Source organism: Bos indicus x Bos taurus, chromosome 25, assembly GCF_003369695.1.
Source record: "Bos indicus x Bos taurus breed Angus x Brahman F1 hybrid chromosome 25, Bos_hybrid_MaternalHap_v2.0, whole genome shotgun sequence".
Lineage (NCBI taxonomy): Eukaryota > Metazoa > Chordata > Mammalia > Artiodactyla > Bovidae > Bos > Bos indicus x Bos taurus.
The window spans coordinates 20,276,357-20,348,445 of record NC_040100.1 but is presented as its reverse complement, the minus strand read 5'-3'; the positions used below and the strand labels follow the sequence as shown (position 1 = coordinate 20,348,445).

General features: G+C 40.6%; 1 protein-coding gene across 2 annotated transcripts; it reads left to right on the top strand.

Annotated features, from left to right (window-relative positions):
- The first annotated feature begins 29,856 nt into the window (after nt 1–29,856).
- On the top strand, nt 29,857–65,427 carry RBBP6 (RB binding protein 6, ubiquitin ligase). Of its 2 annotated transcripts, XM_027527668.1 has the most exons (18): nt 29,857–31,140; nt 35,944–36,043; nt 38,362–38,398; nt 42,815–42,859; nt 44,890–44,978; nt 45,106–45,202; nt 45,560–45,699; nt 48,560–48,732; nt 50,265–50,368; nt 50,480–50,817; nt 56,317–56,413; nt 56,508–56,586; nt 56,692–56,746; nt 58,368–58,436; nt 59,694–60,053; nt 60,342–60,443; nt 61,299–63,056; nt 63,423–65,427. In XM_027527668.1, exons 1-18 carry the CDS (start codon nt 30,975–30,977, stop codon nt 65,005–65,007), a joined length of 5,394 nt encoding a protein of 1,797 aa, XP_027383469.1. In that variant the 5' UTR covers nt 29,857–30,974; the 3' UTR covers nt 65,008–65,427. The 2 variants fall into 2 exon arrangements, with proteins under 2 accessions (XP_027383469.1, XP_027383470.1); XM_027527669.1 differs by lacking the exon at nt 60,342–60,443 and having other exon boundaries at nt 30,975–31,140; nt 63,423–65,007.
- The last annotated feature ends 6,662 nt before the right edge of the window (nt 65,428–72,089 follow it).

Sequence of the window (72,089 nt, the reverse complement as noted above, 5' to 3'; positions counted from 1 at the left end):
TGCCACTTCAAGGGACATCCAGTGGAGAGTCAGACACCCATCAAATATTTCTTGAGCACCTACTAGGTGGCAGGCATTGCTCCAAGCATTAGAAAGGATATACGGAGCAATGGAGTCTTCCCTCCAGGAGCTCACATGCCAGTGAACACAGAAGAGCAGTCAGAGAGGCTGGAGGATGACCTGTGGGAGGAAAGCTGGACCACTTGACAGAGGAGGAAACTGAGGCCCAGTGAGGTTCTATTTGCCCAGGCCACAGAGCTGGCAACTGACAGGACAGGATTTGAACCTATGTCTGTGTGATCTCAGAAAAGCCACAGTGAAAAAGGTGCGAGCAATCAAGGGCCCCATCTAGTTCAACACGCCCGAAAGATTTGGCCCAAAGATGGAAAGGATCCATGCCTGGGAAGTGCTCAGAGCCTTTAGTGGTTCTTAGTTCCAGGCCTGAAATAAATTAACTGGCTCCTCATGGCATTCAGGGGCTTCCCAGGACACTAGTGATAAAGAACCCGCTTGCCAGTGCAGGTAGACATAAGAGACGGCAGGTTCCATCCCTAGGGTGGGAAGATCCCCTGGAGGAGGAAATGACAACCCACTCCAGTATTCATGCCTGGAGAATCCCATAGACAGAGGAGCCTGGCGGGCTACAGTCCATAGGGTTGGACCCGACTGAAGCGACTTAGCACGCATACATAGTTGACTCAGAATTTTTTTTTCTTTTGGCTGTACATTGCGGCCTGTGGGATCTTATGAAAAGTTCCCCCAGCAGGGATGGAACCCGCACCCCATGCAGTGGAAGCGTAGAGTCTTAACCACTTCATCACCAGGGAAGTCTTTTTTTTTTAAGACTCAAGAAATTATTATGATTTCCGGCTTTCTCCCTCTTTTGCCTCCTTTTGACGCTGATGATTTCTCGAAAGTCACTCCACATATTTGCCCTGTTTGGGTGTCTCCATGCTCTTAGCCTGGACCTGAGCGCTGTTTGGGAAGGACAGAGGCACAGTTGGGAAGTGCAAATACACGCTACACGGGCTAAGTCCGCGTTTGCCTCTGCACACGGTTAAGGTGCTTTGAACTTTAGGGTTAGCCTGACCTCTAGTGGTCAGACAGAGAACTAAGCCGAAAGCTCCTACTGCTGCTGCTACTGCTAAGTCGCTTCAGTCGTGTCCAACTCTGAGCGACCCCATAGACGGCAGCCCCTCAGGCTCCCCCGTCCCTGGGATTCTCCAGGCAAGAACACTGGAGTGGGTTGCCATTTCCTTCCCCAAGGCATGGAAGTGAAAAGTGAAAGTGAACTCGCTCAGTCGTGGAGAGGAGTTTAACCGAATCCCATCTGACTTGAGAACCCTCTTGTTTATCAAGGAGGCACAGCACCTGACTGGAGAGGGCCATCATCTTGTATTCAGAGAGATAGTCCTGCTTGTAAAGCCCTTCCAGAACAGCACGGAACAGCACGAACATCCTGTGAGAGAAGCTGCAGTTCTACAGGGCCTGCCCTAGAGTTATGTGCATAGCTGTCCACCCATATGGGGCGTTATGCAAGACCTTTGCGATAAACCAAAGCAAAAGACACAGGATGCCTGCTTTCTGAACGTAAAGGCCACCATGTAGGTACCAGAACGGAGGTCCCCCGCTTACCAGCTGAATGTTCTTTTCTCGGGGACATAGACAGTGTCGTGAAAAGCCATCTCGTTTCAGGGCACCCAGACTAGAAACTCAGCAGAGCCAGGGATGCCTCCATTTTATTTCCTTTTTCTCCATCCGTGAAGCTCCGGTGGGACCTGGCCTGCAGTCGGCCAGAGCTCAGGCTGCCCTCCAGGATTGGGGGGACTCGGGTGTCATGAACGCCATCACCACTAGGATCAGCTGCTGCTGGTTAAGTGTAGACCCTCGTGGCAGGCGCTAAGCAAGCGTGACTTGCCTCCTCTCAGTTCATTCTCCCAGCATCCCAGTGAGGCAGGTACTACGGTATCATCATTTTACCGAAGAGGAAACTGAGGCTTAGAGAGGCTAAAACAGTGGTCCAAGAGACGGTAGAGCCAGGATCAGAGCTCAGTTCTGATCCCAAATCCCACACTTTGGGGAGGAGGGGGAGTAGGGGGAGAAGGAGCTGGAGGAGAAATGGACTGGGAGCTCTGTATAGCATGCAGGATCTTATTTCCCCCGACCAGGAGTTGAAGCTATGACCCCTACAATGCAAGACCAGGGTCTGAATCACTGGACTGTCAGGGAAGTCCTAAGAAGTTATTCCCATTTTTTAATTGAAGTATAGTCGATTTACAATATTATAAATATTGTAAATATCAATTTACAACATCTTTTTATTTAATATTCTTTTCCATTACGGGTTATCACAGGATATTGAATATAGTCTCCGATATATATATAGGGAATATAGAATATAGTATTCTATAGTTAAGACCTTTCTGTCTATCCATTCTAAATGTAATCGTTTGCATCTACCAACCCCAAACTCTCAGTCCATCCCTCTCCCTCTGCCCTTCCCCTTTGACAACCTCCAGTCTGCTTTCTATGTCTCTGAGTCTGTGTCTGTTTTGTAGACAGGTTCACTTACGGATATTTTAGATTCCATGTCCCTTTCTTTAGGAAAAAAAAGCCAAAAATTATTTTAGCCGAACCAAGTGGCATGCAGGATCTTAGTTCCTGGACCAGGGGTGGAACCCACACCTCCTGCCGTGAAAGGGCAGAGTCCTAACCATTGGACCACCAAGGAATTCCCCCCCAAATCTTTTTTAAGCCCTGAACTCTGTTGCTGCATCCCTGACTTCTGAGCATTACAGATTGATCTATAAAGCTCTGTGCATCCCAAGACCTTCTCATCACTGGTCTGAGGGTTGGGTTCCTGGGACAAGGATTTGAGTGCCAATTGTTTGTTTGGGAAGTGGTCCCAGGAGGCACCGGGAGAGGATTGGGGAAGCATCTGCTAGGGCTGGCATCGCCACATTCCACACACTGGGGGACTTAAACAACAGAGGAGGTTCTGGAGGCTGGAAGTCCAAGATCCAGGCACCAGCAGTAGGACTTCCCTGGTGGTCCAGTGGCTAAAACTCTCCACTCCCAACGCAGGGAGCCTGGGTTCAATCCCTGGTCAGGGAACTAGATCCCACATGCTGCAACTAAGACCCGGGGCAGTCAAATCAAATAAAATAAATAAATAATAAAGATAAAATTACTTTTTTAAAAAGGTGCCAGCAGGCTTGGACTCCTCTGAGGGCTTCCCCCCTGGCTTGCAGATGGCCACTTTCTTGTTTCATCTCCACATGTTGTCCCCCTGTGTGCTCCCCTCAAGTCTCTCTGTGGCCTAAAGCCAGTCAGGTTGCGTTAGGGCCCACCCTAATGGCCTCATTTTTTTTTTTTTTTTTTTTTGGCTGCGTTTGCTGCTCTGGGTCTTCGCTGTGGTGCATGGGCCTCTCTAGTGGGGGTGCATGTGGACTCCGGAGCACATGGACTCCATAGTTGCAGCACAGGGGGCTTAGTTGCCCCAAGGCAGGTGGGATTTTAGTTTGCCAACCAGGGATCAGACCCACATCTCCTGCAAGGTGGATTCTTAATCATTGGGCCACCAGAGAAGTCCCGTTCTCATTTTGTTTTATTGACAAATAGTTGTTTACCATGTTCTTTCAGTTTCAGGTGGACAGCAAAGAGGTTCAGTTTTATGTATATCTTCTTGGAAAAACCATAGCCTTGACTAGACGGACCTTTGTTGGCAAAGTAATGTCTCTGCTGTTCAATATGCTATCTAGGTTGGTCATAACTTTCCTTCCAAGGAGTAAGCGTCTTTTAATTTCATGGCTGCAATTGCCATCTGAAGTGATTTTGGAGCCCAAAAAAATAAAGTCTGCCACTGTTTCCACTGTTTCCCCATCTATTTCCCATGAAGTGGTGGGACCAGATGCCATGATCTTCGTTTTCTGAATGTTGAGCTTTAAGCCAACTTTTTCACTCTCCTCTTTCACCTTCATCAAGAGGCTTTTTAGTTCCTCTTCACTTTCTGCCATAAGGGTGGTGTCATCTGCATATCTAAGGTTATTGATATTTCTCCCAGCAATCTTGATTCCCGCTTGTGCTTCTTCCAGCCCAGCGTTTCTTGGTCATATATGGATGTAAGAGTTGGACTGTGAAGAAAGCTGAGCACCAAAGAATTGATGCTTTTGAACTGTGGTGTTGGAGAAGACTCTTGAGAGCCCCTTGGACTGCAAGGAGATCCAACAAGTCCATTCTAAAGGAGATCAGTCCTGGGTGTTCTTTGGAAGGACTGAGGCTAAAGCTGAAACTCCAATACTTTGGCCACCTCATTCGAAGGGTTGACTCATTGGAAAAGACTCTGATGCTGGGAGGGATTGGGGGCAGGAGGAAAAGGGGATAACAGAGAATGAGATGGCTGGATGGCATCACCGACTCGATGGACATGAGTTTGGGTGAACTCCGGGAGTTGGTGATGGACAGGGAGGCCTGGCGTGCTGCAATTCATGGGGTCGCAAAGAGTCGGACATGACTGAGTGACTGAACTGAACTGAACTGATGTATTTTTTTTTCTGATTTTTTTCATTTTAGGTTATTATAAGGTATTGAAGGTATATAGTCCTATGTGCTATACAGTAGGTTATTGTTGTTTATCTATTTTATGTATAGTGGTGTGTATCTGTTAATCCCAAATCCCTGATTTATCCCTCCTCCCATTCCCTGCTTTGGTAACCGTAAGTTTGTCTTCGATGTCTATGAGTCTATTTGCTTTGTAAATAAATTCACTTGTATCATTTTTTTAGATTCCACATATAAGAGATATCATGATATATGTCTTGGTCTGACTTGCTTCACTTAATATGATAATGTCTAGGTCCATCTGTGCATGTGTGCTAAGTCACTTTAGTTGTGTCTGACTCTATGCAACTCTATGGACTAGAGCCCACTGGGCTCCTCTGTCCATGGGATTCTCTGGGAAAGAACACTGGGGTTGGTTGCCATGCCCTCCTCCAGGGGCTCTTCCTGACCCAGGGGTCAAACCTGCGTCTCTTATGTCTCCTGCATTGGCAGGTAGGTTCTTCACCACTAGGCCACCTGGGAAACCCCAGGTCCTTCCATGTTACTGAAAATGGCCTAATTTCATTCTTTTTGTGGCTGAGTAATATTCCTTTATAAATGTATACCATATCTTCTTCATTCATCTGTCAATGAATATCTAGGTGGCTTCCATGTCTCATGTAACTGAACATGCCAGCACTGCTGAATCTGGTGTTCAAAAAATAGAATTGGGAACTTATCTTTCTGAAATCTTGACTCCATTTTCTGTGCTGGTTTCATTTGAAGGAAGGTTCTCTCTATGTCGCAAGCAGCTCCAGAGCTACATTCTACCAGCCCTTTATCTGTTAGGATGCTTTTGGTTACTAGTAACAGAAAAGCTGGCTTGACAATAAAGATAGTACCCAGGGTCCAGAGAGGGCTGGTCATTCACTGTCTCACATTTTGTTTTTAAGTTACTCAGTCATGTCCAATGCTTTGCGACCCCATGGACTGCAGCATGACAGGCTTCCCTGTCCTTCACCATCTCCTGGAGCTTGCTCAAACTCCTGTCCATTGAGTCAGGGAAGCCATCCAACCATCTTGTCCTCTGTTTTCCCCTTCTCTTCCTGCCTTCAATCTTTCCCAGCATCAGGGTCTTTTCTAATGAATTGGCCTCTGTATCAGGTGGCCAAAGTATTGGAGCTTTAGCTTCAGCATCAGTCCTTCTAAAGAAATTCAAGGTTGATTTCCTTTAGGATTGACTTGCTTGATCTCCTTGCAGTCCAAGGGACACTCAATAGTCTTCTCCAACACCGCAGTTCAAAAGCATCAATTCTTCGGTGCTCAGCCTTCTTTATGGTCCACCTCTCACATCCATACATGACTACTGGAAAAACCATAGCTTTGACCCTACAAACCTTGGTCAAAGTAATGTCTCTGCTTTTTAATACATAGTTATTCAGAAAATACCACCAAACACGCCGACGATGACTCCAAATATGCAAAAAGCACAAAATATGAGCTTGGACTGGATCTATTCCCACCCTCTCCTCCAATCTATTCCCTACATAGAATCTCAAGTGACCCTTTACAGTGCAAATATAGCTATATGACTCCCCCAGTCAACACCCTTCAGTGGCTGCCTCTTGCTCTTTGGAAATCTTCGCTGCAAAGATGAACACAGCCTCTGCACTGGGTATATCTGTTGACCTGGCAGGTGAGTTCTTTTCAACCCCCATCAGAAAGGAGGACCTTGGGGCTTCTCTGGTGGAAGAGTGGATAAGAGTCCACCTACCAATGCAGGGGACACAGGTTCGATCCCTGGGTCGGGAAGACTCCATATGCCATGGGGCAATTAAGCCTGTGCACCGCAACAACTGAAGCCCAAGTGCCTAGAGCCAGTACTCCACAAGAGAAGGCACCACAATGAAAAGCCAGAGCAAGAGTAGCCCCCACTTGCTGCAACTAGAAAAAAAACGCCCATGCACAGCAATGAAGACCCAGTGCAGCCAAAAATAAATAAATAATAAAAAAAAGAAAGAAGGATCGAGAGGCGTTCCACTTATTTGTTCACATTTGTGGTCTTGTCCAGAGTGACACCAACTCCCCTGCTCTTTGTTATAATGTCGTCCCAAGGGATCTCGATCTTCTGGATAGCCACTGGTCCACCACACATATCTCTCCGGTGCACTATACTGATGACACCGTGCCCATCAGAGCTGATGAACAGGAAGTGGAAGATGTCTGGACATTCTGGTGTACCACAGAGAGGAGACAAACTCAACAGAGACTCTGGAGTCTGCCACACTGGTGATGTTTTCCTTCCAGCCTGGTGGTCTAGGGCATAGCAAGTCATCCCCTCTGAGACAAAGGGAAGGATACTGCACCTCTCATTTCATATTACCAAGAAGATACAGCAGAAGATGTGCGCTCAGGGTTTTAGAGACAAATTATAGGTACTTGGGAATGATGCTTCTTACTACCTCAGGGAGCTACTGGTTTTGAATTAGACCCAGAACAAAACAGGGCTGTGTAGTAGGGTTTGCACCTTACAGAGGGTCCTGAAACTGGAGCTGTATAGATTCCATGGCAGAGAGGTATCCATGGTGGAAAATGATACTGGGTAAAATCTCTGCAAGCCCCGATAGGAGAACTGCAACACAGACTCCTTGAGTTCTGGACAAAGGCCATGCCATCTGCTTCAGGGAACTCCTGAGAGTTTGAAAAACCAGCCCCTGGCATGCTACTGGGCTTTAGTAGAGACTGACTACCTAACCATGGGATAACCATCATGAGCTGACTATTGTTAGACCCACGAAATTATAAGATTGAGCGAGTGCCTTAGAAACACATAGTACAGTAGAAAGGGCACATTTGGGACCAGTCCAGAGCAGGTCCAGAGGTCTTGATTAAATAATACAAACATGTGACCCAGATCTCCCTGTTACCTACCTCTATTGCTCTGACCTTCATCCTTGGCTCATAAGAGTTTCCTATAGGCCTGCTGAAGGAGAAAATACAAGCCAAAATCCTAGATGGGTTGGCTCAATATATTAAAATACTTAATATACTTAAATAAATAAATAATATTTATTTCATCAGTATACTTAAAATATACACTGCTCCTGGCTTCACTGGTGGCTCAGCCGTAAAGAATCCACCTGCCAATGCAGAAGACATGGTTCGATCCCCAATCCAGAAAAATTCCACTAGCCCATGCAGCACAACTGTTGAACCTGTGCTCTAGAGTCTGGGAACCACAGCTACGGAAGCCCATGCACCCTAGAGCCTGTGCTCCACAAGAGAAGCCACCACAATGAGCAGCCCGTGCATGGCAACTGCAGAGCAGCCCCCACTTGCCTCAGCAAGAGAAAAGCCCACACAGCAATGAAGATTCAGCACAAGTGAAAATAAATACATAAGTAAATAAAAGAAAATGCAGTGCTCCTACATGACTTCTCCACTCAGGGGCAGCTTTGGAAAACTGGACAGAGCTTTGAGCAGTATATCAGGTCATCAATTTTGTGAGAAGAGAGAAGTGGCCTGAGTTAAGGATATATGCTAGCTTCTCGGCAGTGGCGAGTGGCTTCAGTGATTGGTCGGGAGCCTTGAAGAAGCAAGATTAGAGGATCAGAGATCTTAGAGCAGAAGTATGTGGGTGGATCTGATCTGTGGGAAAAGCACAAGTATGTGGATCCTCATGCCTTTTCTTAATAACCATTAGAGGGCAAAAGAGAGCAGCTAAAAGCTGAGTGCACAGGGTGACTTGTCCAGTGGAGGTTGGCCAGCCTCTTCAATCAGCTGTAACCGTGCCATAGCTGTGAGCCCTTAAATGGAATAACCACCTGGCAGAGTTGGAGACTCAGCAAGGACCCAACAATGTGGACTCCCTCCCACCAAGGCTGGTCCAGCCACTGCTGCTGCTGGACACTTAGCCTGTCAGCATCATCCGTCGACACTGAATCCTATCTATGATGGCATCCCTGGAAGAACCCAACCAGCCCACGGGTGGCAAGGAGATTGCATTGGACCATTTCTCCCCTGGATGAGGCAGTGGTTTGTCCCTATTGGGATTCATCTGGATTTCAAGTATGGGTTTGTTTACCTTTCCCGTCCACAGTACTTTGGCCAGCACCACTATTTCAAGATTCACAAAGTGTCTGGTTTTCCATCATGGGAGCCTGGGTGACAAAGTCTTAGACCACGGGATTCCTTTTATGGTGAAGGACTTGGGCATAATATGCCACATCACTCAGAAGCTGCCTGTCTGATAGAACGCTCCAATGGCCTCTTAAAAGCACGGCTAAGACACCAGCTCAAGGATGACACCTTGGAGGGTTAGGATGCTGTCTCTCAAGATACAATATATACTTTGAACCAGTGGCCATTATATGATGGTGTGTCCCTAAAAGTGGTAATGCATGCATATGAGAATCATATTCCTCTCCACCATCACTCCCAGCAATGCACTTAGGGAGTCTATACTGCCTCTCCCTGCAACCTGAAGCTCTGCTGAACTGAAGTCTCTGTTCCTAAGGGAAGGTTTAGGGATCATTCCACTAACCTAAGGCTAATTTGCTACCTGGTCACTTTAAACTCCTTATGCAAGCCAAAAAAAAAAAAAGCAATTACTATATTGTGTTGTGTGTTCAGCCTCTCAGTTGTGTCCAATGCTTTGCATGTCAGATGATATAGACCCCATGGCCTGTAGCCCACCAGGCTCCTCTGTCCATGGAATTTTCCAGGCAAGAATACTATAGTGGGTTGCCATTTGCTATTCCAGGGGATCTTCCCAACCCAGGGATCAAACCCCAGTCACCTGCATCTCCTGCATTGATAGGTAGATTTTTTACCACTGCGCTACCTGGGAAGCCCAGTTACTATATTAGCAGGGCTAATTGACTCATTATTACAAGGACATAGGATTGCTGCTATCATATATAATGACCAATATATAATGCTGCTATCATATATCATATATATCAGAGAAGAGGATTCTTAAACTCAGAGGATTTCTTGGGGTGCCCCCTGGGTGCTCCCATGGCCTATTTTAACTGTGAAGAAGCAATTAGAGCAACCCCAGCCTCCTTCCAGCATGGAAACCTAGGACCCAGAGCCTTCAGGGATGAAGATCTAGGCTAAACCACCACACAAGCAAAATTGGTGGCCAAAATAAGCCCAGGAAAAGATGTTCAGCATTATCAGTCATTAGGGAAATGCAAATACAAACCACAGTGAAATATCACTTCCCACCCACTGGGATGTCCACACTCAAAAAGAAGAACAAGCGAGGATGTGAAAAAATTGGGGATGTAAAATAGTACAGTTGCTTTGGAAACAGTGTGGTGATTTCTCAAAATGTTAAGCTTTGAGTTACCATATGACCAAGTAATTCCATGCCGAGGTATCTACCCAAGAGAAATAAAAACATATGTCCACACAAATACTTGTACACAGATGTTCATAGCAGCACTGTCCATCACAGTCAATAAGCAGAAGCAGCCCAAATGTCCACTGAATGGATAAACAAAACATCATATTCATACAGTAGAATATTATTCAGTCATAGGAGTGAAGTACTGATACATAATACAGCGTGGACAAACGTTGAAAATACTGTGCTCTGTGGAGGCCAGCATAGAGGTTCCTTAAAAAATTAAAAATAGAGTAGTATGGAAACATACATTACCATATATGAGAAAGATAGCCAATGAAGATTTGCCGTATGAATCAGGGAACTCAAACTGGGGCTCTGTAGCAACTTAGGAGAGTGGAATGGGGAGGAACGTGGGAGGGAGGTTCAAAAGGGAGAGGATATATGTATACCTACAGTTTATTTATGCTGATGCATGGCAGAAACCAACACAATATTGTAAGACAATTATCCTTCAGTTAAACATAAATTTAAGTGTTAAAAAACATTGAGAAAAAACTAAAAATAGGGTTATAATCCAGCAATCTGACTCCTGGACATATATCCAGAAAAGATGAAAATTCTAATTTGGAAAGATACACGTACCCCAATGTTCATAGCAGCACTATGTACAATATCCAAGACACAGAAGAAACCTACATGTCCATCAATAGATGAATGAATAAAGAAGATATGATTATATATATATGGTATATGGGTATACACACATACATATCATATACAAAATGATTTCATTTTGTATATGAGACATAAAAAAAGAATGAAATAATGCCATTTGCAGCAACATGAATGGACCCAGAGATTATCATAGGAAGTGAAGTAAGTCAAATATGTTATCACTTATATGTGTAATCACTTATTTACAAAGCAGAGATAGGCTCACAGACATAGAAAACAAACTTAGGAGGAATTCCTTGGCGATCTTGTACTTGGGACCCCCCACACACACCCTTTCACAGCCAAGGGCGTGGGTTCAATCCATGGTTAGGGAACTATGATCCCAAAAACTGTGCAGTGCAGTCGAATTTAAAAAAAGTTCCCCAGTGCGGTTTGTGCCCCAGTTACCCACAGCAGTAACCTGTTCCATGAAACACTTTTAACTGGCTTCCTTCCTTTCCCTGTCTCATGACCCTAATTCCCTACTGAGGCTTCTTGGGATCAACTGCCAAATAAACTATGTGCATTTACATCCTTGTCTCAGGATCTGCTTCTAGAGGAACTCAATTCCAGGCAGGGTTTCCCCAGTGGCCATCAGTACATGCAAATTCAAATTTACATTTTATCCTTTCAGCAAACTAAACTGATGCAGAGGTGGGGGGCAGGGCGATAGATTGTTTCTCCTGAATTACTTTTTGGCCCTGGGAGGAGGCAAGTGAAAATCTCTGAGGACACTAGGCATTTTCAAGTAAGAGGAACAACTCTTTGAGATTCTCAGAATTCCATTGGTCCCAGCACATTTCCAACAGTTGCCAATGTTCCCTAGACTATTTCGTCATATAAGAAGCTATCGTTGTGGGGCTTCCCGGGTGGCTCAGTGGTAAAGAATCAGCCTGCCAATGCAGGAGACATGGGTTTGATCCCTGATCTGGGAAGATCCCGCATGCCACGGAGCAATTAAGCCTATGCCCCACAACTACTGAGCCTGTGCTCTAGAGCCCGGGAGCCAAAACTACTGAGCCCATGTTCTCAACTACTGAAGCCTGCACACCCAGAGCCTGTGCTCTGCAACAAGAGAAGCCACCACAATGAGAAGCCCAGGGCACTGCCCTAGAGAGTAGACCCCTCTCGCCACAACTAGGGAAAAGCCTGTGCAGCAACAAAAACCCAGCACAACCAAAAAATTAATCAACGTTTTCAAAAAGAAGCTACCATTATGCATCAGCTGTACTTCAATTTAAAAAATAATTAACTTTTTAAAAAGGAAGCTACCCCTGTCTTGAAAGAATCTTGTCCCATAGGAGTGGACTCATGCCCTGTGAAATTTCCCCACGCTTTTCTTTTAGGAGAACCTTTTAAGATGTCTCTGGCGGGCTGACAAGTGTTTCTAGATGTATGCTGTGTACCTTCACTAGGACAATATACATGATCTGAAGCGGGTATTTTGGGACTTTCCTGAGGCCCAGTGGTTAGGACTCCATGCTTCCACTGCCAGGGGACCAGGTGTGATCCCTGGTGGGAGAAATAAGGTCCCTGCAAGTGCTGGGGCCAAAAAGGGGATTATTTTAAGTAAAGGAGCAAGTAAGCCTTTATATGTCACCCCAGAAGCTTAGATTGTTTTTGTGTGGTTCCATGAAGTTCATCTGAATGTGACTCTCAAGGGACCTGAAAACAGACTTAGACAGACGCTGCTTTGAGGCCATAAGTGGCTCAGTGGTAAAGAATCTGCCTGCCAATGCAAGAAATGCAGGTTTGATGCCTGGGTGAGGAAGATTCCCTGGAGGAGGAAATAGCAATCCACTCCAGTACTCTTGCCTGGGAAATCCTGCAGACAGAGAAGACTGGTGGGCTATAGTCCATGAGGTTGCAAAAGAGTCAGACACAACTTTGCGACTAAACAAATGGGGTCCTGGCAGACAGAGATGCCTGATAGTTTTCTTTCTTTTTTTCCTTTTTTAAGTGGATGGGTAGAAGGGAGGTGCATGAACAGTGTCTCTGGAGGGAGAGGAGGCACTTAATAAACCAACTCTAATTTACTGGGTAGGGTTTGGGGCAGTGTGACTAAGGGGTTAATTAGCTTCAGGTCTGGGCCGGGGCAGGCCTACCTGGGAATGACCTGAGATCTCTGAGTTCACACAGCAAAATAGAATACCTGCTATAGAAAATAGTTTGCTGGTTCCCCATGAAAGTTAAACATAGGGGCTTCCCTGGTGGCTCAGTGGTAAAGAATCTGCCTGCCAATGCAGGAGACATGGGTTCCATCCTTGACCCAGGAAGATCCCGAGTGTGGTGGAGCAACTAAGCCCATACACCACAACTACTGAGTCTGTGCTCCAGAGCACAGAAGGCACAGTTACTGAAGCCCGGGCACCCCGGAGCCAGTGCTCCAGACGAGAGAAGCCACCGCAATGAGAAGCCTGCACACCGCAACTTGAGGCTAGCCCCAGTTCACCAGAGCTAGAGAAAACCGTACGTTCACCAGTAAAGGAACGGATAAACGAAACTATACAACAGTATATCTTTCAGCCATATAAAAGGTGGACAATTAGTCAGCAAAAAGTACCAATACATGCTGCTGCTGCTGCTGCTAAGTCGCTTCAGTCATGTCCGACTCTGTGCGACCCCATAGACGGCAGCCCACCAGGCTCCCCTGTCCCTGGGATTCTCCAGGCAAGAACACTGGAGTGGGTTGCCATTTCCTTCTCCAATGCATGAAAGTGAAAAAATAAAGTGAAGTTGCTCAGTTGTGTCCGACTCCTAGTGACCCCATGGACTGCAGCTCACCAGGCCCCTCCGTCCATGGGATTTTCCAGGCAAGAGTACTGGAGTGGGTTGCCATTGCCTTCTCCCCAACACATGCTACAACATGATAAACCTTGAAAATATGGATGAATCTTCAAAACGTGATGCTAGGTGAAAGATACCAGACAGCAAAGACTACATAGAGCATCATTTCATCTATATGAAATGTCCAAATTAAACAAATCCATGAAGACAAATTATGGTTCAGGACAGGACTGAAGGAGGTGAGTTGGTGTTAGCAGGCATGAGTGGGGAATGACTGCTAATGGGTACCAGGTTTCTTGTGGGGTAATTAAAATGTTCTAAAATTAGTGATGATGGCTGCATGACTCTCTGAATATACCTAAAGCCACTGAACTGTATATGTTTAAAAGGTAAATCTTATGGTATGTGAATTATATCTCAAGAATTCTGGTTTTTTTTTATTCAATTTTAATTTAAAAAAAATTATACATGTGTTCCCCATCCTGAACACTCCTCCCTCCTCCCTCCCCATACCATCCCTCTGGGTCGTCCCAGTGCACCAGCCCCAAGCATCCAGCATCGTGCATTGAACCTGGACTGGCATCTCGTTTCATACATGACATTTCACATGTTTCAATGCCATTCTCCCAAATCTTCCCACCCTCTCCCTCTCCCACAGAGTCCATAAGCCTGTTCTATACATCAGTGTCTCTTTTGCTGTCTCGTATAAAGATTGTTGTTGCTCAGTAGCTAAGTCATGCCCAACATTTTGCGACTCCATATGGTGACAGATAAGCACTTGAAAAGATGCTTCTCATTATTAACTATTGGGACATATACATGAGATACTCCCACATATCTGTTAGAAAGACTTTAAAAAAAAAAAAAAAAGGAAAAAGACTGAAAATATCAAGAACTGACAAGGTCGTGGACCCGTGGGGAGTCTCATACATTGCTGGTGGGAATGCAAGATGGAGCAACTTTGGAAAACAGTTTGGCAGGGTTTTTTTGTAAAGTTACATGTATGATGGCTCAATAACTTATTCTTAGGTATTTACCAAAGATAGATGAACACATGTTCATACAGAAACCTAAACCTGAATTTTATAGCACTGTCATGCATAATCGCCCAAACAAGAAACAACTTAAGGACTTCTCTGCAGTCCAGCAGGTAAGACTCCGAGATTCCATTGCAGAGAGCATGGATTCAATCCCTGGTAAGAGAATTAATATCCCATAAGCCGATCCCTGGGTCAGGAAGATCTCCTGGAGGAGGAAATGGCAACCCACTCCAGTATTCTTGCAAGCACAATCCCACGAACTGTGGGCAGGTACAGTCCATGGGGCTGCACAGTCTGATGCAGCTAAACATGCTCACATGTTCACTAGTAAATAATAAGCTGCATACAGCCAAAATAAAAAGCAACCCAAATATTTCAGCTGATGAGTAACCAACCACGATGTACCCATACAATGCAAGATGAGTCAGTGACAGAAAGGAATGAACCATGGCTTCAACAACATGGATGAATGTCAAATTAAATAGGTTAAGTGAAAAAAGACAGCCTCAAAAGGCAACATATATATGGTATGGGGACTTCCCCTGGCAGTCCAGTGGATAGGACTCTGTGCCTCCAAAGCAGGAGGCATGAGTTCCATCCCTGATCAGGGAACTAAGATCTCACATGCTGGTATAGGGGAGCCAAAAAAAAAGGCAAAATACAGTATGAAGCCATTTATAGGATGAATGGTAAAATAGCAGGAAGAGAAGACAGGTCAATGGTTGTCTGGGACTGGCAGTAGAGCGAGGGGCTGACTACACAGAGGAACCCATGGGAATTTTGGAGGCGATGGTGCTTGGTGATGTGACTGTATTCTGCCAAAAATCAGAAACCTGTAAGCTAAGATGAATGAATTGTTCTGTGTGAAAATTATACCTCAATGAATCTGACTTCAAAAGAAAAAATATGAAAGCAAAGCGGGAAATTACTCTTTCTGCTCATATGGCTGGACCAACCATCTAACTCCATCTTTCCTTCCCAGAAAGCAATCACTGTTATCAGCCTGTGTATCCTTTCAGCTTCTCAGAAATATTCTAGATATATACAAGTGCATATGTACATATGCATGTATGCACACACAATATGAAGTGAAGTGAAGTGAAGCCGCTCAGTTGTGTCCAACTCTTTGCGACCTCATGGACTGTAGCCTACCAGGCTCTTCCGTCCATGGGATTTTTCCAGGCAAGAATACTGGAGTGGGTTGCTATTTCCTTCTCCAGGAGATCTTCCCGACCCAGGGATTGAACCCGGGTCTCCCGCATTGTAGGCAGGTGCTTTACCATCTGAGCCACCAGGGAAGTCCCATACACAATATGCATACATATAATTTTAGAAGTCTTTTATACACTGGGTTTTACTGTGCTTTGCACTTTAAAAATCTTGAACATCCTCCCATATCAATTCATAGCAGGTTGTCGCATTCCTTTTTTCTTTTTTTGAAGCAGGCAGACACCGTGGCTGAACTTAAGCTGCAGACCACCTCCCCTGGAAGGTAAGCAGCTGCTGAAGTGTAGCAATTCACTTTGTTTAACCACCACAGCTGGAGTTGACCTGTTTACAAGTGATCTGCTAGAGATTTCAGCAGGGGTCATGTATAGAATGTGAGGTTCCTCTTCTCTGGATCTCCCTTTCCAGGATTTCCCCCTCAATTTCCAGAGGCAGTGTTCATGAAAGGGAAGCCCATGGCTCAATCGGGAAAGAATCTGCTGGCAATGAAGGAGACCCAAGTTTGATCCTGGGCCCCGAATATCCCCTGGAGGAGGAAACAGCAACATACTCCAGTATTCTTACCTGGAAAATCTCATTGACAGAGGAGCCTGGTGGGCTACCATCCATAGGGTTGCAAAGAGCCAGACATGAATGAAACGACTTAGCACGTGTTCATGAACACTCAGCCCTCTGACTCTTCAGGTCAGTAAACCCAGGAATTCTGGCAGAATTGTAGCCACCCCACCTCCAGCGCCTCCACTTAGCAAAGATTTGCGCTGCCTTTGAAAACAGGACATTCACCCGGTCCTGTCCTTTTCTTCTACGTAATAGCCACCACTAGAACCCGCTTGTCTTTAAACATTCCGAAGTGCCCTCATGCATGCTAAGTCCCTTCAGTTATGTCCAGCTCTTTTCGACTCTCTGGACTGTAGCCCACCAGGCTCCTCTGTCCATGGGAATCTCCAGGCAAGAATACTGAAGTGGGTTGCCATGCCCTCCTCCAGGGGATCTTGCCAACCCAGGGATTGAACCTTCGTCTCTTAAGTTTCCTGCATTGCCAGGTGGGTTCTTTACCACTAGTGCCACCTGGGAAGCCCTCGGGTCATTAATTAATTCATTTGTTTTTAATATTTTGTCCAGCATTTTATCACTGTTAACTGCATGTGACTGATCTGGGGGGGGTATAAGTCCTTGACTGGAAGAGGGACTTTGCCTCACTCTTTTTAACTGCCACATTTCACCTTCAGGACCACTCTGCAAGAAGGGTAATGTTCTTGCCTCCTGTCTGCAGAGCAAAGTGTCCTATGGGCCCATTGGACCCCAGAGCATTGGAGCATTTTGAGATTGAGTGTGATTTTTTCCCCAAAAAGATTTTATTTTATTTTTTAGCCATTTAAAAAAATTGAAGTGTAGTTAATTTACAATATGTTAGTTTGGCGTGTACAGCAAAGTGATTCAGTCATATATATATATAATTATGTATGTACATACATACATATTATTTCCTTTTCCAGATTCTTTTCCATCATATGTCATAGCAAGATATTGAATGTAGTTCCCTGTGCTATAGGTCCTTATTGTTTATCTAAGGGGATCTTCCTCCTTCCTGATCCAGGGATCTAACCCACGTGTCTTACGTCTCCTGAGTTGGCAGGTAGGTTCTGTACCACTAGCACCACCTGGGAAGCCCATAGGTAGTAGTGTGTGTCTGTTAACACCAAGTTCCAATTCATCACTTTTCCTGTTTCCATAGATCGTTTTCTATGTCTGTGTGTTTATTTCTGTTTGTACATAAGTTCATTTATATCATATTTTAGATCCACATATAAGTGATATCATATGATATCTGTCTTTCTCTGTCTGACTTACTTCACTCAGTATGTTAATCTCTAGGTTCATTCATGTGCTGGAAGTGGCATTATTTCATTCTTTTATGACTAACATTCCATTGTCTATAGATTATACATCTTCTTTATTCATTTATCTGTTGATGGACACTTAGGTTGTTTCTTGGCTATTGTAAATAGTGCTGCTATGAACACCAGGACACATGTATCCTTTCAAATTAGAGGTGTTTTTGTGTATGTGAGTCTCTTCTGCATATATGCCCAGGAGTCGGATTGCTGGATCATATGGTAATTCTGAATTTTTCAAGGAAACTCTGTGCAGTTCTCTACCGTGATTGCACCAATTTACATTCTCACCAACAGTACGGGAGGGTTCCTGTTTCCCCACACCTTCTCCAGCATTTGTTACTTGTAGACTTTCCTGTATGATTTTATTTGTTTGTTTCTGGCCGTACTGGGTCTTTGTTGCTGCGAGGGCTTTTATCTCTAGTTGCAATTAGTGGGGGCTATGCTCTAGTTTCAGTGTGCAGGCTTCTCATTGCAGTGGCCTCTCTTGTTGCAGATCCCAGGCTCTAGGGCACACGGTCTTCAATAGTTGCGCACATGGGCTCGGCAGTTGTGACTCCCAGGGTCTAGAGTTCAGGCTCAATTGTTGTGGCTTAGTTGCTCCAAGGCATGTGGGATCTTCCCAGACCAGGGATCGAATCTGTGTCTCCTGCATTGGCAGGCAGATTCTTTAAAACCGAGCCACTAGGGAAGCCTGAGTTTATAGACTTCTTGATGATGACCATTCTGACTGTTGTAAGGTAATATCTCATTGTAGTTTTGATTTGCATTTCTCTAATAATTAGCGACGTTGAGCATTTTTCATGTGCCTATTGGCCATCTGTATGTCTTCTTTGGAGAAATGTCTATTTAGACCTTCTGACCATTTTTTTCCTGCCATTTAAAAAAATTATTGGCATATAATTGCTTTACAATGTTGGATTAGTTTCCGCTCTACAATGAAGTGAGTCAGCCATATGTAAACATATATTCCCTCCCTCCTGGACCTCTTTCCCACCCCACCCCCCATTTTTTGATTGGGTTGTTGGGGGTTTTTTTGTTGTTGATGTTATTAAGCTGTATGAGATGTTTGTATAATTTAGAAATTAATCCCTTTGTATGAGCATCATTTGCAAATATTTTCTCCCAGTTGTAGTTTCTCTTTTCATTTTCCTTGTGGTTTCCTTTGCTGCACGAAAGCTTTTAAGTTTAATTAGGTCCCATTTATGTACTTCTGTTTTTATTTCTATTACTCTAAAACATGGCTTAAAAAGGATATTGCTGCTATTTATGTCAAACAGTGTTCTGCCTATGTTTTCCTCTAGAAGTTTTATTGTATCTGGTATAACATTTAGGTCTTCAACCCATTTTGAGTTGATTTTTGTATATGGTGTTAGAGAATGTTCTAAACTGTTTCTTTTACATGCAGCTGTCCAGTTTTCCAAGCACCATTTATTGAAGAGACTGTCTTTTCTCCATTGTATTGTGTTGACTCCTTTATCATAGATTAATTGGTCATAAGTGCATGGGTTTATTCCTGAGCTTTCTGTTCTGTTCCATTGATCTATGTGTCTGATTTTGTGCCCATAACATACTGTTTTGAATACTATAGCTTTGTAGTATAGTCTGAAGTCAAGGAGTCAGCAGAGGAGTCTGAAGTCAATTCCTCCCACTCCATTCTCCTTTCTCAAGACTGCTTTGGCTATTGCTTTGGGCTCTTTTGTGTTTCTATACAATTTGTAAAATGTGTTGTTTCAGATTATTGAAGAGATATATGCACTGTCATGGCTACTGCAGCATTATCCACAATAGCCAAGATATGGAGACAACCTCAATGTCCATGATTAAAGAAGATGTGGCACACACACACACACACACATACACACACACTAGAATACTATTTATCTAGGAGAATAAAGGAAACCCAGCCACATGTGACAACTTGGATGGACCTTGAGGATATTAAGTGAGATAAGTCAGGCAGAGAAAGACAAACACTGTATAACAAGACACGGATGCAGAGAACAAACAGAGGACACCGAGCGGCAAAGAGAAGCGTGGGGTGAATGGAGAGATCGGGACTGACATGTATACACTATGGGTATGTGTGTGTGCTTGGTCACTCAGTCGGGCTGACTCTTGCAACTCCATGGACTATAGCCCATCAGACTGCTCTGTTCATGGGATTCTACAAACAAGAGTATGGAAGTGGGTTGCCATTTCCTTCTCCAGGACACTATGGATACTATGTGTAAAATAGATAACTGCTGCTGCTGCTGCAAGTCGCTTCAGTCGTGTCCGACTCTGTGCGACCCCAGAGATGGCAGCCCACCAGGCTCCCCCGTCCCTGGGATTCTCCAGGCAAGAACACTGGAGTGGGTTGCCATTTCCTTCTCCAATGCATGAAGGTGAAAAGTGAAAGTGAAGTCGCTCAGTCGTGCCCGACTCCTCCCAGCGACCCCATGGACTGCAGCCCACCAGGCTCCTCCGTCCATGGGATTTTCCAGGCAAGAGTACTGGAGTGGGGTGTCATTGCCTTCTTCAAAAATAGATAACTAGTGAGAATCTACTCTATAGCAGAGGGAACTCTACTCCATGCTCTGTGGTGACTTATATGGGAAGAAAATTTTTAAAAAGAGGGGATATAGTGTATGTAAAGCTAATTCATTTGGCTGTACAATAGAAATTAACACATTGTAAAGCTATTATACTCCAATAAAAATTTTTTTAATAAAAATATTCTAGTTCTGTGAAAGATGTCATAGGTAATTTGATAGTGTTTGTGAGTGTGGGTGTTGTATTTTTGGTTTGGGGGATTTTTTGAGGGGGATCTTTTTATTTTGGCAAATGAAGTACTTTCAGTGTGACCTTGGAAAGGTCACTTAACTTCAGTTCTCATTTATAAATCTGAATAATGATGATGTTTTCCTTACAGGATGAACCTGACGGTCAATGCAATAATGCAATGATGTTTACATGGCACTTAGTCTATGCAGGTATTGCTCTTGGGTGCTTTAGTTTTTCCAGTAACCTGTGAGTGAGGTACTATTATTATCAGCTGCATTGGACAGTGACAAAAACCAGGGCACAGCGAGTTTACCTGGCTTGTCCAGTGCCCCTCACGTAGTACATGGCAGAGCTGGGATTTCCACCAAGACTATGCGCTGCCTGCATCTGTGCACTCAACCACGTGCAACCAGGAATGTGGAGGCTCTTTATCCTAGCTGTTCATCAGAAACACCTACACATCCTGCCAAGTCCTGCTGAATCAGAGCCTTCAGGCTCTGCTTTGGAAGCCAGCTCTGTGCCTAGTCACAGAATCAGGGCTCAAATATGGGCATCCCTTTCTCCTCCCAGTCTCCCTCCGCCAGCCTCACTGGGGAGGATGTCTACCTCTACCAGCCCCTTCCTCTACCAAATCACATACCTAAACGATTAGGGTTACCTTTGACTCATTCCTGCCAGATCTGTGTTACCAGCTTGCACAACAGGTGGAACAGGCTCCAGGAGCTACCGGAAGAAACGGCTCTCCTTTGCATCATCCTTCCCCACCTATCCGCAGTGTAACCCTGGTCGCGTGACCACTGGGAATGATGCTATGAGCCATGGTGTATGTGCCACCCAAACTCTGCCTTTAAACAGCCACACCTGACAGCTCCATGCTATCCCAGGCCCCTTCAAGTTCCTGGAACCTCCCAGATGCTTCTGAGGATAATTATAGTTCAGCTGTGGTATCAGTCATACTCAAATTGCTCTGAATGTTAACACGAGAGGGTCCTGCCTGAGTTCTCATATTTCTCTAGAACGTTCCTCTCTAAATCAAAATTTGTTTAAATGGCTTTTATGGTCCTATGTGATTGGGCCCCTGCATATGCTTGTGGCCTAAGCTCGGACACTCCCCATCATTATCCGTGCCTCAGCCATCCCAGCCTTTTGACTGTCCCTTGATTACACCTTAGGACTCTTGCACAAGGCATTCATCCTGCCGGGAATCTTCTTAGAACCTCACACTCAAATGTCACCTCCTCACAGAGGCCTCTCCTGACCATCCAGTGTTAAGTCACCCTCAGCCACCACTCCCATCACTCTCCATCTCCCTAACCTGCTTTAATTTTCTTCACAGCACTTATCACATTCTACAGTTGTCTTCTCTCTACTTGTCTAGTTGCTTATTGTGATATTCCTCGACTAGAACAGAAACTCTAGGATAGCAAAAGCCTTGCCTGTCATGTTCACAGCCTTATCCCACAGGCCTAGAAAAATGCTAGGGACAAGCTGTCACTCAATAAGCATCCATGAGATGAATGATGCCTTTGTCATCAGCAGCAAATTGAAAGCCGGGTAGACACCAAGACAGGCACAGGGGGTAGACACAGCAAGGAACTCCCAACAGAGAGACTCAGTGCACCCACTGGGTTTAAACCTGGCTCTATCACTCCTAACTGTGACCTGGGCCTCACCTCTGAGGGATGCAACCTTGGGCTTCCTTCTCTGGGCCCTGGTTTTCCTCCTGCATGAAATAGGAAAAAGAATCAGACCTACCAGATCAGCAATCCTGGGTGCAGAGTCTGGGGGACGGGCACACACAAAGCCTGAGAGATGGCCTGTGCACCTAAAGGCACCCCATTTGTACTTCCTTAATGGGTAGATTCAAGGCCACAGCCCTGCTTTAATCTACCAAGCTTGTTACTGCTAGAGAAGCCAGACAGAACCACTTATCAGGGGTCATTTTGTTGTTGTTGTTGAGTTGCTCAGTCATGTCCAACTCTTTGCGACTCTCCATGAACGGCAGCATGCCAGACTTCCCTGTGCTTCACCATCTCCCAAGAGTCATTTTGGGACTCTACAAATAATTATCCAGCACATTCCAGGTGCCTGCCGGGAGACATAGCTGAAGCAGATGCAGTTTGTGCCCTCTGAAAACTTAATCCAGGAGCAGAGATAAGATAAAACAGGGCTGAAGATAACAGAAAAGAAGTGTGAGACGAAAGAAGGTGGGAGACAGTCTGTTGGCCGTGGATCAGCTTTGCTCCTGGTACCCAAAGACGGGGAGCCTCTCCTCGTGGGCCCCTCCGTAGGATACCCCTGCTGTCACATAGAGTCATGGTTAGGAGACCCCCCTGCCCAGCCAGGCACACCCTGTTTTAAATGATGGATCCTATATGACATCAAGCACAGCTTAACCTCTCTGAACCTCATTGCCTCGTTTATAACATGGGGATAATATTAGGATTTATTTGCAGGGTTCTTGGGAAAATTTAAGGAGGGTTGCATTGAAAATACGTGGCACAGGGCATGGTGAATAGGAAATGGGTGGCAAATGCCAACCAGAGCTGTTGTGTTGTTGTTATGTTTACCTGAACTGGAAGCGCTTCAAAGAAATATCTCTAGCATTTGCCACATGTATTTATGTGGTGCTTCTATGCCAAACACTGTCAGGGAATTATATTAACAACCTTATGAGGAAGATACTAGTTTTTGTCTTTTTTTCACACATAACATAAAATGTAAAAATCATTTTTAAATGTACTTAGTAATGTGAAGTGTATTTACTTTGTTGCGCAACAGATCTCTAGAGCTTTTTCGTCTAATGAAACTGAAACTCTTCCCATTTCCCCCTCTGCCAATCCCTACTTTCTGTTTCTGTGTGTTTATAGTCTCTCAGTCGTCTCCAACCCTTTTCGACCCCAGGAACTGTAGCCTGCCAGGCTCCTCTCTCCATGGATTTTCCAGGCAAGAATACTGGAGTAGGTTGCCATTTCTTACTGCAGGGGATCTCCCCGACCCAGGGATCAAGCCCGTGACTCTTGCATTGGCAGGCACTGGCAGGCATCGGCAGGCAGATTATTTTATTGCTGAGCCACCAGGGAAGCCCACTTTCTGTTTCTAGGAAAACACAATTTTAACTCTGTCTTACACAGCAAGAAACTAAGACCGAAGACTTCCTTGATTGTCTGGTGGTTAAGAGTCCCTGCTTCCCGTGCAAGAGGCTCTGGTCTATCTCTGATTGGAGAACTAGGATCCAGCATGCTGCAGGGCACAGCACCCACCCCCACCCCCCAACCCCCAACGTGAAGTCGCTCAGTCGTGTCCGACTCTTTGCGACCCCATGGACTGTAGCCTACCAGGCTCCTCTATCCATGGGATTTTCCAGGCAATAGTACTGGAGTGGATTGCCATTTCCTTCTCCAACCCCCAATCCCCGCCCAAAAAGACAGGAAACCAAGACTGGCTACACACTCTGTGGGACTCAGGGCAAAATGAAAATGAAACTTGTGAGGAATGTCTAGACAGCAACAGCGCAGCATTAAACCAAGCACAGGATCCTTCTGAGTGCAGTCACGTGAGCCCATAAAACATCCCCGGAGGAAACCAAGGGCCAGAGAAGTTAAGGTACTTTCCTAAGGTCACACAGCAAGTTTGGGAGCCTCTAAAACTACACGACTTTCCTTCCTTATTGTAAATTTCCGACAGGCAGGGGCTTTGATAGGTTTACTGCAGATTGCCCAGCAGCCAGCACAGTGCCTGGAACATACTGACGCTCATTACAAACTTCATATCTGAGGGAATGAATGAATAGGTCGGATTCACCCTAGACAGAAGAAGCTTCTCGGAGGTTCTGAGCTTTGCCTAGGCTCTGGCACAATAATATTTCCATTCCTATTTCTCTTCTGTGTTTATCCAGAACCCTTGCATTCCTGGAAGAAGTAAGCGTGGCATGTGTCTGTCTATACATAATATTCCCTGATGGCTTTTATGAGGCCTCACCTCTTCAAAACATTCCTGGTTTTGAGTCCCACTTTTATGGGGTGGAGTGAAGTTAGAAGACACAGGACAGTGTGAGGTCACCGGTGCCATGTTCTAGCTCCAGGTCCCCCAGGTCAACCCGAGTCTGATGGTCAAGTAGACTCTGATCTGAACACAAGAAAACTAGAACCAAAATATACAAGTATAAGCAAAACATGAGGTTTGTTTGCTTGTTTTTACAGTTATGGCTTTAAGTGCTACAAGAGTTTAGGAAGCTAGACTAACTTTGGTTTCTTTGAAAGAGGCTTCATTTTCCTGTCTGTGAGATTCTTTGCCGGCAGCAGGAAGGAGGGAGGGCTGAAACCTCAGGGGCACATCAATGAATTAATCATAACCCTGATCCCCTGACCACTTGTTATCATTGTTCTGTGCATGACTCCCTTTTAGTTTAATTGTTCTTTCTTTTCAGTAAAAGAATGAATACCTGCGAACCTATCAGCTTATCTGGTGGCTCAGATGGCAAAGAATCCTGCAATGTGGGAGACCTAGATTTGATCCCTGGGTTGGGAAGATCCCCTGGAGAAGGGAACGGCAACTCACTCCACTATTCTGGCCTGGAGAATTCCACGGACAGAGGATCCTGGTGGGCTACAGTCCATGTGATCACAAAGAGTGAACCTATCCAAGAACAAGATCATTCCAACAACTCTGAGCTCCTCCTCTGTATTTTATCCTTCCTTCTTAGAGGGAATCACTCTCCAGTTGTCTTGTATAGATGTGTTATATCCAAATGCTTAACTAAATTATACATTGTTTAGTTTTACCTGTTTTTGAAATTCACAGAAAGGGCATTGCATAATATACTATCTTCTGAGACTTGCTTTTTTGATTCAAGAACAGCTAAAAAGATTCCTATCACCATATTATTGCACGTTGCTATATTTTATTTATTTTCACTGCTGTACAACATTCCAGTGTCTGGATAGATTTTAATGTATCTCTTCTCACAGCATGGGCATTTGGGTTGTTTCAGCTTTTTGTTATTAAAAAGAGAGCTTCCATAAAATTCCTGTCCAAATTCATGAGCTAAATTTTGCCTTGTGTTTATAACCAATATAAGAAAGATACTATATATATATTATATATATATAAAGTTACTATGTATATATAGAGAGATATTATATATACTATATACATAAAGATACTACATATATAAAAGTGACATATATATATATCTAACTCTATACTCATTGAACATCTTCTCATTTTTTCTCCTACAATCCCTTACTCTTTCTAGGAAAGTACTATTTTAACTGTTTCACAAATCAAGGAGGGGAATTACTGATTCATGGGGTAAAGGAATGCTCAGTTTTGCAAGAGAATTCCACTTTTTCTCCAAATGACTGTTCCAGCGTATACCCCGCGATGATCACAAGGGATCTTACTCTTCCCTACACATGTCTTCTATGCATGGTATTGTCATATTTTTTTTTCTGTTTTGGATCACACTGCCTGGCTTGTGGGGATCTTAGTTGCCTGACCAGGAATTGAACCTGTAGTGAAAAGTGCTGAGTCCTAACTACTGGACAGCCAGGGAATTCCCAATTGAATGAGTGTTGAGTGAATACATGAATTAATAGTGGGGAGGAAATAGGTTGCTCATATCAGTTTTCAAAAACTCAGTTCATGTGAGGACTTAAATAATCAAAGACCTTTAGCTTACAGCAAATTAAATGTGCCTTAAAATGCTGTTAAGAAGACAAAAGAGAAGGGAGTCAAAACTAATGTAGCAAAAATCTTCTAAAAACTAAAATCATCTATGTATTATAGACATAAGATTTAAAACAACAGTTAAAAAACAAAAGACAGAAAGTCCCTTGCACAGTTTTAAAAGGGATAAAATGATCTTTGCTCTGTGTAGAACCCTTCAAACAGATTACAGAATTTAAACTCAGGAAGTTCATACATAAACTAGAAGGAAACATAGCAAATAAACATCTAAGGTGGGTGCTGAATGGCCAGGAACTGTACAGAAGTAAGGGTAAACACCTTGAAGGAGGGAATTCCCTGGCAGTCCAGGGGTTAGGACTTGACACTTTCATTGGCAAGGGCCCAAGTGTAGTCCCTAGTCCACTGGGGAACTGAGATCCTACCACCTGTGTGATGCAGCCAAAAACAACAACAACGGCAACACACGCACACCACACACAAACACAAAACACACGAAGGGGAGAAGACTGACGCATTTTATAAAAAATGCGAAAACTTTTGTAGCCTTAATGCTAAATAAATAAATACCAAAGTAATATAAGGGCAATCAACCATCTGGGGAAGATATATTGGTAGATTGGTGGTGTGGGGACATACATATCTACCTTTGATGAATTTGGTCTGAGAGCATGCAGACCAGACTAAGAATCTGATGATCTGGGGCATTTGGGAGATTGGATTATAACTGCAAATAAACTGCAGTCTCCATGAGGGCAGTCTTCACCCTAACTTCTGGATCCTGGGTAGTAGTCCATATTCCCTGCAGTGGACAGGCAGAGCTTTGTGGGTCTCCCAATTCACAAATTTTAGCCAAAGGAACTAAGGTAAGGAATCTACTAAATGCACGTGTTTGGTGGAGGGATGAGGTACAGTGGGCTTGAGAAGGACAAAGTTATAAAATCCTAGCTATAAGAGTCCCAAAATTGCTACAGAGGAGACACTTGGAAGGGCTTCCCTGGTGGTTCAGATGGTAAAGAATCTGCCTGCAGTGAAGGAGACCTGGGTTTGATCACGGGGTGGGGAAAAACCCCTGGAGAAGGAAATGGCTACCCACTCCAGTATTCTGGCCTGGAGAATCCCATGGACAGAGGAGCCTGGTGGGCTACAGTCCACAGGGTCACAAAGAGTTGGACACAACTGAGCCACTAACAGGCTCTTGGAAAGGGAGGCTTCGTTCACCATAGGTATAGCACAAAAGGCTTCTCAAGGACTTACAAAAATATTGGAGAGGGCTTCCCTGGTAGCCCAATGGTAAAGAATCCACCTGCATGTAGGAGACACAGGTTCCATTCCTGATCTGGGAAGATCCCACATGCTGTGGAGCAGCTAAGCTCCAACTGTTGAGCTTGTACTGTAGAGCCCAGGAGCCACAACTGCTGACACTAGAGAAAGTCCTCCAGCAACGAAGACCCAACGGAGCCAAATAAATAAATTATTTGAAAAAACTGGGGAGATGGGTACAACAGTGGCAGGGAATGTAATTCTGTGCAACCAAAAGGAATTTACAAAATTGATATTAATAAAGGAATTTAATGAAATTTTGTCATTAATCAAGCTACTTAATTAAATCCCATCAAAAGTATATTTAATGTGGATACATTTGACCTGTTTGGCGTGATCCAGAGTGAGGTCTCCAAAAATAAGTGCCCAGAGTAAACAGAGTTTTATAAAGGGCTCTTGGTTGTTGGATCCGGTCACATCACTGATTGTGTATTCTTTCAGAGAACTCTTAGTGCTCTTCTGACAGGATTCTGATCTACTCTACCCTAAGGGTGTGGCATCCTTTGAATCTCATCAAGTTGACTGATTAAATTAGGGTTGGTGGGATTAGCTAAAGACTAGTGAAAGGATACAGATTCACCGTTTTGGAGGCAGAGATACTAGGATGATTTGTCATTTTCTTTCATTATATGTGATTTTTCCCTCATTCATTCACACAGAAATTTTTTTTTCAAGAAAAGCAGCCCTTCTTAAGTGGACCCAAGAGCAAGAAAATTTTAGTGGGTTACTGAAGAAGATAAGAGAGAAATGTGTTACATGTGAAAAGCATTGATGATGATGTGGTTAAATTAAATTGTATTTGTATCTCTCGGACTGTCCTTAATTTGCCAAAATCTTAAAACCATGCTATTACTATAGATCACATTAAAAATGTGTTAGTTATTCAACACAATGAGTGCCTACTATGTCCAAGCAGTGTTCTGAGGCGGAGATACAGCATAAGCTGCTGCTGCTAAGTCACTTAAGTCGTGTCGGACTCTGTGCGACCCCATAGACGGCAGCCTACCAGGCTCCCCCGTCCCTGGGATTCTCCAGGCAAGAACACTGGAGTGGGTTGCCATTTCCTTCTCCAATGCATGAAAGTGAAAAAATAAAGTGAAGTCGCTCAGTCGTGTCCGACTCCTAGCGACCCCATGGTCTGCAGCCCACTAGGCCCCTCCGTCCATAGGATTTGCCAGGCAAGAGTACTGGAGTGGGTTGCCATTGCCTTCTCCGATAGCATAAGCAAAAGAGACAAAAGTCCCTTTTCTCAGAACAGACGATTTAAAAATAGACATAAACTCTGTGGGTAATGATGAGAGCTTGGAAGAAAATTTAAGTGTATAGGAATGGAGAGTAATGACGGTCCCATTTAAATAAGGTGGCCTCCGGAGACTTTTCCAATAAGATGACATTATGAATTGTATGGATGTAATGGTAACTTCCCCAAGCACCAAGGAGAAAAGATGCCAATCTACTGAGGGGGTTCTTAGTCGCTTAGTTGCTGCTGCTAAGTCGCTTCAGTCGTGTCCGACTCTGTGCGACCCCATAGGTGGCAGCCCACCAGGCTCCCCTGTCCCTGGGATTCTCCGGGCACGAACACTAGACTGGGTGGTGCTTAGTTACTGCCAATTAGCGAAGGAATTTCGGACCCCGCCACCGAAAAGACGTTCCTCTGATTCTGCAAATTCAGAAAGTGCACGACCCCTAGCCTCAGTTTTCTCATCTATAAATTTGAAAGTAGTAGTGCTGACCACCTCGGGTTTTTTGTTGACGTTGTTAAACTGACATTTATTGAGCCACATTAAACCATGTGCTAGGCACGGTCCTGAGCAATGAAAACGTATTCATTTAATCCATGACAATCCTGTAAGCCAAGTACGATTTTTTTTTTTAAAGAGTATTTTATAACCTAGGAAACGGGAGGCACAGAGGAGTAAAATCTAGGGTCCCACAGGTAGGGTTTCAAAGCAGGCAACTGCTCAGAACCTGGAAGTGTTGTAAAGCGCTTAGCCCCATGCTTAGCACGTAGTAAGAGCTCAGTAAATCTTCACAGTAGTGGCTGTTATCTTTTCTAGCCCGGGGCTGCTCCAGAATTTCTCCTTAGGAAGAGCTTTAGATAGCCAGTCTGTTGTAAGGGGAAGCTAGGGGGTGCTTACATGGCAACCATAGTTAACTGCATAGCAACCATAATGTTTACTTAAACTGGGGGGCTCGGGAGGATCGATGGGGGTTGTGTGGAAGGAGGAGTCAGCTAGGTGCCCCTCCCACACGCCAAGTTTCAATGGGAACTAGCCAGGCACCAGCGGAAACCTAAGCTCCCCTCCGGAACCGCGCTATGAGCCGGTCCTCTTTGCTGTCTGTCACCCCGCCTTTTGAGGCAGATGGTTTCTTCCGTTCACCCGGCTGGTTCAGGTTCCGCGCTCGGGAGTCACAAAGCGCGGGGTCACGTGGGCGGGCCGGTGCGCTTTGTGACGCCCAAGCCTCGCCCCTCGGCCCGCCTATCGGCGCACGCCAGCCCCGCCCCTCGCGCGCCGCCCGTGCAATCCCTGCTTAAGAGACCCCGGAGTGGGGCGCTCGCCCGAAGCCAGGCCGCGTCCGCCATAGTGCCTGGCTCAGAGGTGTCGCCGGCGCCTGGTGAGGGCCCGAGAGCGGCAGAGGGGCGAAACAAAACAGGGAGCCGGCGGAGCCCTCGCCGTTGCTCGGCGGTTTCCGGGCTTAATCTCGCGGTACTGGGCCGAGAGGCGACGGAAGCGAAAGGCGAGAGAAGCTCGGAGCACTCGGCGAGAGGAAGCGTCAGGGAGCCTTCGGCGGCGTCGCGAGGGTCGGCCGAAGCCCCCCGGCCGCTGGCTGGGGCCCGGGGTGGTGAGGAAGTGCTGCGAGGCCTAGCCGAGGCCTAGTACCGGCTTTGTGTCTGAGCGGCGTTGGCGTTGGCGTTGGCGGCGGCGGCGGCGGCGGCGGGGGGGAGGCGGAGCCGGGGGCGGCCTGCGGGAAGGCCTCTCCTCCGCCGACCGCGCGTTTCGGCCTAGGCCGCGGGGCCGCCCGTGGCCCTGCGGGGAGCAGGCGAAAGGGGTCTGTTGCGTGGCGGGGGCCTGGGCCTGGGGCAGCCGACGCCGGTCGTCCGGAAGCCAGGAGGAGGCGAGAGGCCGCTCGTGGACTCCGGGCCTAGGCCCTCTCCCCTCTGCCTTCTCCCGGGGCCTGGGTCACCCCCATCCACGGAGAAAGAGACCATCCGGGAGGTGCGGCCGCGCTATGGACCCCTGACCCCACGGGGTCACTTGGACTCTTAACGTGTGGACTGACCGCTACTGACTGCACCGCTGCCCCTGTCTCCTGCCGGCCCTTAGCATGAGCGAGAGGGACCCAGCCGGGTGACATTGTGCCGGTTGGCGGATTCTCGCTTGCCCCCTTGCCCCGTCCTCGTCCGCCTCCTCCCACATGAAGCGATTCTGAATATCCGGGGGGAGGGGCGGGTTCTGAATTATTGTTTTTACGAACCCCTGCTTGTGGTTGGGGGGGTATTTAATCTGAGGCTTTTTAGGGTCCTTCGGTGTCTCTGAGTGTTTTGTGTGTGTACATATTTTGCTCCTAAGTTTATAAATATACATATATTGAGCGTGTCCACGTCTCCTCGCTGAACCTTAGGAATCCTTTGGCACCATGTCCTGTGTGCATTATAAATTTTCTTCTAAACTCAACTATGATACCGTCACCTTTGATGGGCTCCACATCTCCCTCTGCGACTTAAAGAAGCAGATTATGGGGAGAGAGAAGCTGAAAGCTGCCGACTGCGACCTGCAGATCACCAACGCACAGACGAAAGAAGGTAAGAGCCGCCCGGGCTCCGGATCCTGGCTGGTGGAAGAGAGATGCTGGTGGCGAGGTGCCTGGCAGGAGGCTAACCGCCATTATGTCTCTTGTGGGACTGTTCGTTCTAACACTTTGGGGACGACTTTCATTGATAGCCAGGGGTTGCAGCAGTCAGCCCCCCGAGTTTAACTGACTTTGATTTGTTTTCTGTATACTTGGGTCATCTGCAACCGGCCGATCCCCAACTGTCTGATGATTCCTCCCAAATGATTTTTTTTAATGATGGTTTTGATGGTAAGGGGTGGGGATGTCATCCAGGTTGTCTGAGTGCTTACCCGGGGGCATTTCCTAATCTGTTTTCCATCTGAAGGAGGAGAGGAGAGCAAGAGGAAGGCTTCTTTGTAAAGCAGCGCTGGAGAACCTTCTCTAACTTTCTAACTTAATCACCGTAGGGGGTTTGATGGCGAATTTTAAGTCCTCCTCTTCTCCCTTCCCCGATTTATTTAGTTTTAATTTTGGAGTTGCCTGTATTTGGAGAAAGATCCTCCCTTTGATGTTTTTAATCCAGCCGGTTTTTAAAGTTGGAATTGCTTTTGGAACTTGGTATGTTCTGGTGTGACCACTTTTGTCTGGTGTGTTAAGTTTAGAATTAAGTAGTTGAACTCTGCGTTCATCACATTGCTCTTAAATTTTAGCAGTTTCATAAAGATCAAAAGTACATATTTTTTAAAATAGTGGTTGCTTGATTTTATATGATTATATTGATACTAGGATACTGAAAAATAGTCTGCTGCACTACCATATGAATATACATAAGCCACTAATTGGAATCTTTAAATTTTTCTCTTTTATTAAAGCTTTTTCTATGATACTGAGAATTTAACATAGATACGAGAATGAGAATGGCCTCTTAAGAGTTTCTATTTTCAGATTCTGGCTTTGAACTTCGGTTTCTTTTTCTCAGGACTGCAACGCTGATGTGTCGTTTTGTGTCTTTTGAGTTTTTTTTGATAAGATGAGAAGTAAAGTGAAGTTCTAGTTAGGGTAGTTTATTGATCACTAAATTTGGCTTAGTGGAACATGGGTTCTTTTAGTTGAAATTGGGGGAGTTCCCCCACTTGTCAAGTACAAGAGCTGTTTTTTACGTTTACATCCAGACATAAATATAATTGTATTAAGGAACAGCACTCAAAAATAGTAAGAAAGAACTTGTATACTAACTTGACAACATGTTCAGGAATATTCTCCACTTCCCCCCTTTCCAGTTTTTCAGTGTATCAGACCTAAGAGACGCTTCATGTGAGGCTTTGGAAATTGTGATTGTGAGGAAAATTGCTGGTGATCATGATTAGTTGAGAAACAGCTTTTAAAAACATTATTCAAGAAAATACCTTTAAGGAAATATTTTTTAAGGCCACAAAAGCCTTCCTTAAGCATTACAGTCACACTTAACAGAACAGATGGATTTATAATAATTTTAGGACATCTGGATATGTTAATGATGCTTAATGAAGGAGAGAAAATAAACTATTAAGTGAAATTAGAGAATATTAAGACAGTTTTAATCATACACAGATTTCATATTTTGCTTAAGTATAACACAATTAACTCATTTAAGATTAAACTCCATCAATCTTTTCCATCTAATAACTGATTACAGCTTTGTTAGACTGGAATAAATTATTGTTGATTGAATTTTTGTCCATGAATTTAAGAGTTTGTGATGTGTTATGTTTTTTCTAAGCTAGGAAATTATTTAATACCTTATTTTTACAAATGCTGAAAGCAGGAAAGTGCTTTGCCCAGCCCCGTGTTTTTTGTTTATTTGTGAACTGTCATTATTGGAGAAAACTTTGCTGTAGTAAGCTTTGCTATTGGATTGGTTAAGAGAAGAGAAAGTTTGCATCTTATGCTGTCCTCAAATTAGGAGAGAAAAAGATATTTAAGCACTTAATTTTATGGCAAGTAGTATCAGTGTCACAAGGCAGCTGAGTAGGAATGCCACTTGCTTTTAGCACCATCCAGTGAATTAAAGAGGACAGAATAAATATTTATAGCTTCATAGTTAGGAGATTGCCTAGGAAAGAATGGCGAACTGGATCACTTTAGTTTGTTTGAATTAATGTTTCTCTCATGTTTCTATAAAAGATTCTGGACAGTTTTGGAAGTCTGTCCATGTTTAGGACTCTTAAATCTTAGACTGAAATGCTTGAATCAGAATTTCATGTTTCAGATTTAAGAATTCTGCTTCTTTGTTTCTAGACTACAATCTTTTTGTGTTTTTCCTATATAAACTTGTTTTTCTAAGTTTTCTGCTTATTTGCAATTATCCCCCCCCCCCAAAAAAAAAAAACACACACACACAACAAAACAGCCTTTATTCTGAACTTAGGGTAAAAAAGATTTGGAAGCTGAGGAAAAAGGATTTTCAAAAGACTATTTCTTCATTTCTTAAATTTGTCTTGTTTTTCATTTCATCCATATTCTTCATGTTTTTGGATCAAAAATGGCAGTGTCAAATAGGATCTTTTGAAGCTAACAGGTTACTTATTGAGGTATTCTAAAGGTAGGAAATCATCACTGTAATTCAGATACTTTAAAAGGTCAATTAGAGAGCATGTGGCATCAGAGCCAGACTTTAAGCTTGACAGCACTGTGTTGATGAGGTGAATAAAGTCGTCTTGGAAAGCTCCTGAACACAGTTGCTATTTGTTCCTACAGTGAACTCTTTTGACAGTTGTTACATAGTCAGCAACTTAATTGTCTGGTATTTGACATAAAGTTTTAGAGTTGTTTTTTTTTTTTAAAGATTCCTCATCTCCCATGCTTCTGGGTGTTTCTTTCTTAGAGCTTGCTTGAAACTTGGAACTATCCTGAACTATGCAAAAGATAATGATGGTAGTCTTACATTAGAAAATTGTATCACTCTAATTGGATACTTATGAAGATAAAGCTTACTACTTGAAATATATATACCAAAAAGAACCCTTTCCTGAACAATTTATGTGTATGTGCACTCAGTCGTGTCCAACTCTTTATGACCCTATAGACTGTAGCCCTCCACTCCTCTGTCTGTGGAATTTTCTAGGCAAGAATACCGGGTAGGTTGCCATTTCGTCCTCCAGGGGATCTCCCCAATCCAGGTATCGAACTTGTGTCTGTTACCACTGTGCCACTTGGGAAATCCAGTTTATGATAATGTGATTAGAAAGGATAGAGCCCAGTACATCTATAAAAGCTTAAAATGCTTACTACATATTTGATAAACTTAAAATAATTAGAACAGAGGTTGATAAGCTTAATAATTAGAGCACTTGGTGCTGAGTAACTTAAGTGAGTCAGGTAAACTCAGTAATTTAAAGAGTGAACCCTAATACTTGATTGTTTGATTAAGGGAGATGGTTACATTTTTACATATATCCCCCTGTAGTGGATTATTTTTGGTAATTTTGCAAATTCCTTTCATAGCAAATTTTTTTTAAAACCATCGTTGAATTCACTGATTCATTTTTTGTTTGAATTTCGTTCTTAGAGAACTAGTCCAAGTAATAGTCCCAAGAGTAGGATAATTCTTCCTGTCTTGTCTGCTCAGAAAGTAGCATCTGTGTTCATCCAGTTGCCTAAGCCAGGAACCCAGGAATTCATGACTGATTTCTCTTTCTCCTCCATCTCTGACCCCACCCACATCTGTCGGAAAGCCTTAAAACATTCTCTTGATTTCTCTGTCACTTCCAGAGCAGATCATTATTCTCTCTTAACTGAACTACGCAGCAATCTCCTCCTCAGTCACCCTGTTTCTGTTCTTGTTCCTATACAGATTCATTCTTCACTTAGATACCAGAGTTTTTGTTTTTAATATGAATCAGATTGTCATCATTTTTATTTAAAATCCTTCAATGATTTCCTGTTGTACTTAGAAACAAAATATAAATATATGTAACCTGCACCTGTGTTTCTGGTCTTTCTGTCCTTTTCATCAGCTCTTCTGGCCTTTCTGTGTCATTTTTTTCCACATGCTTCTCTGTCTGAAACATTCTTTGCCAGTGTTTTTGCATATCTTGTCTTCTCAGTCTTCTCTAAGTCTCAGATGTCAGTTCCCCAGAGGGGCTTTCCTTGAATCAACATTCTATCCAGAGTTGCATCCCACTTAGAATTCTTTATTACAAAGCCCTTTTTTCTTTGACTACAAAGTATTCAAAATGTGTCATACTTTTTAGTCTGTCTTCCCCAGTAATACTCTTGTACAGCCCAGGAAAAGAGAAAGTGAAGTCGCTCAGTTGTGTCTGACTCTTTGCGACCCCATGGACTGTAGTCTACCAGGCTCCTCTGTCTATGGGGTTTTCCAGGCAAGAACACTGGAGTGGGTTGCCATTTCCTTCTCCAGATCATCTTCCCAACCCAGGGATTGAACCCAGGTCTCCCGCATTATAGGCAGACGCTTTACCGTCTGAGCCACCAGGAGAGAGAAAATATTTTCATTCTAAATGACAACTTTTTCCTCATATAGTTCAGATGTTCAGCATTACTGGCTAAATAGAGAATGACTTAGTCTTCCTGAGACTTGGGGTTCCACTTCCATCTCTGGTAGAGGTGCCAGAGGCAAGAACCTGTTGACATATTTGGTGTTAACTCCTTATGGCTTTGGATATTTGTTCTGACAATAATCTCGATGCAAGGAACATGTGGTTATTAATGCTCTTTTATATTTAAGATGATTTCCCATAACATCTATGTCTGGTTGAAGTTTTCTAATTCTTGAGGACTATAACTTACCCAAATCTCTAAATAGAAATTCAACTCTTTATCCTTTTATTTACAGAATATACTGATGATAATGCTCTAATTCCTAAAAATTCATCTGTAATTGTTAGAAGAATTCCTATTGGAGGTGTTAAATCTACAAGCAAGACATATGTTATGTAAGTATTTATTAAATTCCACATTTGCAAGTTCTCAAAATACTTTTTACTTTGTGAGAAGGAAAAGGTATACTTTAGAACTGAACTCATTACTTTGTGCTAATGAGTATGTCGTCTTAATCCTTAAAATTACGAGAATGTTTGTTTTCCTGGTTTCTTTCCCCAGTTAAACTGTAGTCAGAAGTAAGAGTGAGTAGGCTTTTTGATCTATATAGGTAATACTAACAAAAAGCAAATGATCTTCAAATAAGTAAATCTTTCCCCTTCGTTGGTTTTTATTACCTGGGCACTTTTCCCCCCTACCATTTTTTCACTACAAGAATGTAAGTGTCTTGAAATCTGTCCTAAATATTTTGTCAGCGTCAGGAGTATTCAGTAATGCTAGTATTTGCTTCTCATTAATAAGGGACTTTGTTGGAAAGCGATGTTTATAGGATTCATGAGCACAGACACTGGAATCAGGCTTAGATTTGACTCCCATTTATTGCTTCACACCAGTTGTGTGAAATTGTATTTGGGTAAATTACCTAAAGTCTGTACCTCAGATTCCTCAAAATAAAATATATGTAACTCCAAGGAATTGGAGGAATTCAGTAGTGCCTGGCACATGGCAAATGCCCTTTATTGGAGTAGGAATTATAGTGGTAATACTTAGGAATGGTCTAGAGCTTAAGGAGTTCACTAAAAGGGCAGGATTATAACTTTATATCTAACTTTCTCTGCTTTCTTGCCATTTTAATGCTGATAACAGTTACTGGGTTGGCCAAAAAGTTTCTTCAGGTTTTTCCAAACAATGGAATGAAAAAACCAAAACGAACTTTTTGACCAACTCAGTATGATCTGTGAAGAGGATAGCAACTTGGGCTATTTAAAAAATACTCAGAGGTAAGATAGACTTACTTGAAATTCTGGCAAATTCTGCTTTTGGTCAATGAAACATTCTGGAATTTGCCAGTCCTAGGAAATGGAATGTGTTCTTGGAATTGAGGTAAAATAAAGTCATTTCCTGGAGCTTTGCTTCATGTGGGCAAGTTTTCTTTCTAAGACTGTTCTCATTTAGTTTAAAGTTCTATTCCATATTTTAACATTTGGAGGTTCTTAAATCTTTTGTATAGTAACTTTAAAAGCTGAAGACTTTTTTTTTCCTTCTGTAAATACCAAGTGAGCTATGTACCTTTAACTTTATATAATTTTGAGACATTATAAGGGAAGAATTATTTCCTAGAATTTAGTGTGAAGTTATACCTTAATTTACTAAGTGCTTTGTAAAAATAGCAAACATTCAGTTTCAGGAGATTGTTTTGATATTCAGAAACTTTAGGGAGAGAATTGTTTAAAGTACATGGGAAAATAGTTGCCTCTTACAGAATTGCATGTGTAATTCACTATGTATTTGGTTTCTTTTATAATATACTTACCTCATGAAGTGTTTTTGAGTTTGTTGAGCAAATACTAGTAAATGAAACTTTCATTTTTATCTCAGGATGTCCCAGTCATGTACAAACCAGAAATTCCTTTCATATCCTATCTAACATTTTTCTGTCAGGATAGCATAAACTTAAAACTAAAACTAAGCCTTTACAGGCTATATTTTAGCAACTTGACCCTCATACCCTTTCCTGTGTGGACTTTTAAAGGAATTTCTTCTTGAGCTTACTTGTGTATATATTTTTAAAAATCAGTTCAATTCTCCATAACCAACTTATTAAACTTATTCTTTTAACGAAAATACACTGTCAAACTGTTGATTTTTCTGGAAGATAGCGTTCCTATTTTATCTTGGTCACTGTGTTGAGACTTTTAAAAAGATGAAACTGCCAACCTGTCTTTTCTGGATTTGAAATTTAGTTTTTGGAGCATAACAGTTTCTCAGGGCTCCAAATTATAAAATATTTACAGCAGCAGTCTTGCTGTAAGGTAATTCAGGGTATGAAAATTCTCATCTGTACCTATTAAAAAGTGAGGATTAATATACTTGTTCAGCCTATTAAGAAATAGCCACAAAGTTTCTTGAATAACAAAATCCTCATACTGCCTTTCAGAAAACATTTATTTTAGGTAGAAAGATACACATCTATTCTATAATTACCAAGTATGGATTTTTTTTTAAACCAAAAATGCATCTTAAACTGTTCAAAGGTAGTAAAAATTAAATAAGGTAGTATATTTATTACTTCTGAAATTGGTTGTTTTTAAATCTTTGTGCCAAGGAAAAGTTGTGTTCCTAAAAAATTTATGATTGGAGAGATGTTTTTAGCACAAAAATTGATTAATAGCTACTCAGAGAGTTAATGCTGTTTTTCTTTTTGTCTTTTTAGAAGTCGAACTGAACCAGTGATGGGAACTTCAAAAGCAGTATGTAAAAACACAATCTCACACTTTTTCTACACGTTGCTTTTTCCTTTATAATGTAGCAGTGAAGTAAATCATTTTTAGAACGTAATATCCAGTTGATCATAGTACCTATTGTAAATAAAATGTATTTTGATGACAGCTCAGTTGAATATGGATATATGTGGCATAATTTACACACTTTATTTTGTAGAAATGGGTAATTTGTGCCCAAAAACCACTGTTTCATATTAAATATGGTAGCATTCTCCCTGTATGACACTGTGTTGTACAGTTAATGTATGATCCTTTTTAGATCGTATAGGTTTTACACTGATGAACATGGTAACATGTTCTGCATCTGTCTGTCTATAGTTAGTATTTTGTATGTATGTACAGGCTGTTGTGTGCTTTTTGTTTCCTGCAATAAAAAAAATGTTTGGAATGTATATTTTGCCATTTTCACGTTGTATCACTTAGTTTTTTTTTGGTTTTTGGGTTTTTTTTTTTTTCTTTTTTTCTGCCTGATTGATGGCTTTGAAAAATGCATTAGCAACATCCAAAGCTTATATTTAAAGTTTGATGCTTTCTCCAAGTTCAGACACGTCATAGAGCTTTCCAGAGACCATTGACGCAGCTTTTATTATTTAGTTTTGCTTTATTTGGCAGTTTTGAGCTCCTATTCTTTGTTTACATCTGTACTGTAAAGTGAAACCTGGAATTGGGCCCCCTACAAGTATACAATGTTTCGTCGATGATTTTGATGATTTTATACAATTGAGTACTCAAGTTTTAATAGAGATCTTTTACTTCTAGTCTGCTCAGTTGTCCGAATTAAAATAATTCCCTCTTTCTCATAAGGTATTAAAATGCTGCATTAATTGTAAGCTAACTGAAAGCTGTAGCTTATCAAAGGTAACTCCTCTTAACCAGGTTAACATCTTAGTAACCTTAAGTATGACACCATTTTGACTTTGAGCTTTTAAGTAAAAGGTAGCAGCATTCCTGAGTTATAGGGTGAAACACCCGGTTCAGAACAGAGATCTGTAGTAATTGAGTTCTGTAAAACTTGATGGTTCTCTAAACGTTTGAGTGCTCAGGCTTGATTTGTACACAATACAAGATGTCTGAAATCCTCACTTAGAATTTAAGGGTATTGCTTGCTCTTTCAACTTTATCCTTTTAAAATACTAGTGATCTTTTAATTGTGTATCAGGTATTTTCACTAACCTTGGATCATTGAATCTTAAACACGATAACATAGAATATCTGAACTTTGGACTTGTTTTCTAAAGTATATGGCCTTTAGTTCTCATGGAACTAAATATAGTGATTCAAAAATCAAAACTTAGTGTTTTGGGAGTTTTTTTCCCTCTTTGGGGTATACGGTTTTTTGGGGGTTTGGGGTTTTTTTTTTTTTTTAAAGCATAATGCTGTAAAAACTGTCCACAAGTTTCTGTTTTGCTGGTGATTGGTTTAAAACTGATTTTTATGTATCCAAATGCTAGCACAAATTAGATTGACTATACTGGTGACTGTAGTAGTTAATGTAACACATTTTGTATAAAGTACATTTTATACAGTATTTAAACTAATTCAGATGAAGTTTTATTTCTTGAAAACAATTATTTCCTTTTTGTTTATTAGCATGTGTATAAGCACAGATCACATGTTCATAAATAAAGTTAACATTCTTTTAGCCTTGTGTGTTCCCTGGCATGTCTGTATTACACTTATAAGAAGCAGTTTATTTTATGCTTATTTAGGTTTCTCTTTTCTTTCTTCTTTTTTTAAAAAAAAATAACTAAAAGTGGCTTTAATTTTTAGGTAGAATTATTTGAAGTGGAGAAATTAGATAACATAATATCCCCATTATTTGCTTGGGGTACATTTGCTGACATTTAAAATACGAGAAAATATATTCATAAAGCATCATTAGTGCCCATCTTAGGAGACTTAGGTGTCCTATGCACATTCACAATTAAGACAAAATCACTAAAGCCAGATTTTTTAATTCTGATTAGTAAAAGTAAATGTATGTACATTTTTGGTAACTTAAGCCAGCTCTAATCAAGGATGGCTGTTTCTATATTGCACAGCTTTGCTGTTTGTAGTTACCCTTCCGTGTTCCAAAGCTGTGGGCCTTCTGCTAACATCAGAATTACATTTTGTAAGATCCTTTAATATCAGGCAAGTATAGTTGACATAAAAGATTTCAGATTCTTGCTCCCAGAAGCAAGACCACAAATTAGATGTGAGAGAGGTAGGTTGATTTTAATCATGTCCACAGTGTGCATATTAATCAGTGTTTCTAGAGACTACTTTTTTAAAGTAGGGTTTTTTTAATTGATGTTTAATACATATAAATTCGTACTCATTTTTAAATCATTTCTTGTCAGCATTTTCACTTATTTCTTAATATCTTGCTATATGTAGAAAACAATTGGATGCCTTCCTAAATTTGTGGTAAATTATACCTCCTTGTATTTTTATAGGGTATTAATGTGCTATATATAGGGGCTTCCCTTATAGTTCAGTTGGTAAAGAATCCACAGATTATTTGATGGGAAAAAAGTGATTTAGATGCTGTTGAATATCTAAAAGCACTCATAACTAAATATATGCTCCTAATAACAAGTTGGCCCAAAGGAAGAATAGGAAAGCCTGGCATAATAACAAAAAGACAGCTGTATTTGAGGAGAAGAAGAACAACAAAAAAGTTAGGTTTTTTTGGTTTCAGCAGTAAAAAAGTGTAATATAACTGCTGCTTTCTTTCTAAGGAAGTGATCAGCATGCATATTCTGTATAGTAAAAGGCTATTTTAAAAGGCTATTTGTTTCTTTGATTAGAAACATAGTATAGATGATGGTTGACAGCAGTTTGTTCAGTCCTTATTTCTTAAAATTCAGGTAATTCCTGGTTGATATAAAATGTTATGCTCTTCAAAATAGATTGAATAGGTCAGAATTTTTCTGGGTAAAAATAGGCTGTGTTCTTTCAATTTTTCTTTCCTAAATTTACCTCTTGAGATATTCATTCTTTAAGGAAAGAACACTTCAACCCACTGATAGATTATATGGCTAGGAATGTATATGGGGTTAGTGCATTTATGGACTCTACAGTCCCTCAATGTGGAGCTGAGAACCTTTTGTTTAGATAAACATCCCAACAGTAATATCCATCAAACTAGCTTTTAAAACTCTTAAGACATGTATAAGATGTATTTTAAATTTAGCCAACATTAGTTTTATTTCCATTTATTGCATTCCTGCTGTGGTGGCATTAAGCTAAGAACTACATATTGAAACTGGTTACATTTCTATTTGGGGCTCCAAGTCATGCTGCTTTTTTTTTTTTTTCTTTTTCAAATACTCTCAGTTCTTTGGAATCCTTGAAAAATGCATGATGAAGACTCACTTTTTTTTTCCTTTGATCCAGACATCTCTTTACATTCTCTCCATTTTAAAGAAGAGTTCTGACCAGTAATGCATGAGAAATTTGTAACATGTTGAATAAGCAACCCACTTACTATATAGGAAGCTGATAATGTTTTCATTTTGGTACACTTGTAGGGAAATCATGTCTTTAGAGTTACACGCTAAAGATTGTGTGTGTGTATACATTTACACACCCATGCATAAACACTTTTTAAAAACTGATATTAATATAGTTCAGGGAAACAAATAATGAAGCACTTTTAAATACATTTGAACATACGTGTTTTAAAGCCCTCATATCCATGTTTAATACTTGCTCCCTTTGATTAAAGTAACTATTTCCCCCGCATATTGAAGTCCATCCTATAACTGCTCTGTTTGCCCTGCCTCGGGATGTCTTTTGTTTCCCTTTATTTGGCTTAAAATTTTTGCCCTGATAAAGCTGTGGTTTCTTTGGCGAGATTAGCTACTGATGCTTTGCATGGGAGAATAAACTTATTCAGACCGAGCAGTACGTACTCAAAAGAGGGGAAAGTAGCAATTATTTGGGAGCTGTTTTATTAAAGCAATTATCTGAGCCTTTAAAGAGCTGCTTGTTTTTACAGGGTTGTATACTGGCATTATAGGAAAGTTAGAAAGATTTCTTATTCTCTCTTCTAGTGTACATTGTCTTGAGCATCATTAGTTTTAGAAATCACTGATAAACCTGGGACTCTTAGTATTTAATCACCACACTGAGCAGCTTTCCTATCCTTTTCTTTACTGTTTTCTCATTGTAATAGCATCCCCTTCAACCATTAACCTTTATTTATTGTATGTGAGATGTGTGGAAAAGGATAAGTTGGGTGAGCTACATTTCAGCTTAAAACAAGATAACATTCTTTGGAAAACTTCTAATAAAAATACCCGATATTTGAACATTAAGTGGCAGTAGGGAGTAAATGATCACTTTCAGATGTTTTCAGTGTGGAACTTGAATGTGTGTTTAATTTTTTATGAACAGATTGATGACTCTTCTGCGTCTATTTCTCTGGCCCAGCTTACAAAGGTATATATATATTCTTGAAAATATAAATCTTTTTCTAACATCGTAATTTTTTTTAATGTGGAGCAGTTGTTTTAAGAGGGGTTGGGGGAGGAAATACTTTGCAGAAACATTTGTACATATTATTACTATCCTGTAAAGAGTAGCTGCTGTTTTGAGAAGATAGGGGGAGTATTTTGCTTCACCATAATGTTGGAGTTTCATCTTCAAGACAGAAGAAACAAATGAAGCTACACTTACTTGCCTTTTTTCTCATACATTTTGTTTATTTATACATTGGAAACTAACAGATTTCTGGAGGAATTCCCTGATTTTGGCTGTAATTTATGTGGACTTTATGCAGCCAAAATAGAAGCTTTCCTTTACATGGACAATTGCGTGGTTATTTCTTGAATATTTGAATTGATCCCTTGAAAGTTAACGTTTTAAATGTGATACAGTTGTTTCTCTATGCTATAGACTTGTAGTCTGTCTGCATTAGAAAAAGTTTTAAACAACCTAATTTGTTTGAACACAGACTACATGAATTGTGTAAATGTATAAAGTTGTTCGCAGGAATATACCAATGTGTATGTTTGGCAGAGGGGCAAATTGTTACCTCCTGAAATCATTGTATATGCCATGTTTTGCGATAAGATTGCTTGCAGTTTTCTGCTCAACAGTGTGTACCTTTTGTTTGGGAAAGCACTAGTGATGGATTAATTTTTAAAACAATAGACTTAGTTTGCAAATTATGCCTTTAGGGGAAAAAAGGCAAATGATAGAGAACAGGTAGTGTTTTGAGGGCCAAGAAGGAAGTTTTCCAAAAATCCTTTTTTCCCCTGCTATCAGAAATATAAAATTATATTTAGCAACCAAAGTGAATTAGTAGACAAGTTTTCCATTAGTGCTGTCCCTATCTTGTCCTTGGCTTTGTTGTAGGTTTTGTCCTTATCCCCTAGAATGTATCCCCAAAATGTCCTAGTAACAAATACAGCTTTTTAAACTCCTGTTGTGGGAAAAGTATAAAGTTGATAATTCTAAAACCAACCTCAATAATTTTTTAATGCAAAGTGGTTTAGCATAGAGTTAACATCTTTAGCAACTTATAGTTCACTGTTTAAAGTCTTCTGTACTGTAAGGACCATATTTGAGTTCTGGTCTATTCCTCCATTGTTTCTTTGTGGGAAGCAGTTGGGGAGTTTTGGAGGTTTGGGGGACTTTTTTTTTTTAACTATTTGTAAGTTAATGTTTGGGTTCAAACAAATTAGTTGTTCAACATCTGTAATCCAGTTTTTTGTAAATGTTGCTGTTGTTCTAAGCTCTGTTAATGTTAAGCATTCTTTGTATATAAAATTACAATAAAGTGTTAAAACTGGTTGCTTGTTTTGTGGATGAATGTAAAGCTAAAACCTAATGAATGGCTGATAATGAGTGCTAGATGCTTGAAGATTCAAGTTATTAGGACTCACTCCCTTAGACCCTGCTTATTATCTAGACTACTGTATGTAATACCTCAGAGATGAAGTTCATAAATCTTTGGAGAGTTGGATTTATAATTTGAATGCTCAATGCATGTGCTTTGCACTTAATTTTAAATTTGGCACCACTACTTAAAGAGCCTTCTGATTTCTAGTATCTGCTGCATAATATGTTCAGTGTCCTGTCCCCAACCCTACCTCTAAGTCGTGTGCTTGACACTTGATGCTTAATGCTATGACACTTGAATTATTTTTAATATTTAAAAATGTCAAGTGTTTCTCTAACTTAATCTCAGTTTTTAACTTAGAAGAGTAGTATGTAAATCTTAATGTAAGGTACAAACAGGGTCTAAGGTTTGAGTGCCCCCAGAAGGACTTTCTTCAACCCATAGACACCCAAACATCATGTAATGACCTAAGGCACTCCCCATGCCTCTTCTAGGTTATACTTGTTAATAACTGTTTTTATGCAAGATTAGATATTGCTCTTTACAGGATGAGTGGTGTTGTCTTTGGCTGTGTGGTCTTAAATGTGTTTCTAATGTGTGTGTCAAATAATTACCTGTTAAACAGACTGCCAATCTGGCTGAAGCCAATGCTTCTGAAGAAGATAAAATTAAAGCAATGATGTCGCAATCTGGCCATGAATACGACCCGATCAAGTAAGTTTATAAGTACTTTATTCTAGTACGTACTTTGGGGTGGTACTTAACAGCCCCCCATGTCAAGAGCTTTTTTTTTTTTTAAAAAGTCTTTGTGTTCATGTAATCTTTTTTTTTCCCCTTTCAGTTACATGAAGAAACCTTTAGGTCCACCACCTCCATCTTATACTTGTTTCCGTTGTGGTAAACCTGGCCATTATATTAAGAATTGCCCAACAAATGGGGTAAGTTCAAACTAAAATTTTTCCTTAGCCATATTACTTCTCTTGGTAAATATTGGCTTCTACGTTATAGTGGCAAATGAGCACAGCTTCTGGAGCCAAACTACCGGTGTCAAATCTTGACACTGCCACTGAGTGAGCAAGTTACGTGAATGTCTCCAAGCCTGTTGTTTCTTCTCTGTGAAATGAAGATAGTGATAGTACTTACCTCACGTGGCTGTTGTGAGGATTAAATGAGATCATACATGTAAAGCTCTACAAATAATACAAGCAGATAGTAAATACTGTGTGTTAGCTAATATTATTAAATAATGGTAACTGCTTTTTCTCTTCCTCCTCTCTCCTTTCCCCTACCTGTAGGATAAGAACTTTGAATCTGGTCCTAGGATTAAAAAGAGCACTGGAATTCCCAGAAGTTTTATGATGGAAGTGAAAGATCCTAACATGAAAGGTGCAATGCTTACCAACACTGGAAAATATGCCATACCAACTATAGATGCGTAAGTATTCAAATTGGGTATGATCTGTGGAGATAACAGTCAATCCCGGTGATAGTGTTTTATTTAATCTTGGGCTTGTAACTTGGCTACTTGGATTCCTTACAAACATTGTATACCAAGTCTTAGTCTATATGTCGCATTTCTGTGTTAAGAATGAGAGGCTGCAGTCTGCTCCATTTAAAGCAAATTAAAAATGTATTTGGGGTTTTTGTTACCAGTGAGTGCCACTTTCCTTGTGGTCTTCTAATTTTTCTTTTTTCTGTCATTCCCTGCTTTCTTCCTCATTCACATACATACTCCTACATAATCTTGTATGCTATTTGCATCTTTTAAATGAACAAGTTAAGTGTCTTAGGCTTTTTAAGAAACAAGAGGCTTAAGAATAAAAGTTCTGCAAGATATCAAGGCAGATTTAAGTGTGAAGATTATAGGAAATACTCAAGTATCTTGACTAGTTTGGATATACTATGTGAATCTTAAGATTCTAAAGTATGGTTTATTTTATAAACTGTTAGTTGAGATCTGTTATATAACAGTTCAGAACTGTTTTTCTGTTATAAACTGTTTGTAGCTCTGTAAGCCATACCTTAATGCTTATTTTTCACATGTTTTCAGGTTTTATTTTAGGAGCCAATTTTTAATGAAATGAATAGACAGGAAACCTAGTGGCATAATTCAGTTGGGTCACTTTCCATTTTATCTGCTTTTATTAATACATTTAGTTATCTTTTGATTACCCTCAACTGTTGCAAACTCACACAACATAAAACACAGTATTAAGTGTTCCCTGAGACTGTGACTCTGTAACTTTATTGTACAAAAGAATCTCTTGCAGAAGTGTGTTAAAACAGTCTAGGTGCCCTGTCCCACTCCTCTCCCCACCCCCGAGGGATTATATTCTCAGTCTGCATCTTTAACAAGTCCTCCAGGAGAATATGAGGTTAGAGGATGCTCAAGGCATGCCTTGAGAAACATCAATTTAAAGAATAGATATCCATGTTCCCAGTGACAGAATATTTATTAAGAACAGTTTTTGTCGGCTTTGTGCTATATTATCAAAATGTGATGAGCAGGTAAGGACAACGAAAATGCTACGCTTACAGAATGATTCTGAAAAAAGATTGTTTTTGAGTAGGTAAATACATTGTTTTAGTTAACAGATAAGAATTAATGTTTTTCTAAACTCCCAACCCTGCTCACTTTCTCAGCTTCACTCCCATCTATTTTTTATCAGTCTACCATTGTGTGTTTTTGTGGTTCATCTTAGAGCAGTTTGTTGTATGCTGTTTCTAATTCAGACATTTCATACATGCATCCAAACAGTTTTAGGTTGAAATTGATGGCTTTTTACAGACAAAGTTTAAGAGCAGACCGCTTCATCTTAATACAATAAGATGTGAATGTAAAAGTATTTAAGTAGAAATCTGTGTTGGAAGAATTAACATCACCTGTAAACTCATAACTAATAATTAACTTCATTGCTGTTTGAATCCTGGAGTACAAAAGTGCATTTGTGACAGACACACAGCAAATACTGGGGAAAATGGGAACCCAAATATTTTAAATGAAACTTTCACCCTCTCCACTAACACCACTGATACGCAACTCAGACTCTTCTTCTGTTTCTTTTTCTATCCTCTGTTCTCCTCTTTTTTTTTTTTCTTTTCTTTTCTCTCTTTTGGGCAGTGGGAGACTCCTCTTTCACAAATTGGGAACAATGGGGCATAAGCAAATTGATACTTATTTCTGGAATCGTGGTGATGTCTATGGAGCAACTGCAACACAAATAACACACCTAAGGTACCCTGCTCTGTCCAGATGAGATTCTTTCATTTTTAGCATTGAGTTGAACACACTCTGTTCCTGAATGAAAGAGAAAAGATTTCTCTAAGAATTCCTATGTTTTACAAATGTGCCTGATTACAGAGAAGATGGGGGTATTGGAAGCGGTGGTGATAAGTCTGAGAATGGTTTATTTTTTTCTTTGTTTTTAATGTATTTAATATCCAACATTTCCACAAAATTTTTACAAAAAAATGGACCCCCCAAATGTCTAATGAGGTGTTACTTTTAAGTTTTTTACACATTTTTCTAATTAAATCATTAATATTTCTTGTGCTCAGTCATGTCCAACTCTTTGTGACCCCATGGACTGTAGCCCACCAGGCTCCTCTGTCCATGGAATTTTCTAGACAGGAATGTTGGAGTGGATTGCCATTTCCTACTCCGACTGTCTATACATAGATTAATCTCTCATAATATTAAGTATAAGACCACTGTTTTGAAGTCTAATTCTGTTTATTAATTATAGATGTGATTAGTGACATATTTCCTTTGAATTATCCACCTTAATTGTGTAATGTCAGTACCAATTTTAGTTTCCCGTATTGTGACATTCACACTAGTATTTTCACAGGTTTGGAGACTGTTAGACTCAGGGGGAAAAAAACTTTTCCAGGAAACATGGTAGGCTGGAGAGCAGTGATTAGGGCATTGTCATCACTAAAGCTCAAATCCTGTCTCTGCCATTTAAATATAACTTTGTGGTACTTGATTGTGTCACAGTACCGCTCTGACTCACAGTTCTTAGAAATACAGAATCTAAGATCCTTTTAGCCAATTTTATGGCTTTTTTTTTTCTTTCTGTTTTGTTATACTCTCTTAGGATTTTGTTTTATATCTTTTTGTTTAGGGGAGGATATTCATAACTGCTTTCTTATTTTGGAAAGTACTACACTTGTATAAACTAATTTGGCATCATACTAGATTATAAGTTCCCACTATTGTATAGTAGAATATATAAATATCTTGGAAATACTTTCCCATAACAGTGTTAAAACACTAAGACCTTCTTTTACAGAGAGGCATATGCAATTGGGAAGAAAGAAAAACCACCTTTTTTGCCAGAGGAACCATCATCATCTTCAGAAGAAGATGATCCTATCCCAGATGAGTTGTTGTGTCTCATCTGCAAAGATATTATGACTGATGCTGTTGTCATTCCCTGCTGTGGAAACAGTTACTGTGATGAATGTAAGAAATGTTGAACCTTTGAAGATATGTATTTTAGAGTGTGTGTATTTCCTTGGAAAGGCTCTTAGAACAATATATATTTAAATGATAAAATATGAATTATTGATACATGCATCTGAACATTTAATAACTTTTTGTTGCTCCTTTTTTTTTTTTAAAAAAGTCTGTCCTTTAGAATTGACCACTTTCTTTACCTTCATCAAGGTGTCTTTACTGAGGTTTTATAAAATGTAGGATTTTTGTTTCAAATATGTTTTAAATGGTATCAGTATAGAGAAATTTAAAAGCTTTTGGGGCCTTAGACATTTCCAAAGTATTTTTTAAAAATAAGTCCTTTTCTAGGAATGTGAAAAATAGCTTACTCTAAAATTCCTAAGGGTGATTGAGAACTACGGTCTGTAAACATATTATCCAAACAGTTGCCAGGGGGTTGCTTGTGACTTTTTTTCCCTAGTCATTTATCTTATATTAGCACTTGATTCTCTTCTGCCACTTACCTTAAGTTTTTCCGTTCTTCCCCAGATGAAAATAATGTCATCTAAAGATTTCATTGCCCAGTCCTGCTTTGGTCCTTTTCATTTCTAAAGATTGTTTTGGGGGACTTCCTTTGTGGTCCAGTGGTTAAGACTCCTTGTGTTTCTGCTGGAGTCAGAGGGTGTTCAGTCCCTGGTCAGGGAACGTAAGATCCACTAAGATCCTGTATGCCATGTGGTGCAGCCGAAAGAAAAACAAGAAAAGAGAGTTTTGGAATACAAATCTTTGTTATGAAGCCTCTTCAGTGAAGACAAAAGTCAAGAAGAGGTTACTTAAGGCTTGTTTCAGAGTGTGTCTTAAATTTACAAACCACTTTATATAACTGGAATTTTTTTTTTACTATACTGAATCATAATCAGTACATCTGTAATTTGGTATTCCTTCTTACCTGCTGTGCTATAGATGTTTCTGATTTCCTTGCCTGAATAATGCTTCTGCTATATTAATGCCCTTTCCTAGTGATGCCTTTTTAAATTTTGTTTATGCCACATAGCTTATAAGATCTAAACTCCCTGACTAGGTATTTAACCCTGGCCCTCAGCAGTGTAGAGTCCTAACCACTGGACCACTGGGGTATTCCTAAGTGATTGCTTTTTTTAAAGCCCTGTATTTACAACATAATGATTTTGTCTTTTTCTAGGCTATATTTCTGTTTTCTCCCTATAATACATTAGATGTTAGCTAACCAAAGAGAATGGTATTTGAGAAAGAGTGTCCTTTCTCTCAATTTAAATGTTTGTTTAGCTTATATCCATTACTTCTGTGTTTAAGGTAGAGGTTAGAGCTGAGGAGTGATAACCAGGAGAGAAATTTTACTTTTAAATTTCTTAAATTTAAAATTTACTTTTAAATTTCTTAATCTAAGAATAGAAGTGATGAGTAATGTGTGCTTGGAAAATAGTAGTGTAACTGAACACATATAAACCATCTTTTCAATTCATGGCCAAAAACTGGGTTCCTAACTGTGCTTTTGTTAATATTTAAAATCTTATACATAGGTATAAGGACAGCACTCTTGGAATCAGATGAACATACATGTCCAACATGTCATCAGAATGACGTCTCTCCTGACGCTTTAATTGCCAATAAGTTCTTACGACAGGTAGCTATATTTATATTTCTTTTTATGAAAATTTTTTAAAAATCTTTTGATTTAACTGTACTTGAGTAAATACTGCATCTTTTTCTGCATTTTTATGTTTGGTGTCTATAGGCTGTTAATAACTTCAAAAATGAAACTGGTTATACGAAAAGACTAAGAAAACAGTTACCCCCACCCCCTCCCCCAATACCACCTCCAAGACCACTCATCCAGCGGAACCTACAGCCTCTGATGAGATCTCCAATATCAAGACAGCAAGATCCTCTGATGATTCCAGTGACATCTTCATCAACTCACCCGGCTCCATCTATGTCTTCACTAACCTCTAATCAGTCTTCTTTGGCCCCTCCTGTCCCTGGAAATCCATCTTCTGCCCCAGCCCCCGTACCTGATATAACTGCAACAGTCTCCATATCAGTCCACTCAGAAAAATCAGATGGACCTTTTCGGTAAGTCTGTATTTCTCACTGTTAGGAAACAACTGAGACCAGAGATGGTTTTTTTTTTTTTTTTTTTTTTTTTTTTTTTTGTATATTGCTTAAATTGTTGTTTTATTGACTGGCAGTCTGTAGCATCCTACTGTATTCAGTAAGGTGGGTGACTTGTAAGAAACGGCTTAGTCTTTTGGAATTCCCTGGCAGTCCAGTGATTAGGACTTGGCTCTTGAATTGCTGGAGCCCGGGTTCAATCCCTTTTGGAGATCTGAGATCCCATAAGCCACACAGCATGGCCAAATGAAAAAAAAAGAAATGACTTAGTCTTACTGGAGGAATAAACAGATGAAGCAGATTCATTTGTAAATGATTAAATGTCCCAAAGTCAAAAACTATACAGATTGCCAGCAACCCCTCTTAAATGTTGAATAGTATCCCATAACAGCTTTGCAGTTCACAGGAGGGAGCGTTCACTTATGATCATAATGACGGTATTAAAAAACAGTAGATTTGAGTAGAACTAAGAACAGAGGGGACGGGATGAAACACTGGTAGAAAGGTCAGAAATAATTGTTTTGGAGCATAATTATGTAGGAGAGTAGCAAAACCTCACTTAAATCCTACTGCTTCTGAAATGAAAGGGACCTATGACTATATAGTCCAGTGGCTCTGTAAGTCCAAGTCTTAAAAAAATGAACCAGCTTTGAAAAATTAAGATGCCAGGGGTATTTTCCCAGAAGCAAAATTTTTAGGAGTAGGACCTTTACAAGTATACTAAAGAGATCCCTGCAAACTACTTGTATATATAGGATGGATAAACAACAAGATCCTACTGTACAGCACAGGAAACTTGAGTATCATGTCACAAATCATGATGAAAAAGAATAAAATCCCACTGATCTAGTTCAGCCTTTCATTTGATTAATAGTGGGAGTGGTCTTTTATTCATTGACTTACCTTAGAGTACCTTTTCGACTTACTAGAGCTGGAAGTAGAATTTAACTCTAAATCCTTTTTTTCTCTTTTTGGTTTTGCAACTTTTTTTTTTTAAGCTTTAATAGTCTTAAAACTGCACCAGTTTCTATCATTTCATAGATTGTACTTTTTACAAGATTCCTTCATCATACATTTTACTTACATATGAAGAACTCTTCCAAAGTCCAGTCTGGCTCATTTTCCCCAGAAGTTTACATCACCTTTGATTTAAGTCACTTTAATGCAAGTGTGATGGAGAACAGTGTTAGGAACAACAGGATGTAATTTAAAACTTTTTTTCCCATTAATAATTTTTTAGTTACGTGCAAAAGGAAACCTTATAATCCTGTCATCACAGATAATGCATTCCTGAAGTAAGAATATTTGTGTACTGCAGACATTTTCTGCAGATCTATTATTTTTTGAACTCTGCAAGTGTTTCAGTTCAGTTCAGTCACTCAGTTGTGTCTGACTTTTGGGACCCCATGAATTGCAGCACACCAGGCCTCCCTATCCATCACCAACTCCCGGAGTTCACCTAAACTCATGTCCATCAAGTTGGTGATGCCATCCAGCCATCTCATCCTCTACTGTCCCCTTTTCCTCCTGCCCCCAGTGCCTCCCAGCATCAGGGTCTTTTCCAGTAAGTCAATTCTTCGCATGAGGTGGCCAAAATATTGGAGTTTCAGCTTCAGCAGCAGTCCCTCCAGTGAACACGCAGGACTGATCTCCTTTAGGATGGACTGGTTGGACCTCCTTGCAGTCCAAGGGACTCTCAAGATCTCTCTTCCAACACCACAGTTCAAAAGCATCAATTCTTTGGTGCTCAGCTTTCTTCAGAATCCCGGCTCTCACATCCACACATGACCACTGGAAAAACCATAGCCTTGACAAAGTAATACCTCTGCTTTTCAATATGCTATCTAGGTTGGTCATAACTTTTCTTCCAAGGCGTAAGCGTCTTTTAATTTCATGGCTGGAATCACCATCTGCAATGATTTTGGAGCCCAAAAAAAATAAAGTCTGACACTGTTTCCACTGTTTCCCCATCTATTTGCCATGAAGTGCCATCCAGCCATCTCATCCTCTATTGTCCCCTTCTCCTCCTGCCCCCAATCCCTCCCAGCATCAGAGTCTTTTCCAATGAGTCAACTCTTCGCATCAGGTGGCCAAAGTATTGGAGTTTCACCTTTAGCATCAGTCCTTCCAATGAACACCCAGGACTGATACCCTTTAGAATGGACTGGTTGGATCTCCTTGCAGTCCAAGGGAGCCCTCAGAAAATAAAGTCTGACACTGTTTCCACTGTTTCCCCATCTATTTCCCATGAAGTGATGGGACCAGATGCCATGATCTTTGTTTTCTGAATGTTGAGCTTTAAGCCAAGTTTTTCACTCTCCTTTCACTTTCATGAGGAGGCTATTCTTAGTTCCTCTTCACTTTGTGCCATAAGGGTGGTGTCATCTGCATATCTGAGGTTATTGATATTTCTCCCGGCAAGCTTGATTCCAGCTTGTGCTTCTTCCAGCCCACCATTTCTCATGATGTACTCTGCATAGAAGTTAAATAAGTAGGGTGACAATATACAGCCTTGACATACTCCTTTTCCTATTTGGAACCAGTCTGTTGTTCCATGTCCAGTTCTAACTGTTGCTTCCTGACCTGCATATAGGCTTCTCAAGAGGCAGGTCAGGTGGTCTGGTATTCCCATCTCTTTCAGAATTTTCCACAGTTTATTGTGATCCACACAGTCAAAGGCTTTGGCATAGTCAATAAAGCAGAAATAGATGTTTTTCTGGAACTCTATTGCTTTTTTGATGATCCAGCGGATGTTGGCAATTTGATCTCTGGTTCCTCTGCCTTTTCTAAAATCAGCTTGAACATCTTGAAGTTCATGGTTCACATATTGCTGAAGCCTGGCTTGGAGAATTTTGAGCATTACTTTACTAGCATGTGAGATGAGTGCAATTGTGCGGTAGTTTGAACATTCTTTGGCATTGCCTTTCTTTGGGATTGGCATGAGAACTTCCCTTTTCCAGTCCTGTGGCCACAGCTGAGTTTTCCAATTTGCTGGCATATTGAGTGCAGCACTTTCACAGCATCATTCAGGATTTGAAATAGCTCCACTGGAATTCCATCACCTCCACTAGCTTTGTTCATAGTGATGCTCTCTAAGGCCCATTTGACTTCCCATTCCAGGATGTCTGGCTCTAGGTGAGTGATCACACCATCGTGATTATCTGGGTCATGAAGATCTTTTTTGTACAGTTCTCCTGTGTATTCTTGCCACCTCTTCTTAATATCTTCTGCTTCTGTTAGGTCCATACCATTTCTGTCCTTTATCGAGCCCATTTTTGCATGAAATGTTCCCTTGGTATCTCTGATTTTCTTGAAGAGATCTCTAGTCTTTCCCATTCTGTTGTTTTCCTCTATTTGCATTGATTGCTGAGGAAGGCTTTCTTATCTCCCCTTGCTATTCTTTGGAACTCTGTATTCAGATGCTTATATCTTTCCTTTTCTCCTTTGCTTTTCGCTTCTCTTCTTTTCACAGCTGTTTGTAAGGCCTCCCCAGATAGCCATTTTGCTTTTTTGCATTTGTTTTCCATGGGGATGGTTTTTATCCCTGTCTCCTGTACAATGTCACGAACCTCTGTCCATAGTTCATCAGGCACTCTATCAGATGTAGTCCCTTACATCTATTTCTCACTTCCACTGTATAATCATAAGGGATTTGATTTAGGTCATACCTGAATGGTCTAGTGGTTTTCCCCACTTTCTTCAATTTAAGTCTGAATTTGGCAATAAAGAGTTCATGATCTGAGCCACAGTCAGCTCCCAGTCTTGTTTTTGCTGACTGTATAGAGCTCCTCCATCTTTGGCTGCAAAGAATATAATGAATCTGATTTCGGTGTTGACCATCTGGTGATGTCCATGTGTAGAGTCTTCTCTTGTGTTGTTGGAAGAGGGTGTTTGCTATGACCAGTGCGTTCTCTTGGCAAAACTCTATTAGCCTTTTCCCTGCTTCATTCCATACTCCAAGGCCAAATTTGCCTGTTATTCCAGGTGTTTCTTGACTTCCTACTTTTGCATTCCAGTCCCCTATAATGAAAAGGACATCTGTTTTGGGTGTTAGTTCTAGAAAGCCTTGTAGGTCTTCATAGAGCCATTCAACTTCAGCTTCTTCAGCGTTACTGGTTGGGGCACAGGCTTGAATTACTGTGATATTGAATGGTTTGCCTTGGAAACGAACAGAGATCATTCTGTCATTTTTGAGGTTGCATCCAAGTACTGCATTTCGGACTCTTTTTGTTGACCATGATGGCTACTCCATTTCTTCTAAGGGTTCCTGCCCACAGTAGTAGATATAATAGTCATCTGAGTTAAATTCACCCATTCCAGTCCATTTTAGTTTGCTGATTCCTAGAATGACGACGTTCACTCTTGCCATCTCCTGTTTGACCACTTCCAATTTGCCTTGATTCATGGACCTGACATTCCAGGTTCCTATGCAATATTGCTCTTTACAGCATCGGGCCTTGCTTCGATCACCAGTCACATCCACAGCTGGGTATTGTTTTTGCTTTGGCTCCATCCCTTCGTGCTTTCTGGAGTTAATTTCTCCATTAATCTCCAGTAGCATATTGAGTACCTACCAACCCAGGGAGTTTCCCTTTCAGTATCCTATCATTTTGCCTTTTCATACTGTTCATGGGGTTCTCAAGGCAAGAAAAGTGAAGTGGTTTGCCATTCCCTTCTCCAGTGGGCCACATTCTGTCAGATCTCTCCATCATGACCCTCCCATCTTGGGTGGCCCCACACAGCATGGCTTAGTTTCATTGAGTTAGACAAGGCTGTGGTTCTTGTGATCAGATTGGCTAGTTTTCTGTGATTATGGTTTCAGTGTGTCTGCCCTCTGATGCCCTCTTGCAACACCTACCATCTTACTTGGGTTTCTCTTACCTTAGATGTGGGGTATCTCTTTACAGCTGCTCCAGCAAAGTGCAGCTGCTGTCCCTTACCTTGGACGAGGGGTATCTCCTCACTGGCCCACCCTCCTGACCTTGAACATGGAGTAGCTCCTCTCGGCCCTCCTTTGCGCGCGCAGCCACTGCTCCTTGGACGTGCGGTGGCTCCTCTCCGCAAGTGTTTGAGGCCTTTAAATATGACTCAATCTTTGGAATAATAGAATTTTTCTTCAAAAATATGGAAAATATTCTCATTGAAATTTAAGGCACACAGCGTGCTGATTTGACTTACACATATTGTGAAATAATTACTGCAGTAGGATCAGCTAACATCCATCTTCTCACCTAAATACAGTAAGAAGTGGAAAAAAGAGTTCTCACCTCCTTGTGATGAGAAGTCTTAGGATTTAATCTCTCTTAACAGCTTTCCAGTATACCATACAGCTGTGTTACCTACAGTCATCATGTTGTACATTGCATCCTGAGTACTTACTTACATAACTGGAAGTTTGTACCTTTAATTCTTTATTTGTAATGACCTTTTAATGTTGTTGTAAATTATTTTATTTTCTAGGGATTCAGATAATAAAATACTGCCAGCTGCAGCACTTGCATCAGAACATTCAAAGGGAGCTTCTTCAATTGCAATTACTGCTCTTATGGAAGAGAAGGTAAGTTTCATTGGCTTTTAAATTTGGAGACCTTTTTATATTATTACAGTAGTTTTTTGTTTTGTTTTTTAACTATTTGTGTTTTTTTCTAAAGGGTTACCAGGTGCCTGTACTTGGAACCCCCTCTTTGCTTGGACAGTCATTATTGCATGGACAATTGATCCCCACAACTGGTGAGTATAAAATCATTTTGGTTTGAACTTTTTCCCTTAAAAAATAATTTTAGCTTTATTCAGCATATAATTGTATATTTAGTTGTTCTTATTTTTTTGTCCAAGGTCCAGTAAGAATAAATGCTGCTCGTCCAGGTGGTGGTCGACCAGGTTGGGAACAGTAAGTATATGTTTCACATAATCTTCAGATGATTGCTTTCAAACCAGAGATAGAAATTACAATCTAAGTAGTGTGTTGCTGAGTGTCTTTTATTATAAACTCTCTTATATGCCGTAGTTTACAGTTTTTGTGTAAAATGTCACAAACTCAAGACTATATGAAGAATTATTTTCTAAAAGAATGTGTTTTCTAAAATATAAACTTATAAATTCTTTTTAAAGTGTATCATTCACAAAATTTCTCATTTTGAATAGTTCAGTTAATTAAATTCTATTACATATTAAAATCTATGAAGTTTGAGCGACATGCTTTGTGAACAGTCCCTGTAATAAGTCCTTCCTCCTCTCAGAAGAAAAAGCAAAAAATTCTATAGGGTATAATTTTTTATGGCATTAAAAATCAGATTTGTTTATTGTTTTATATAATATTTATGTTTATATAGCTCATATATTTAATTTATATAAACTGGCTTATATTCTAAAACTTTGATCTTTTTGTTTGAAAGATAAATCAGACTCATTATAGAAAAAGTATGTTAAGAATGTATCAGTAGAAAAGGCTTCCCTGGTGGCTCAGATGGTGAAGAATCTGCCTGCAGTGTGGGAGACCCAGGTTCAATGCCTGGATTGGGACGATTTCCCTGGAGAAGGGAATGGCTACCCACTCCAGTATTCTTGCCTGAAGAATTACATAGACAGAAGATCCTGGTGGGCTAAAGTCCATGAAGTCACAGAGTCAGCCATGACTGAGTGACTAACACACACACATACAAATCTATCAGTAGAAAGAATACAGGATTTGAAGACAGATCTGGGTTTGAATCCCAGCTCCTGCATTTACTAGCTGTATGACAGTGAGTGTGTGATTGTACTTCTCAGCCTCCATTGCCTCATCTGTAGGATTGGAATGGTGCTACTTACCTCACATGTCAGACACCTCCACATAGTTCCCAGCAGATAAAAGGACTCTTTTCCTTTTCTGTAACAGTTAAGTTCAAGGCTTCCCTGGTGGCTCATTGGTGAAGAACCCACCTGCCAACGCAGGGTTCTGATGCCACGTCCGGGGACATCCCACATGCCTAGGACCAACCAAGCCCATACACCACAGCTGTTGAGCCTGTGTTCTCTAGAGCCCAGGAACTGCAACTGCTGAGCCCAGGGTTCGTAACTGCTGAAGTACATGCGCCCTAGAGTCCATGCTGTGCAACAGGAGAAGCCACCCCAGTGAGAAGCCTGCACACTGCCACAAAGACCAGCCCCTGCTCCCCACAAGCAGAGAAGAGCCCGAGCAGCAATCCAGCACAGCCAATAAATAAATACTTAACTTTTTTTAAGTACATGGGATCTTTAAAAAAAAAAAAAAACACACAGTTCAAAGTAACGTTATAAAATGCTAATTAAAATGTACTACATGAAGTTTATATTGAGGCTTCATTGTTTATAATGTTAATCAGAAAAAATATTCAGGTACATATAATGCTTGCTCATATCTCTCTATCTGGAACGAGCAAGAATCAGGGAGTAAGGAAAAGTTTCTGGAATAGTTAAAAAATAGGTGTCTTAAAGTCTATGCACCAAAAGATCATGTATTATACTCAAGCCTATTTTATCTTTCCACACAGTTCCAACAAACTTGGATACTTGGTTTCTCCACCACAGCAAATTAGAAGAGGAGAGAGAAGCTGCTACAGGTAGGCTTGCTAAAAGTCGTGAATAACAGTAATCTGATGACACTGAAAAATACAGCAAAAATTAAAGCATAGCAGTGGCAAGGGGAATGAGTTCATTTGGTTTGCAGATACCTCACTTAAATCTTGAGTTGTGCTTGAGAGGCCTATAAAAGAATAGATTACATTTAGTATTTTAAATATTGGTTTTTTAAGGCTACATCTTTGCTACTCCTTCTTAAGGACTACTTTCTCCTTGTCAGCACATAGCAGAATATTGGCTTATCTCTGTTGAGTGTAGAGGGAAGTCAGTAAAGCCTATACAATGTTTAAGATGTTGTCATTAATTTAAAGTGAATGTTAACCAGTTCAACTCCTAATGTGAAGAAGAATTGCACATATTTCTCTCCTAGACTCAGTTGTCCCAGTCTTCTGCCATCTTTTCTTCTAAAAGAAGAGACAGGAGATTGTTAGGGACCCTTGCTCTGGAGATACACAAGCAGTGTCAATCTAAGAAGTAACCCATATAAGTTTTACTCTCTAGGTCATTCTTAAGGATATCTTCTAGTGCACCAAAGGGAATTGCTAAGCTTATGAAGGATAACTACTGTTTTGTTGCTAAATCACGTATTTAATAGGATATTTACTAAATCAGACTCTCTGAAAAGAGGCTTAAAATCTAAACCCCTACTGCTGCTGTTGTATACCAGTTACCTGTAATTTAAAGATCCTTTTAAAAAGCTTAACAGAAATAAGCCCACTTTTTTTTTTTTTTTAAACCACTGTTTCTTTGATGAGGCAGAATTTTAGCACTTAATTTTAACTGTGTGAGAATAAAACAGATTTTCAGTTACTGATTACAACTGTTAAACTAATAATTGTTGTAGTTTGAAGGGTCTTTACATATTTACTCAAAAAGATTATAGGAAGTGGGTTTTCTTCATTTAAACTTGATCTTGGAAGGCATTTTGGGGAGAACCAGATCACAGGCTTTAACCTATCAGCTCCTTTAAATGATGGATTAGGAAGTAACAAGAGATCATTGTGAAGTGATAATTGGAACTTCACAAGAGAACATAGTGTCTCCATATAAAGAAGGCCTTGTAAACGTATATCCTCTCAGTCCCTAACTGGCCTGAAAAGTTGTTTTTAACATGTGAATGATGTTACCTTTACATTCAGTTTATATCAGTGTCCTGATGCTTATTTAAATAGTTTTGGGATAGAAAAGATAAGCTTCCTTATCTCAGATGCTTTAATATCTTGGAATTATTTTTCCAGAAGTATAAACCGTGGACGACACCACAGCGAAAGATCACAGAGAACTCAAGGCCCGTCACTGCCAGCAACTCCAGTGTTTGTGCCTGTCCCACCCCCTCCCTTGTATCCGCCTCCTCCCCACACACTTCCTCTCCCAGGTGTTCCTCCACCACAGTTCTCTCCTCAGTTTCCTCCTGGCCAGCCACCACCTGCTGGGTATACTGTTCCCCCTCCAGGGTTTCCTCCAGCTCCAACCAATTTATCTGCACCTTGGGTGTCATCTGGAGTACAGACTGCTCATTCTAATACCATCCCAACAACACAAGCACCACCTTTGTCCAGGGAAGAATTCTATAGAGAGCAACGACGACTAAAAGAAGAGTAAGTGTTCTAATTTGAAATTACTCTACACGTTCATTTTCTGATGTAACATTAAACAGGTATCTTTGGAAGCATTTTCCAGTGTTTCCAGTTAGTGTAAGAAAAATCACCTAAAACTTAAACCAAGTCATACAAGCAACTTCCTCAGGGATTCCTAGTTATTTATAGTTTTAAAGTGGAAAACTAATGGCAATTTCATTCATTTCATTCATAATCTAATTACATTTGTCTTGTTAGTTTTCTTAAATGGTTTTTGTTAACTTTCACTCTTTAACTTTATTTTACTAGGGAAAAGAAAAAGTCCAAGCTAGATGAGTTTACAAATGATTTTGCTAAGGAATTGATGGAATACAAAAAGATTCAAAAGGAGCGTAGGCGCTCATTTTCCAGGTTAGTGTTTTGCAAGCCTTCACAACAGAATTGCAAATGGGACTTTGAATATCCAGGGATTAGCTATGGATATAAATAACATCACAGTTATGGAATTTTTCTGATTCGGTCTAGGTTTATAGAAATGGAAATGTAGCTTATTTCCCAGTATCTGTTTATGGAAATAATATCTCACTGTAAATTCTATTGTGTAGAACTAGCAGTTATGGGGATTAAATTACCCTTGTCCCTTGAAGTTATTTATAGTATGAAAAAAAATTGGGAAATGTTTATAGAAGGAAAGAAATAGGGGAGTAGCCGAAGAATACATTTCTGAGGACCCTCTTAAGGCTACAGCTTTCTGCTGGAACATTAACCTGTGTAATTATGAAATAACAGTAGACTACAATGATAGAAAAACTGAATTATAAAAATTCCCTAGAAGCTTGTTTAGAAGACTTCTTTTTTAAGCTTATGCTCAAAATATGGTTCCTTTTAAAGCTAGACTGTTGGCCAATAAAGGACAAAAAGAGAAAAATCAGTGCTACTTAAAATAATCAGATAGGAAGTAAAATTTAAATTTAATTGGCATTTTGTCTAGTGTTGATTAGCTCATATAATTCACGGTACATTAATGCACTTCACTCTAATTATTAAGACTTCACTTTTGTTTTGCAACAAGTGATTGCTCTGATCTTTGTGTACTTTATTCCATTCCAGTAGAGGTCACTGTGCCTCTTTAATCATCTAAGATGAAACTTGATATAAAGAAATCTGGAACCATGAGGAGAACATACTTGAATGCAAGAATCTGTATTTTATTTAGTATATTTTTCTCAACTATCAATTATTGTTTTGTTTTTGTTTTTTTTTTAGGTCCAAGTCTCCCTATAGTGGTTCATCCTATTCAAGAAGTTCATATACTTATTCTAAATCAAGATCTGGTTCAACGCGGTCACGTTCTTATTCTCGATCATTTAGCCGCTCACATTCTCGTTCCTATTCACGATCACCTCCATACCCCAGAAGAGGCAGAGGAAAGAGTCGAAACTACCGTTCACGGTCTAGATCGCACGGGTATCATCGATCTAGGTCAAGGTCACCTCCATATAGACGGTATCACTCACGATCAAGATCTCCTCAAGCATTTAGGGGACAGTCTCCTAATAAACGTAATGTACCTCAAGGAGAAACAGAGCGTGAATATTTTAACAGATTCAGAGAAGTTCCACCACCTTATGACATGAAAGCTTATTATGGGAGGAGTGTTGACTTTAGAGACCCATTTGAGAAAGAACGTTATCGAGAATGGGAGAGAAAATATCGAGAGTGGTATGAAAAGTATTACAAAGGCTTTGCTACTGGAGCACAGCCTAGACCATCAGCAAATAGAGAGAACTTTTCTCCAGAAAGATTTTTACCACTTAACCTTAGGAATTCTCCCTTCACAAGAGGCCGCAGAGAGGATTACTCTGGTGGACAGAGTCATAGAAGTCGAAATGTAGGTGGCAACTATCCAGAAAAGCTTTCATCGAGAGACAGTCACAATCAGAAGGATAATACAAAGTCAAAAGACAAGGAAGGTGAAAATGCTCCAGGAGATGGTAAAGGAAATAAACATAAGAAACATCGAAAAAGAAGAAAGGGGGAAGAAAGTGAAGGCTTTCTGAACCCAGAGTTACTAGACACTTCTAGGAAATCAAGAGAGCCTACAAGTGGTGAGGAAAATAAAACAGACTCATTGTTTGTTCTCCCAAGTAGAGATGATGCTACACCTGTTAGAGATGAACCAATGGATGCTGAATCCATTACTTTTAAATCAGTGTCTGAAAAAGACAAGAGAGAAAAAGATAAACCTAAAGCAAAAGGTGACAAGACCAAACGGAAAAATGATGGATCTACTGTATCCAAAAAAGAAACTGTTGTAAAACCTGCTAAAGGACCCCAAGAAAAACTAGATGGAGAGCGTGAAAAATCTCCTCGATCTGAACCTCCACTTAAAAAAGCCAAAGAGGAGACCCCGAAGACTGACAATGTGAAATCATCATCTTCCTCTCAAAAAGATGAAAAGACGGTTGGTACCCCCAGAAAAGCTCACTCAAAGTCAGTAAAGGAGCACCAGGAGACAAAACTAGTCAAAGAGGAAAAAGTGAAGAAGGACTACTCCAAAGACATCAAGTCAGAGAAGGTAGCTAGTAAGGAAGAAAAGGCCAGGAAGCCTAATGAGAAAAGTAAACCACTTGATAGCAAGGGAGAAAAAAGGAAGAGAAAAACTGAAGAAAAAAGTGTAGATAAAGATTTTGAGTCATCTTCAATGAAAATCTCTAAATTAGAAGTAACTGAAATAGTGAAACCATCACCCAAGCGCAAAATGGAGCTTGATATTGAAAAGATGGATAGGACACCTGAAAAAGACAAAATTTCATCATCAGCTGCTCCAGCCAAAAAAATCAAGCTTAACAGAGAAACTGGTAAAAAAATTGGAAGTACAGAAAATGTATCTAACACAAAAGAACCCTCTGAAAAATTGGAATCAACATCTGGCAAAGTGAAACAAGAAAAAGTCAAAGGAAAGGTCAGGCGGAAAGTGACTGGAACTGAAGGATCCAGCTCAACACTTGTGGATTATACCAGGTATCTGATAATTGGGGAGGGGTGGGGTGGGGGAGGGTTGCATTGTGGATTATACCAGGTAGCTGATAATGGCAGGGGTGAAAAAAGGAGAATATGTTTCTTAAGAATGTATTGATGTTAGGGGTTAGCTGGTTACTCTTGTCTTTGAGGATAACAATTGTTAAAAGATAACAGATGTTAAGTAGATTTTGGGAGTGAGCCACACTTACTTTTATGTAATCATACACACATATCTTAGAGCAGAGTAAGTGGGCTTTTGAAACTTGAAAGGGCATTTATTATATTTAAGTTAAGTCTTTTTATACTCATCAGTGTTTAACAGTTACGAGTTCTTCATTGAATAAAAAATATTTTAATTCTTTTTAGTACCAGTTCAACTGGAGGCAGTCCTGTGCGGAAATCTGAAGAAAAAACAGATACAAAGCGAACTGTCATTAAAACAATGGAAGAATATAATAATGACAACACAGCTCCTGCTGAAGATGTTATTATTATGATCCAGGTTCCCCAATCCAAATGGGATAAAGATGACTTTGAATCTGAAGAAGAAGATGTTAAATCCACCTCACAGCCTATATCAAGTGTAGGAAAACCTGCCAGTGTTATAAAAAATGTTAGCACTAAACCACCAAATGCAATCAAGTATACTGAAAAAGAAAGTGAATCATCAGAGAAAATTCAGAAACTCGCCAAGGAAGTGAGCCATGAAACTGCACAGCATGAGGTCAAAAGTTCAAAAAACTCTGCATCTAGTGAAAAAGGGAAAACCAAAGATCGAGATCACTCAGTATTGGAAAAGGAAAACCCAGAAAAGAGAAAGAACAACAGCACTCAGCCAGAGAAAGATAGTAATCTGGACCGTCTGAATGAGCAAGGAAATTTTAAAAGTCTGTCTCAGTCTTCCAAAGAGACTAGAACTTCTGGGAAAGAAGATAAGCATGATTCCGTTCGAGGGTCCTCAAATAAAGACTTCACTCCCAACAGAGACAAAAAAACAGATTATGACAACAGAGAGTATTCAAGTTCCAAACGTAGAGATGAAAGGAATGAATTAACAAGAAGAAAAGACTCTCCTTCTCGGAGTAAAGACTCTGCATCTGGACAAAAAACTAAGCCAAGGGAGGAGAGAGATTTGCCTAAAAAAGGAACAGGAGATTCCAAAAAAAGTAATTCTAGTCCCACGAGAGACAAAAAACCTCATGATCATAAAGCCACTTATGATACTAAACGCTTAAGTGAAGAGACAAAATCTGTAGATAAAAATCCCTGTAAAGATCGTGAGAAACATATGTTAGAGGCAAAGAACAGTAAAGAGTCAAGTGGCAATAAATCACTTAGTATACTTAACCCACCTGACCCACAGATTGAGAAAGAGCCAGTTACTGGGCAAATTGATAAGAACACCATCAAGCCTAAGCCCCAGTTAAGTCACTCCTCTCGACTGTCCTCTGACTTAACTAGAGAAACTGATGAAGCTGCTTTTGAACCAGACTATAATGAAAGTGACAGTGAAAGCAATGTGTCTATAAAAGAGGAAGAAACTGCAGGAAAGGTTTCTAAAGAACTGAAAGATAAAGTAGTGGAGAAAGCAAAGGAGAGCCTGGACACGGCAGCAGTCAGCCAGGCAGGCGTCACCAGGAGCCAGAGTCAGAGCAGCCCGAGTGTCAGTCCAAGCAGAAGTCACAGCCCTTCTGGAAGCCAAACCCGGAGCCACAGCAGCAGTGCCAGCTCTGCAGAAAGTCAGGACAGCAAGAAGAAGAAGAAAAAGAAGGAAAAGAAAAAGCACAAGAAACATAAAAAGCATAAGAAGCATAAGAAGCATGCAGGCACTGAAGCAGAATTGGAAAAAAGCCAAAAACACAAACATAAGAAAAAGAAGTCAAAGAAGAGCAAAGATAAAGAAAAGGAGAAGGAGAAGGATGACCAAAAAGTGAAATCTGTCACTGTGTAGAAGGGCAGATTTTTAAAAATTGACTTAATTCCTAAGTCATCTGTATTAAATTTTGTTATAATGTAAAGAGATTCAAGCCTTGTAAATAATGATACGGAAGACCCTGTGCTGCACTTAAAATATTGCTGCTTGATTATTTGATTTTTACATCAGAGCTTTATAACACGAACTTTTGTACAGAATTGTGAGTTGTGACCATGTAACATGAGAGGTTTTGCTAGGGCCTATTATTTTTAACCACCATTAATTAGTTGGGGTGGAGTTTACTGTACTGTGAAATTTTCACATTTGAATTTTTTTAATTGCCTGGCAAAAGCTGATATCAGTTCTAAAATATCAGCAGAATGATTTGCTGAATTCATTACAACCCTGTTATGTCACTTTTTGATTACAATAAAAGTTTTCAGTAAACTTTTCAAATGTTGAATGATTGCCTTATTTGAAGGAAAGTGTGTCATGACTTCACTTCCCTCTTCCATTTCCCTATTTAAAGTATCCTTTGAGTCTTTAGTATAAACTGAACTGTATGTATAAAATCCTGAAGTAAACATGGAAGATATACTTCATTTGTTGGCTGATAAAAGGTGGCCAGAAACAAGGAATCGTGGTTAATTTGATTTCTGGTTGAATAAGTCTTAAAGTTCTAGATCGCACTTACAATACGTGGCCTATCCAATCTGTGTCCAGCAGCGAGTAGTAATAGGTCCAGAAGCAGTAGGTAGAGACTACAATGGATCTCCTTAATGGCTCCGGTTCAGGAAGTTTATTGTGGGCAATAAAAAGCTATTGAAAAGATGTTGGGAGCTAGGGTAAGATTGGTACTTTAGAAATACGGCTGTGTAAATAGAGATTAAGAAGACAGTGGCTAAAAGGAAAAGAGACTAGTTCTAGTGTGAGGTAATGATCCTGAAATACTTTGGTCCAGGGCACTGGACTGGTAGTGAGAGAACAGGTTTACATTAGCAGCAACTCAGTTCATTTCCTTGATATTATTTCCAAAGTGTACCATATTTACAGTCTTGTATGCTGCTGTTGGTACTCGGTTTTAGGTGGTATACAAACATACGTGAGGATGTTTTCTAATGCAGCATTTAATACGTAAGGAAAAACATTAAGTGATTGAAAGCATGTAAGGGTAATAACGAAAATGCTGTTCACATCAGGAAAGCCATTCAGGACTGAGTTAAGCTTGGGGAGATGTTGCCTTTAAGTGAAACCAACTTGACTTTTAAAGAGCTCTTTTGCTGTGATTCTTAAGTCACTCTTTTTATTTCCAGACATCTCCATCACGGGGGAGTTCACCCACTGCTCGCCTCACCCCTTTCCAAGCTCACAACACGGTCCCCTTGTGCTTTCAGATAGTCCAGCAAGACCACACTCCATTCTTATTAATCTCGGCCCCACATCTAGACCATATCGCCCACATTCACTGAGGACTTTGGCTTCTAGAACTCACTTTTTATCATACATTCTATCATATGAGGTCAGTTTCATTACCTGGATGCATTGTTAATAATTCACTTTGAGCTCAACTGGCCTTCACTTTAATTGCAGTCCACTCCTATGACAATTTTCTTGAGTTAATCACCACCCGTCACCATACCCATCTTAAAATTTCAACTCCAGTGTGTCATCTGCAACCTACTTTTTCAGCTACTTTCCCTATTGGCCTTATTTAGACCTGAGGTTTCAACTCATCCCTTAGTCACTTACTGGCTTTCCTTCTATAGCTGCCTGTATCGCATCATTTCAACCACATGCTAACACTCCCCAAACCTGCTCACCCTTACCCATCTTGCTTATCTAAACAGCTCAGTCCCCAAAACTAGATACAGGTGCTGATAACTGCTGCTTAACAATTAAAAGGCTTGAAAGAAAGTTGAAGAAATAACTGCCAGGCACTGTGCTAGGTGCAGGCCTTACTTGACCCTTGAGAATGCTAATGACTCATGTTTAGTGCTGCTTTGAGCAGGAAGCTCCGCTGCCTGTGAGGATCAGGCCAACCCGGAGTACTCTAGTGCCTAACTAGTCCACCTAAGTAACCCCTGCCATTTGGAGTTGGACATGTGAAAGCCACCTATCTTTGCTGGTTTCCGAAAAGGTCATGTTCTGTCTTTCTCAATTGACTGTTTGCTCTGGCTGGAATTTCCTTCCTCCTCTGTATCACAAGTTTCTACCCATTGTTTGAGAGTTAGCTTGATTGTTTTGAGTCCTCAGGGTTGCCTGCCTACCTCAAAATAACACCCTCAGGACACAATTGCATCATCGAATAGGCTATAGTATTATTAACTCTCCAGAGTGCTTACTATGAACTGTCTGATCTCCACTGCGTCATGGAAGCCAGCAATATGTCAGCTTTTTTAAAGACGGGAATATAAGTTTTGAGCCCCTATGGGTCTGGGAGATAGTGTCCTTCCAATGACCAGGTGCTTTAGTGTGCCAAGGATAGACAAAGCCTTATAATTAAGGGTTGAAAAGTAGCTCCTTTACTAGTCTCAGCATGCCAAATGAAGAAAGCTAATCCCCTCCAATATGTTTAAGGCAGGGATTCAGAGAAGGTAGGCAACTAGTTTTAATGGTTTGTTTATTCTGATTTCTGCAAGTGTCCCCAGCTATGTCTTGTCCACTTTTTCCTGTCTTCTTTGAGTGAGCTCTGTTCTTACTGTACAAAACTGTACAGAACAGAACCTCTGATTTGGAACCTTCATTAAAGTCCTTTTACACTACTGCCATTAAGCCGGCTTCCATGGGTTTCTTAGCAACAGTGAAAACCTCACTAGCACACATACACACAGCGTATCCTGCTTTGTTTTTTTATATACCATGTGCTTAAGTCGCTCAGTCATGTCCGACACTGCAACCCCATGGACTGTGTAACCCACCAGGCTCCTCTGTCCTTGGGATTTTATAGGCAAGAATACTGGAGTGGGTTGCCATTTCCTCCTCCAGGGGATCTTCCCGACCCAGGATTCAAACCTGCATCTCCTGTGTCTCCTGCATTGCAGGTGGATTCTTTACCTGCTGAGCCATCGAGGAATCACATCCTTTTGATTTTTAAGAATCGAGAATGATTTTGAAATAAGTGAATAAACTATATAAATCCTTGATAAAGGATAACGTGGAGCTGCTATAAATGAATAACAGGTATACAATATGAAAGAAATGGGGTTAACAGGAAAATTCAAAGATTTCATGCGTGGACTTCCTGGTCGTCCAGTGGTTAAGAATCCACCTGTCTGTGCAGGGAACCTGAGTTTGATCCCTGGTCAAGGAAGATCTCACATGCTGTGAAACAGTTAAGCGCTCTGGCCACAACCGTTGAGCCCACATGCTGTAACTACTGAAACCCACGCTCCACAACAAGAGAAGGCACCACAATGAGAAGCACAAGCAGGGCAACGAAGAGTAGCCCCTGCTTGCCACGTGCAGCAACAAAGACCAGGTGCAACCAAAATAATGATCTCGTGAATTTTTTCAGCAACTTCAAGTATTTATACCAGGGCTTTCTTTGTTGACTTTGAGATTATTTTTAATGTCATGTTAAAAGGATTTTAAAACAGTTACTGATAATTTCATTATGCACTTGGGTGAACAGTGATTTTTTTTTTTAACCAACACCAACATGAATCTTTTCCACTCTGCAGTGTGGCTATTTAGTAATTTGCTATGAAGTTGGCTTGGCCAGTATAGATCTTTCTCAGTTTTCTATTTTTTAAGTTTTTAGTGGTACAGCAGCCAAAATGGCTATCATCAAAAAATGTACAATAAATGCTAGAGAGGGTGTGGAGAGAAGGGAACCCTCCTACACTGTTGGTGGAAATGTAAATCGGTACAGTCGCTATGGAGAACAGTATGGAGGTTCCTTAATAAAAATAGAGCTGCCATATGACCTTGCAATCCTGTGCATATATCTGGAGAGAAACATCTGAAAGGATTCATGCACCCCCAATGTTCATTACAACACTGTTTACAATAGCCAAAACATGGAAGAATCCTAAATGCCCATCCATAGAGGCATGGATAAAGGAGATGTGGAATGGAATATTACTCAGCCGTTAAAAATAATAATGCCATCTGCAGCAACATTAATGGACCTAAAGAGTATCATACTGAGTGAAGTAAGTCAAAGAAGGAGAGATAGGTATGACATCCCTTATATGTGGGATCTTAAATGGTACAAATCAACAGAAACAGACTCACAGACTTAAGAGAATGAACTTATGGTTGCCTTGGGGTGGGGGGAGGGGAAAGTTGTGGGGAACGGATAGTTAGGAAGTTTGGGATGGACATGTACACACTGCTATATTTAAAATGGATAGCCAACAAGGACCTACCTATAGCACGTGGAACTCTGTTCAATATTATATGGCAGCCTGGATGGGAGGGGAGTTCGGGGGAGAATGGATACATGGATATGTATGGATGAGTCCCTTCACTGTTCACTTGAAACTGTCACAAAATTGTTAATCGGCTATATCCCAACACAAAAAAGTTTTAAAAACAGTTGAGTTGAAAGCTGAAAGAAAAAGTCCTTTAGTGATAAAAGATACTGATACAAGGACTTCCCTGTTGGTCCAGTAGGTAAGAATCTGCCCGCCAATGTGAGGACACAGGTTTGATCACTAGGGAGATTCCACATACAGAGCAACTAAGCCTCTGTGCCACAACTACTGAACCCACACTCCAGAGTCCAGAAGCTGCAGCTAGTGAAGCCCAAGCACCTTAGAGTCAGTCCTCTGCGATGAGAGAAGTAACCTTGGTGAGAAGCCCTCGCATTGCAACTAGAGAGTAGGCCCCGCTCACCACAACTAGAGAACGCCCACATGCAGCAACGAAGACCCAGCACAGTAAAAAAAAATTAAGATACTAATACAAGAGTGGACATACATTTAAGATTTAAAATACTCTTGTGGAGACACTGACACCTGAAAATTTTGATAATTGCTTATAAATATGTTTTTACCTAGGCTTAATGATATATGATTAAAGCTGGTAGACTGACTCTTTTTCATCTAAAAATTAACAAATTTAATGAAAAATGAATATAGGGCAAACTATATCAGTGTTAGGAACCAGGTAAAATATAAAAGGGGCAGACATGGTCACAAATGTGTGATTGCTACCACAATACCACATTTTTAAAGTTTGGGTTTTTTCTATTTTTGTTTTTGTGAGTGTGTGTGTGTGTGTGTATGGTTTCGTCTGATTTTGTCACTCAGTGGTGGGTGGCCATCCTGGTGATTATCACTGGTGGAAACATACTAAGAATAAAAACAAAATAGCAGTTCATCGATTAGTAGCAATTTTTCTGTTAAGAAAATGTTGAAACTGACAGTTAATTCCTGAAATTTTGAATCCCTTGAATAGAATTGTTGTTTAGGAGGGATTTCAACTTGACTTTATCAAGTTAATTTGGATTCAAAAATAACCCAATCCAAGAATCCAAAGAATCTTGACTTTACTCAGAATTTCAAGTCAGAATCTCAGGCTAAAGAACAGCCTCCCAGTCATGCAATCAATTTTTACCTCTTGTAATTACTCTGGGAAATATTATTTTTCTGCATTTAATGTGTCTTTGTTTCTTAGTTTAATAGTTTAATAATATATTCTTAAATATTAATTAGCTTGGGAAATAAAATTTAATAAATATCAATTTACAAAGTCACATTGATATCTTATAATTTTAAATGTTTCTTATATCAAAAGAGCTCATTAGCACACTTCATTAATACTTTATATATAACTGATGTAACTTTGTATTAGTTTAAGTTGTGTAATCTGTTGATTTGATAGACATATATTGCAGTATGATTGCCAACCGTGTGTTAGCTAACATCTCTATCATGTCACATAGTTATCATTTATTTTTGTGGTGAGAACAAAGGATATAGTCTGTTAGCAGCTTTGAAGTTTATAATAAATATTGTTGGCTATAAACAAAAAAGAAGAAATGCCTGTAATTCTCTTTCTTGAGAAAGCAGATGGCCTTTTGGGAAGTACAAATAGATCATCACTAAGTTGGAGGCGGGGCTTCCCAGGTGGCCTAGTGGTAAAGAATCCACCTGCTGGTGCAGGAGACACAAGAGATGCGGGTTCCATCCCTGGGTCAGGAAAATCCCCTGGAATAGAAAATGGCAACCCACTCCAGTATTCTTGCCTGGAAAATTCCACGGAGGGAGGCACTTGGTGGACTACAGTCCATGGGGTCACAAAGAGTTGGTCACAACTGAGCGACTGACCAAAGTTGTAGAGACAGGGTAAGGCTGTGGAGCACAAGAGGAATATTCCCTCTGAGTTCACTTTTGAAATGGAAGTTGCACTTCAGGTTTCCTTGACTTCAATCTTAGGCTACAATGTTGATTCATAAAGGTGAAGATTCTATCCAAAAATAAATGGCTATACCTGGTCGCACTGCCAGGAAGCAGGTGAGGCCACACAGGCCTCATTTGCCTGGCTATTACAGGAAAGGAAAAAACACCTAAACATACATAATTTTCAAATCATTATGGTATTGGTACTAGCAAGGGCAGACAATTAAGTGGAATTGAATACCATTCCAGAAATTGACCCAAATATAAAAGTAGTAACAGTTTCAGCATAAATAGATGTGAAAAGGATAGATTTTTCAGTAAATACTTTGAGAGAACTGGACAGCCATTTAAAGTAGACTTTTTTCACATCTTAAAATTCTAGATAGGTTAAATTTTTCTCCAAGATTTTACCCAAGTGTTGATCAATTTCACTCCAGCCTTCTAGAATCATCTTTTCTTAAATAGTTTGGTCTTTATTTTCCAAATCAGCCTGTCTATTGGAAACCCGGGTTCTTCCTCAGTATTTCTGACGGTAGTTGTGAGATCTGGTTTACCTTGGTTTCCCTTTTTTGAATTCCTGATGTCTATTCCTTGTGCTGATTTTTCTCTTCTAATCTCACTAGAATCTCCGTCTTCATAGATTTTCTGACATTTCTCCCAGAGCAAATCATATCCTCATTTTCCTATATACAGCAGCATCCTGCTTTTTTGTCTTATACCATAGGCTTTTCATCTTTTAAACTGAAATCAGTCATTAAAGTATTTTTCCAA

Bases quoted from the DNA above. Each gene is read 5' to 3' on its own strand.
- RBBP6 (XM_027527668.1), top strand. From the start codon at position 30,975: ATGTCCTGTGTGCATTATAAATTTTCTTCTAAACTCAACTATGATACC. The intron at 42,860-44,889 runs GTATATATATAT...CCTGTTAAACAG, and splicing joins CTCTGGCCCAGCTTACAAAG to ACTGCCAATCTGGCTGAAGC. The intron at 45,700-48,559 runs GTAAGTATTCAA...CTTCTTTTACAG, and splicing joins GCCATACCAACTATAGATGC to AGAGGCATATGCAATTGGGA.